Below are 72,089 nucleotides of genomic sequence, written 5' to 3'. Positions count from 1 at the left end.
AAAAAATGGTAGATAAGATTTAATGGGTATTAAAAAATGCAGATGACTGAAAAAATGATTGGTGAGTACATAACTAGAAAGAATAAAAACAATGGCAAAGAAAACCCAAAGGTTTTATGATCAAGGTCCACTGTAAGACAGCACAACTATAAACAAACAAACAAACAAACAGATGTTTACATGGAAATGTAAATATAAGCTACTGTGAAGATAAAAGTGCTGAAAGGCACTTATAGGCAAGACAAGTGTTGTGAGGTAACCTTGGTGAGCAGTCTGGCCCCACACAGCTGCTTGCTCCCTTCCTACCTGTGTGGTGAAGGAGAGAGTTCAAAGAGTAGAAGAAGGTAAAAGAAGGCAATCAAATCCATCCCAGCCTGATATAGAACAAGAGGAATGTTTAGCAAATTTAGTACAAAGGAGGACATTGGTTAAAATAAAGATTTTTGTTTCAGATGAGAAGCCTGAAGAGGTCTAGCTGAGAGCTATTTTCAGTAACAAAATCACTTGATCATTTTATGAAGACATGGAAGGAAAAAAATGTATTGGAAGAAATTTACCATCTTACTGACAATAGTAGAGATAAAATTAGATAATTGAAGATAAAATTAAACAACCTGACATATGATGCAGTTTTCTAAGAACAGATCATTTGAAAAATATGGAAAAATATCAAATGTAATAAAATGAACTGGCTCTAAATTCTTATGGAAGTTCTACAGTGCAAATCACATGTAGCTTGCATGGTATATGTGTAGTGGTTCTTTCTATTACGGGAATCTGAGATCTAGATAGTTTGCCAATATTGTTTGGCTTAATTCTTTTATACTAAGCAAGCTCTTAAATATACATTCTCCTAAATATGCTACTATCTATAGGTCTGAATTTGAGTAATGAAATAAGCTTTTGACCAGAAAATTTCACAGTTCAAGTTGTCTCGGGTTAAGAAAACAATCACCTTCTTTCTTTTGGGAAGGAAGGAGAGACAGGAGTGAGCCCCATGCTTTGAACCCTGCTGATTGTCCCACTCTGCTGACACAGATGGACTGTGTTCTGCTCTGCTCTTTACACTCTTTATTATACGTACCTGACTACGTTTAGTATACAAAGATGCAGTAAATTACTAGATTTGAGATATGGAAGAGAATTGTTTTATGCAGTCAGAATGATAAGATATGAAGGTTTTTTTGTATGTTCTCCAGCTACGGGAGAAACTAAAAAGTTACAAGTTTTTCCAGCTAGTTCCTTGATATATCACGAATTTTTAGCCAGAGGAACCCTAGAGAGGTCATGGAATCTCCCTTCTTGGAGATATTCAAAAGTCTTCTGGACATGATTCTGGCCAACTAGGTAGGTCTAGATGGCCCTGCTCAAGGAGGTAGTTGTTCGGCCCCATTAGACTCCATGAGTCCTTTCCACCTTCAACCACTGAAACATTCAGTGATTCTGTGAAGCATTTTTGGTTTCTGCTCTTCTTGATGCATAAATTTCTTGAGAGCTAAAAAGCTTTCATTTAAATTAGCACACTGAATTCATTTTGAAGAGTGCTAAGGGGATGTTTAATGTACACTGTTATGAAAATTGTCTTACTATATGAACTAATGATTATTAGCCTTAAACTTTATGAAAATACAACTCTCCTTTTCTCCATTCCCCCAACAGAAGTATTCAGCTTAACTTCATGATCACTTGCAAAGCATAATCCTCCTCCGGATTCATCTCCATAAGCAGAATAGTATATAAATAAGGACCTTTATTATCACTGAAAAAGTAAAAAAAAGCACAGTAGATTTTCAGATATGAAATTAGGCTGGCGTTACTAGAAATATTACACTATCATCCACTTGCAAAACTTGCGAACCTGGTGTGATCTGATCTGGATCTCAAGAGAGATAATAATCATGTGTTTCAATTTTTTACGAGATTGATTTTTTTAAGTATGTATGTTTAAATGAAGAATGAAACCTGTTGGATGGACACCTGATTGCTCAGAAGAGTGCTCCTTTTCATCCTCAGAAGGCTGCCAGTCTTGCAGGCAAAGCTCCTACTCTGAATTCCAGATGCCTCTGGAAGTATATATTAGGGAAAAGATGTAGATCTTGTTTCTTTATGTGTGAGAATACCACTCTAATTACAATTCTTGTGATTCTTGTGATATAGGCTATAGTAAAACTGAAAGTGGGTTATCTGACTTCAGTATTTCCAGTGTTACTTGTGGGCCCCAGGAACAGCTGATTTCATTTTAAGAAGCTAGAGCATCTGGTGAGTAACAGCTGTTTGTTCATCTTTAGGAATTAAAGCCAGAGTGAATGACAATCAAATGAATAAGTGTATTGTCATCAGTGGAGAATAATGAGTCATCATCACCTGATATTGTCAAATTTGTGGATAATTAGTGTGGGAAAATGTGCATTTCTTGATATGACATATAGCCAACTGGTATGCATGGACTGCTGTTCCTTTCTGTAAGACGAATAATGAAATATTGAGTAAAGCTTGACAGTAATTTAGTGGAGAAAATGTTCACATCTAAAGTTTGCCTTTCAAGAATTAGCCTAGTAGAATGATTGCTTGTACAGTAATTTGTTGACTTTAAGAGAAAAAAATGATAGAATCCTCCAAAGATGAAACTGTTAACCTTGATAGAGATTCAGCTGAGTTTCTTTTGTCACTTAACAGCAGTTATTGTTAGCATTAGCTATAGAAAAGTGAAAATATGAACTTACTTCTGACTAGACTAAGTGGCAATGGGGATTGCTTATCTTATTTATTAAAAAATAATTTTCCAGTACTTCAGTCTAGATTGTTTCATGCATTATTATTGTAGGAGTCTATGAGACATGATTGTCAGTCTCCGTTTTCTCTTGAATAGCAATTTCTTTCTTAATTTCTTAGGAAAGAATGTGCTAAATGTGAAAACTGACAGAGAAGGAATTATTTCAGAAGGTACCTAATTTCCTCTAATGGAAAACAATGAGAAAATATTGTGATTCCCATGAGAGTGGAAAACTTTGGCAGGGTTTACTGGGTCTCTGTGGGAAGGAAAAGGTTGCAGTGCTTGGTCCAGGCAGAAGAATATTTTTAATCTATTTGATAGATAATATTTGCTAGATAATATTTCAAATTATAAATTGCATTTCCACTGTCCCGATATACATTTGAATAATTAAATGTTTTACAGTTTTGTGGATGATATATTTTTTCATGTACAATTGACATTACTAGGATTTTTGTTTAACATTATGAGTGCTGGGGTTTTGACAGCAGTTAGTTACAGGTAAATAAGGACAGTGTGACTATACTCTGCTCATTAACCAAGGAGCATAATCATACATATAACCACAAATATTTATAACAAAATCAGGAGGAATCTCAGGTTTTATGTGCACTAGTAATATTTTTTTTTTTAACCTGACATAGCGTGGGATTGATACCTGTAACTTAATGTATTTATTTTAAGATTTAAAGTATTTCTAATATTCAACACCTCCTATGATGCTCCTTATTTGCTTAGAGAGATACGTTTTTACACCTTGTGTTGCTTGATAATATACCATGAGAATCTCCTTTTCAACCAGGACCTCAATTCCAATGTGTGTTAAAGAGAACAAAGGAAGTTTGGACTAATTTTCTAATTAACCTAAGAACTCCTTTTATTTTTGCAAGTAACTTAAGAATTATGCTATGCTACAATGACACAACAACCCTGTATGCTTTAAATTCTCAATTGCTTTCTTAACAGGTTTCATGCCTTTCCAGTACATTGCTTTTTCCCTATGTTAGGGGTAAATCTTGGCTTCTGACTCAGGATTGAAGAGTTTGGCTTTCAAAAAGTGTAAGTTACAGCTATCCTTTCAGAAAAGATCCTCTCAAACTTCTCTTCTACTGTTCATTGGGAAAGTTGTAACTTATTGGAAATGTTTGCTTGTGATATCACTTAGATAAATACATGAGTAATCACCCTTTGATAATAATTTAGTGGGGTCAGCAGTTTCTTTGACTTCTTTTGCTTTGCCTCTCCCCTTTGGGTACAGTCTCTGCTTTGCTATTACATATTTCCAGACATCTCTTCTAAAACAGCTCTGTTGACAGCTGCCTACTTGTTGCTCTAAGACTTGTATTATTCTGCTTCTTAAAGCTGTAGATCTGGTTGAGGTTTTTACTCTAGTTCCAGTCACAGTTCTTGGGTCTGCTATGTTCCATGTTTCCACAGTCCTTACCTTCTGGGGAAAGACAAGGGTTTGACATTTCATCTAGATCCATCTTTATTAAAGACTTATTAACTTCGTATTCTCAGTTCCACCAAGTCAGAGAGTCTTGTTATAAACTGATGTCTCAAACAGTATCAGAGATTAATTTTGCCCTAAACCACCAATGTATTTGGAATATTTATAGATTTGCTATTTTATAACATTACTATTTCTTTATTTTTTATTTTTTATTTTTTATTTTTTATTTTTTATTTTTTATTTTTTATTTTTTATTTTTTATTTTTTATTTTTTATTTTTTATTTTTTATTTTTTATTTTTTATTTTTTATTTTTTATTTTTTATTTTTTGACCAGTGCCCAGAGAAACCAACTCAAATAAATCTTGGGCAGCATAAACTATTTTAAATAGTAAGAGCTAGATAGAAGTGAAAATAATGCATGTAAATTTTCCAGTGATGAACAAAGTAAAGTAGAATGATACTGTACTAAACACAGTTGCCTGAAGAAAGGGATGCTACTGAAACATTTCCAACTAATTTAGTGCCCTTGAGACAGATTCAATTGCAGAAAGAAGATTGTCACAGAAACATATTATGTTACAACCATACCCCCTGAAAGCATGTTGTTTTGAGTCCCAGAGCTCTAGAAGCTCTTTGAAGTCACCAGCAAGAGAAGACAGGTGAAATACAGGCTCTTTCAATTGTGTGAAAGTTGTGGAATTCAAACTTCCTCTCGTTTTTCCTACCCAAGCACGTGGAAATCATTTACACAGGAACTGACACACAAACATGACAGCTTTAACCATTGGAATATATTGTGCTTCAGATTCATGAGACTGACTTACCAGAATGAAATTACACTAACAATATTTTGAAATTTTTTTCTGAACCATCAAATTATTATAGTCTGTTTTACAATGTCTTACATCCTTGAGGAGTGTGAGCTTCATTAAAACAAACCAAAGCCCCAAATTCTAATGGACTAATACGTATGCAAGTGTAGGGTTTTGCAAAAACAACAAAAACAAACAATAGAAAAAAACAAGCAAAGAAATAATAGAAAATTCTGGAATGTGTTTTGCTTGACATATAATGAACATGAAGATAACTATGACTTAGCTTACTTGAAAGCCCAACTATCAAAGATGTTAAAAGAGTAGGTTATTTATAAACATGTTGATCTACCATCTGTACCTGTAGATTTATTGAGTCTGTCTCAGACTTAAAGAAAAACATTATGGGTGGCTGCCAGTTTATCATCTTACTGATCTTATCATTTTTCATTGTACCGTTCACAGCCTTAATAGCAATAGAAGCAGGAAGAGGAGCCTTCCTGGCCTCAGTATTCCCTAATTCAAGTCTGGGCCATTCTTGCTGTAGGATTTGACTACAGTTTTTGTGTTACAAGTGCTAAACTTGCCAGCACACAGTCATCCTAGAATAACTATTATGGCCTCTTCCACCCTTCTTACCACTCCTATATCCCACTTGTACAATCTTCATTACATCCCCATTCCCTTTGTTTCCCATAATTCCCTCTTTCCATCTCTTAACTTATTTATATCAGAATTACACTGTATACATAGGTGTTTTTTTTTTTTCCCAAAAGAAGATAGATAATTTATGCTCCAGAAACTAAAATGACTGGTTGATCATATATTACCAAACATTCTCCTAATCCCATGTTTTTTATTTTCCATTACAACTTCTCTATATTTGGAGAATATTTATTGCTTCTTGCTCAGTTTTATCTCAGTTGTGATATGTTTGTAAGAAACCATGTGTACTTGTCAAAAGTAACCTCAGTTTCCTTGACAGACTCTAGTTGTTGTTTGTCTTTATGCCTATTTGTTACACAATGGTTTTTATCATATCTTGTTTGCTTTAGTATTATTCTTTGGTTTCCAACCTGAAATAAATGAGAGCATGCACTAATATGTATTAGTATTTCCACTAACTCAACTGATGTCTTTTCATACTAGAATTTTTTGAAGAAGTGGCAGAAAAATGAGTCATAAAGCCCCAAACCCTGCATTTCATATTGGATCTGTTTTATCCAGCAGGCACACCAAGCCATTAATCAGTGGGATTTATATGTGCTGCAAGATCAGGTCTTGGCAACCATGACCTTACTCCTGGACAGTGTTAAAGTGTGTGATTAAGTTCGAGCAGATGCTTAGTTCCTACTTTGACAGTGGAATGTAAGCAGATCTGCTTCCTAAGGAGTCCCTTTTCTGCACAAAGTAATGCAAAGTCTCCTTTGACACTAAAAGGGCCTGGATCAGGCTTCAGTTTCCCAAAGATATTACAGGATCCTGGGATGGTGAAAAAATGCTTTTAAAAATAATTTAATTAGGGTGAAAATAAGTGGTCTTTTCAAAACTGTTCCCTAATTATATACATCTACTATGACATTTTTGTCATAGTGCTTTAGCTTATACTTTGTTAAGTTCAACAACTACAGGGACATTTCACTGTCATTTAAGTAATCATTCATGGAAGCAGTTAAACTGATGCTTAGCTTCCTCTCAGTTCAAGTGCTTAATTTAAACACGATCAAGATATTTTTAGGGAATTTTCAATCAGTGCTCACATGTGCTGCCAGAAATGCTGTATACACATGTTCTCACACTGAGGAAATTTTTTAGACCTTCAGAGTGAAGCTCTGCTGAAGAAAATGCTTAATGCCTTCTTAGATGTATATTATATTTTTTTTTCCAATAAAATTTTTTTTAAAGCAGGGATCTAATAAGCCTTCATTTGTTGAAGAGAAAATGAAAATAATATTTTCAAAATATGATAAATTATATTAAATACTATTTAAAAAACAAGATTGGAACTAGCTATTTTTTTCCAAAGGGGAAATGTGTTTTAATGATTTCATTTCAAGAAATAAGTAACAGAATAAGGAATAGTGCATCAATTTTTGATCTTCTCAGTTCAGTAGAAAAGAAAAAGCCAATCCATTTTTAAATGACTTTTTTTTTTTTTTTTTTTTTTTTTTTTTTTTTTTTTTTTCCCATCAGCAGTTGCTATGGAACATAATCATATGTTCTTATCCTAAAGTTACTGTAAAGGTTTTACATACTTTATTACACATTCTATATACATAGGTGCATCAACTTATCAGTGATTATTTCTAGAGCATAGTATAATTCATGGGGTCTTCTAAGCATTTTGAATATGCTGATGTGAGTTTTGACCTTGTTCTCCCTATTCCAGGAGTTTAATATGGGGAAGCAATAGATATTTGTTTTGGTAAGATACCCTTGCTTTAAATATCATAAATATATGGGGTGTCCTTTTAAAATATTTCGTTTTTTATGACACTTAAAATATGACCTCCTTAAAATCTGTCAACCCTAAGAAATATCTATTGTTCTATAATATATGGAGAATTTTATTTGGAAGCATGTTCTAGTCTTCAATTACATGACATCCTTTAATATATTATGTGTTGGTTTAAGTCAGTTTCAGCACTGAAGGAGGTGTAACTCCCGCACCTGTTACTTCTGAAAGGCTTCCTCTGTAACCTTACCATGCACTACCTTTGGCCATCTTTTTTCTTCCCAAAATTATTTTAATATGATTTGATGCCTCCAAATATCTCTGTGTATGACAGTGAGCCTTTCTAGACTGCAGCATTTGAGCCATGCCATGTGTGAAGTAACCAGGACCACTAGAGAGAGCTCTCGTAACAAAACACTGTTCCCCCATGAAGATGACTGCAGTTAATCCAGCACTTCATTCATTTCCTGGGAAATCTTACCACTTACCTGCAGCCAGATCCCAAGTTATGTATAGTTTTATTCAAAGCTCGATCCTGCACTGGCGTAAGGCAGACAAGAAGATTACAGACCCATGACCTATTAGCAGTGTGGATTTATGAAGTGAAAACTGTACAGTACAAACATTGATTATTTTCTGTGGAACAGTTACAAAAGCAATTGAGAAAGGAAAGAGAATATCATCTGGGTTTTGGTATAGCAATGTCTGACGAAATCTTACTCTTCAAATGAGTTCAAATTGGCTTGGATCTGAGCTCCATCACATGGACTGAAAACTGGCAGATAGAATACAAATAAAAGATAATAATAAATACCAACATCTTGAGCTGTATGAGCTGATTAAAAGTGCACCAAAGGGCTTTGTTTAAGGTGTCTTCTTTAAAATCCTCATAAATTACCTGGAACTGAAACAAAAGCATGTTAATGAAATTCACAGATCATGGTAAGCTGCAGGTTGTGCCAACAGCAGTCAGGACAGGGAAATAATAGAGGGTCTTAGAAAAAATAGAAACATGGGCCGAGAATAACAAAATGAGAGTCAACTTGGAAAAGTGCAAATACATCTGGGGAAAATTAATACAAAACAGATATTGAACAAGAAAGCTAAATCTGGAAAGCAATTACACTGAAGTATTTTTACCTGAGGTGACAGAGGATGATGTGAGATAATGCACCAGCCTTCACTGTAACAGGAACAAGCCTGTGGGATTTGGAGCAGCCAATACAAAACGTCTTTTTCCACAAGGCTGAAGTAACAGTATCTGGAATATTCTGGCTAGTACTAGACATTTCATAATCACAAAATGAAAAATAGAATCTTGATTATAAAGGAGGATCTAGTGTTGGCAATCTAGCCCAGTCTACTAAAAACACCTATTTTAAATTTCTATTCCAGAGAGAGAACGAGGACGGAGGCCTATAGGACAGTTCATTCTACTTACCTTAAAAACCTATTTGCTCTGGGAGAAACATCAATTTTTCATAAATCCTTAAAAGAACTAAAACTCTGATAGGATAAGCTACCCAACTGTGGATAAGTATACTTACATTTTATTATTGTACAAACTCCAGCTACTTATTTCAGGACTGTACATGTTTTAACATTGCTAAATTTAAAGAAAAAATGTAACTCTGGTGGAAATATCTTTGCTTTAGAACACTCATATACCCCCTAAATGCAATAACTAGCACACAGCTCATCTCTCAGGTACCTCTTGCACTTTCAAGTGCCCAAAGTCTAGCTACACCATGAGGTTGCCATTATTCATTCCAACAAAATGGCTTTACAGATTCATAGCAATGGTATAGATAAGACCTTTAATTTTAATCCAACCAGGAAGATAAAACTGTAGAAACCAGATCTTCCTTTTCAGTGTATGTTCTGCAGCTAAATTTCTTGCTATCAGTTGTGATATTGAATATAAGATGTTGGCATTGTGGTACTGTCTTTGGACATAAGATATTCGCACAACATAGCTAATGAAATTACTATCCTTCACAGAAGCCTTGAGTAGAGTTTAAGAGTGCTTTCAGTTCACTTGACTTCAGCTATCTACCACAACATCAAAATGCGCACTTGGTGCCTTAATTTCCTTTGTAGCTGTAGCAAATCAGACAGTGAGGTCTAAAGAACAGCTTAACTGGAAACAAACATTCACTTTAGACTGACAAAACACTCTATACTATCCTCACAAGAGTCTCTACAATACAGTATACTGAGAAGTACTGATGCTGGTTAATGACTTAGAAGCCTAATGTATTTCCTGTTCAGATATAGACATACATAGATACCTTAACTTAGCTAAGTTCCACTTTCACAGTGTGTCTTTACACCAAATAAAATCATGGGTAACCTTGTCCCCTAACTCAGATAATTTCTGTGTGTGCCTTGAAACCTTGGTTGGCTCAGCACATGAGATTTAAGTGGGAGTTCATGTGAGATATATACACAGATTACTATTGTAGTATTCTGCCTGTAGCTTTCTGAATTTGACCAAAGTCTAAGATAATATTCTATATAAATATGGCATATGAGGTACCATGAATGTATTGGATCTGGATCCTCTACAACTGCTCCAGTGAATGATATTCTACCTCAGAACTGATTTGTGCTGTCAAGGAACAAATTGAACATTGGTTTATGAGAAGAAACACTTTAAGCTCAACATGCACAGTAGAAGGAAAGAAAACTGCATTAAGACTATTTTCTCTTGAAGTTTATGTGAACTATTAAACAAGAACAGAAGCAGAGTCCTCTAATTGTTTTCGGAAGCATCTCTGTTCTCTATTTCCATGGAGGAAAATAATAAGATATTATTCCTTTTGTTTTTCACACGGATGTGCTTTGGAAATGATACCTTCGATACTTTTCTTTTTTACTGATGTCTTTCCACTGGATCTCTAAATGTTTTGAAACTTTTATTTATTAAAATCTGCCTACAGACATATGGATCAATCCCTGGTTGCAAATAACTGATGATTTTGGTGGAAACTGCTTTCCTTTAAATTCTTTTCTTGAAAATATTTGATTTACTTGCTTTGAAATGACAGTAGTTAATAAAAAATTCTAGTATATTACAGCAATGAAATAGGTGCTCAGAGTGCAAAGTAGACTTGCAATCCTACCTGGACTTGGTTCTACTTAACTTAGTAAAAATTATGACACAATCAGCTCTTTTGGCACTAACGACCTGAAGTATGAAGTGGTTTAACTTCCATTATGTTTCTGGATTAATTAAAAAAAGTATCCTCACAGTTCCTGAACAGAAAACATTCAGGATAAGTCTTAAATCTAAAACGAATTAAAATTTTCAGTTTGGCAGTTTCTAGAAGTTTGTAGTTTAGAACCTTAAAGATGGACAGTGAACACAGTAGGTATGTGGTTTCAACAGGATGGAAAAACTATTTGTGAATTCTGCAAATTTATTTCTCTCTAACACTTCCATTCATGTACCTTTTCAAGTCTGACAGAGTGTAGCCAAACCAAAAGTTATTAGCAAGTTTTATTAGAAAGTGCTTTCTCTTTATGTGCCATTTAAAAACTCATAACGCATCAAGTATTCTTGAATAACATCTATTTTATTTTTAGAATGGGCACCTATTACTGATTCAGACTGCAACCACTCAGCACAAGAGTACAAAAGTGAATGAATAGCTTGTGCCTGATGTAGAATTCATTGCACTTAGAGATTGGAATAGAAGTCTTACTGGCTGCTTTTTTTTTTTTCATTATTATTATTTTATTTTTATTGTGCTGCTAAGTTTCTCATGGAACATTTGATAGGAGATCCAGTGTGAAACTTCCTTCCCTTTATAAAACACTGTGAAAATGTGTGCGTAAAAAGATTACTGATAGGAACATAATAATTTATGGGAGGAAAAAAAAAAACAACAACCCTCTGCTCTGTATTAATTTTATAAAGAAGTTATTTTCAATGATAAACTACAAACTGATAAATACAAACTGATAAATTTTGTGAATTTAATGCCAATCTAAGAACCCTTGGTTAATTAAGGACTGTAATCTGTTTCCATCAAAATCTTTCATTTGTTCTCTTGGCCTTTTTGATCTAGTGAATAGGAGACCATTTTAGTGCTGACATGTTGGCATCAAATGCCTTCCTTGAGGAACATTCACATTATAGGAGAATTGGAGAAATATTGATTGGACATGATCTAGTCAGACCCTGCTTGAAACAGGACTACTGCCAGCATCAAACACAGCTGCTGGGGTTAATATTTTTAGCAGTAAACATTAACATCATATTCCTATCCCACTTTCTCAAACAAGGTATCATATGAACATAACCTTGACTTATTTTTGTCAGGACTGGCTTTGCATTAAGGATCTGTTTAGTAAAAGTCCTGTGCTACGCTGATTTTGGTGAATGTTTTTACTTGATGTCTAATCTGAATGTCTCAAGGCAACTTTGAGGAATGTTTGGTTTATTCACCTCCCCAGTGCAAGTACTTGTGAGCTGCTAACAGATCACCCTGTAGCTTCCTATTCACCAGACCAAAAAGGCCCAGATCTTGTCCTTTCCTCAAAAGTTCTATAACGCCAGCTGTTGAAGAATATGCTGAATTATGTATATGAGACCTTAACAACCATTGTAATACTGTGCTTGTTGTTGGTCAGCTGGACTTTGAGCTACCCATCTAGTGAATATTCAGCCCATATAACACCATGCTCTTCCATGCCATACATCCTTAGCTTCTAGACGTAATTGAATTGAGAGATAATGTCACAAGCCTTACTAAACTCAATTTTTTTACATTCCCTTGATTCAGGATGATCAATAATCTACTTATTTCTCTACCAGGAGAAAAGTAAACCTCAATTGCACATTTTGCATGGAGGAGCCTAAGGAAATCATTATTTTGTATATTATGTGATGATGTCTTGAAAATGTTTATATTTAATTTTTGGGAAAAGTTATTAGCTTTCACTCCTGCGGCTCATTTCCTGGATTTTACATTGCCACTTACCTCAACTTTATTTTGTATTTGATAAAATAATCTGCCAATATCTGATATTTATTATGTAATAATGTTGTATTTTCAGTATTGAATAGAAGCATTCACATTCATTGAAGTTAAAGTGACAAACAATCAAGTAGCAACTTCCATACTGTGAAAATCGAAAAGTAACAAATGGCTCAGTTTTACATAGCACCACATTAGTAGATACTCCACTTATTTCCCAGAATTTTCTCAGCTGGAAAAAACACACAGACTATTAATGATTATCTGCTCTACTCCTCATTCATATGTAATAGCAGTCAACATATCTCAATTAAACACATTTGTCATTTTAATCACTAGTAGCACATCCCTTTAGATTCAGTAATTTACCTTGACTATTTTTACAACTTCCTTGTTACTTTCTACTTACTATAATCCCTGACCCTTCCACTTCTTTTCTAGTTTTGAAAAACAGAAGTTTTAATATAGCAGGCTGAAGAAGATAAAGTCCTGAATTCTGAGTTATCTCATGTAATTTTGTTTTGAGAACAATTTTTGTTATTCTGTAATCTTCTGGAGTTACTAAGAATTATACATATGGAAAAGCAGTGTTTTAGACTTTTAGAATTGAACATATGTCTCCCAAAGCAATTTTTAATGTATTGTGTACATTAGTGCAAGCAGCATTCCATAGGCTACACTACAGCAGGCAATGAAATGAGCTAAGGCCTAAAGCACAAGTGGCGTGGCTCACCTTCTGTCCATGTGACCAACCTTCTGCCCTCACAACAGGCTGGTCTGATCCACACCGCCTTTGGGCAAAAGTGGCAGATTTGTACTACTTCTAAATCATGTGCTTTGTCTGCAAAAGATCTAATTGAAATAAGCCAAACGAAGCTAAGGTCTTCTTCGATGCAGAATTAGATATAATCAGATCAAATATAAAGTTATCAGATTATTAATGATTATCACTAAGACGTATAGTTAGTGCAGTTATGGGCTTTTATTATTATTTTTTTTTCTTGTGTGTATGTGGGAAAAAGCCATGTTACTTAAATTACAAGCACAGAGTAGATTAAAGGCATTCCAGACTAAAACGTAAATTGTAGTCACACCTGGAAAGTTAAATTAGTCATAGATAAGGACTGATATGTAATGAAAATAAAGATGCTAGAGTTCAGAGCTTTTTATAGGGCTCAGTTCTACAAAATAAAAAAATAAAAACACTTTCTGGAAAGAACAAGCAACTCCATGATTTACCCATCCTTTTCCATGGGCTGTGGTTTTATGATTTTGACAAACTTAAAGTGATTAATGCATGACTGCAAACCAGAAGTGAAAGATACGCTGATTTCATTAGTACTTTTAATTTGTATAAGTCAACACGTTTCTCTATTTTTTATTTATTTGCTTTTCTGTGTGATTAATACCGTCCTTCAGCTGAAGCAATTCAGTGACATCTGCAGACATGGGAAAGCAGAAGTTCCCACTGGTTTAATCATATTTCTGCCCAGGTTTATCACTGTGAGACTTCAATCAGTAAAACACCACTTCTGAAAAGTATTCTCAAAAGAACTGACACTGTTCTTGTGGAATGTTGAATAAGAAAAAAAGAAATGCTGATTTGAAGAATGATTACTTGAAGCTGAACATCATGATATCTTATGATGCATTCTTCCAGTCAGTTCATTGAGACTTTTATCTACTTTAAATCAAGTGCTATGTAATTAACTATATCATATGTTTAAACATCAACAACAGCAAAACACAAACAATTAGCTTCCTGCTTCAAAATGTTGGAGGAGATATATTATTTTAGCTGGAATGTATTAAAGAAAGAGACCATATTGAAGCATTCTGCTGAGGTAGCTTACTATTTTTTTAAAACACTTGCCTGCTTGTAGCAGTGGATGACAGATCACTGAGAGTATTACACATTTTTAGACTGTTCGAGAAGCATTCCCTATAATGCTAAGTAAAATGAAAGACAGGATGGAATAACATTTAACCATAGCATGATGTGTGTAACTTTCTTGATTCAATGCACATCCAGCTTCTTTACATTATAGTCACTATGTCCAAGTAGTTCATACTACAGTTACATGTGGCTCCTCCTATACATTGCAAAACACAAAGTTATAGAATCATAGCATGGCCTGGGATGAAAGATCATCTTGTTTCAACCCCCCTGCCGTGGACAGGGTTGCCGGCCACTAGACCAGGCTGCCCAGACCCACTATAGCTTTCTCTCTCTCTCTCTCTCTCTTGTTCCCTATTGCTATCCTATGTTCTTTAAGAAACTTTAAGAAAGTGTTTTATAAAAACAGATCTTCTAAAATATTTGTTTTCTTCACTGTGACCACGTTTTTGTTTGTTTGTTTTGTTTGTTTTTAAAGAACTCATCTTGAAGTGAAAATCTCTTACAAAAAAAGTTCAAAATAAGTTATGCTAATACAGATGTCTTCTGAACTTGTAAGGTAAAATGTGACTAAAAACTACGCAACATTACAGTTGCTACAGATCTTTTTATTTTTTCCTACACTCCCAGTGTAGCAGGCATTTAAAAATATAAACAGAAAGATTTGTTCCATCTCTACTCTAGAAAAAAATCCAGCTCAAATTCCCTCTACTACGGCCTTGGGGTGAAAGTCCAAGTCATTTGTTATTTTGTCTGAGTATGACTGTCTGTCTCAAGTTTACTACAAAAGCTGCCAGCAAATGTTGAATAGGGTAGGAAGCAAGAAGGAAAAAGAACAAAACAAATCAAAATCTGTAAAACAAGGTTGGAAGTATCTAAGAAGAGTAAGTATCATATAAATGTAAGGTAGCTCCTAAGAAAACCAGCCAGAAAAGCTTTAATAGGAATCTTAACTTGAAGTCAGAGAGGCTGAGGAAAACAGAAACAGATGAAACTTAAATGAGTACCTTGGGCTGCATGCTGCTTGGTACTGCTATAATGGCAGGAGCACGCAGAGGGTAATAATGGAAACTCTAATGCTGCAACAGTAGGCAGCATTTTTAATTGTAAGTTACACAATTATTATGATTATGGCCACAAATAATTTGATTAGCACATTTACAATTAACATCTTTATAGTAATTATTGGCAAAATTCTTACAAAAATGGATTTATCATTCCTGTTAATAAAGTATTTAAACAGCGATGCTCCTTTGCAGGAATGGGAGCTTAAAGGAAATACAGATGAGGCTTCAGAGGGGTTATTTCCAGTAGAGTTACACCAAGTTTCTCTGCATTTAGTTCCACAACAATCTTAGATTCATTGGTTGTTAGCATAAGTTTCAGGCATGACATAAGAGAATTGTCATTTTGTACCACTGCATTTTTGCACAACTTCATATAAAATAGTCATTAAGAGTTGGCAGAATTTAGCTCCGAGTTTTCAAACATCACTTTAGCTTTAAGACTCACTCAAATACATGTTTACTGTTTGATTTTTGAGAGATAGCTAAACGTATTACAGGAATATTTAATTCTAGCCTGATGACGTTCCATACTTTGATACCTTCTCAAATGAGTAATTGCCAGAAAAATCAGCAAAAGTCTGCATAGTTTGTATTAGACAAGACACAACGAAGGGAGCAGCTATGGGAATTCTTGTCCTTTCTTCTTGTCCTTTCTCTATTATTTCTGGCTAATGATTGTATGGTTTGTGTACTTCTTGCTACTTGGAGAATAGGTTGTAGATATCTTTAACACTATGCTTATTTACAGGGACAATTAGTTCATTTTAACTTACCTTTAATCTCTTTAGATATGCATAGTAAGAATAACGAAGATGTAAGTCTAAATAAAATTATTGTTAGAGGTCTTCAGAAAAGCTACAAAGTCTACTGAAAATATCTTCTCTACTCTCTTTATTTGGCTAGAAAGGGACACATGCATTAAGTTTAGTCTAAGTCATTTTCACTCAACAGTTCAACACCCTGAGGTCAGAAATTGTAGATTTCTGTGACCTGAAAACAGTTTTCCATAGCCAACTATGTAATTTATTTTTTAAAATAAGTAAACTCAGTGCCATTTTGGATCCAGTAAATTGTATTAACAAATGGTTAATCCAGTAGTTTCTGTAAGTAAAGGGGGAAAATCACATGGTGGATGGATCTAGTGGTGATTCTAAGAGTAATTATAAATTATGTTACACTAAACTTGAAACAGATTGGTTAATTCATTGGTTAAGGAAAATTGTTATGAAATTAATAAATTTTCTTCATAACTATCTCTCTTATTTTGTTTAAATATCTCTTAAAAAACATAGCTTCCTAAGTGGACAAAAAAATATTGCCTCTGTGACATGCTTTCCAGTTAGTCCTTATTAGTCATATCTGGTTTTGGAAAGAGTCCATCATCTCTCCACTGTATTTCCATTGCTACTGAATACACAACTATGTTCAAAGTTTGATGCGGAAACTTGATAGCAAAAACACATCGATGATGCAAGGATTTCCACATCTGCCTAAGATTTTGGCTTTCTTTGACAACAGCCATCCTCAAGACTAGGAGTGAACTGTCAACAATAAAAGTGAAATTACACATTACAATAGCAATGATTGGATTTCCAGAAGCATCTTTATAATTTGAGAGCCAAGTGTGATCTTTCAAAGTTACTGGCTCATTATAAAACCCTATTCCAAACCAAAAAGGGATTGTATTTAAGAAGAAACATTTATCCAATGTGTTCAAATGTGAGAGTGCCATTATTATTCAGTAATTTTATTTATGCTCTTTATTTCCTATAGGACATTATTGGACATATATATATGGACATATATATAGGACATATATTCATGTAGGACATGGGCTTCAGGCAAGCATGATTGGAGCTGTCATGTTTGTTTCACTAAAAATACTGTTTACATCAGCAAAGATAGCAAAATGCTTTATCAGAGCATAATTATCATGAGATCAATTTAAATTTTACACTTCAGTGCATTAGTTTACTTTCTTTTTGCTTTCCTCTAAATGAATTGTTTAATTCCTTAGAAAAAAAACAAGATCTGACTTATCTGTATTAGCCCGAATAACTTCCTTTTTTCCTATCTTTCATACAGGTGAAACATTTTGTATTTGTTTCTATTTTATGCTTTCTTACTCTCAGTCTCTTGAAGTTCTTAGTCTAATTATCTCAAAATTTTGGAAGGAGTGATTGTTCAGTTACATGATCTTGATTGCAATGGAATGTTTAAGTTCTAAGTCAAGTTCCATTCTGGCAACTTTTTGCATCTTGACTTCTTTTATACACTTCAACTTTCTCATTCAATATTGAAATTATTATTCTTGATGAAAGCTTAGCGTTTATTGTGGGAGCCATACCTGGATTACCTTTAATTGCAACCTTGGTACTTCTTTTTTTTATTTATTTTAATTTTTTTTTAATTTTTATTTTCTTTAAATTCTGTTTTTCTTTGCACTTCCAAAGTGTCTTTCTTTCCTATGTATTTTAATACCCTTTAAAAGTCTAGCTCAACTTGAACAGCCAAAGGCTATTCTTGTTTTACCCCTAGACTTCTTGATCTCAAAGGGATGGTTTCTTGTCTGATCAGTCCTTTTTTTCATTCCTCTCTTACTCCTCATATCATATCTGTTTGATTAATTCAGCTAGATCTAAAGTTCTTCTTTGTACTTTTCTACTTTATTTTTTTTCCAAATAGAAACATATATTTCAAGAAAAGATATTTTATGAACAGTTGGTTAAAGCTTTCCTCTATACACAAGTCTCAAGTTCAATTCAGAATACAAAGAGAGAATCTTAGGGATTTTTTTTTATTTATTGCTTCGTCTATTTCAGTATGAAACAGTTAATGAACACTTTTCACTGCATTATTCTACAGTGTTTTCAAGCTAGATTTGTAACATGCTTTATAGTATAGTTACAGTTTCAGTAGTTTTAAAGACTGGTAACAGCATTTGTTTTTGAGGCTGTATCTGGGAAACTGAAGTCTCCCACATTGCTACTGCTCATTTCTCTGTAATGATATATTATAAATTCCTGTCTACATACATTCAGTGTTGGTTTGCAAATTTTCATCAACTTGTGATCATGAGATCAGGAAAATTAATTTCTGGTTTTTTTTTTTTTTTTTTTGTTTGTTTGTTTGTTTTTTAAATCCCATTCATGTTTCATCCTTTTCCCCCTTGCTCTTATTCTTATCTGTTCTGGATAATTTAGCTATTTTCTATGTATGACTGCTCTATTGCTGTTATTCTCATAATATCTACTTTACTTTTCCATCCTTAATTTCATTTCTCAAGTTATTGAATGTTTATGTAAAATATTTCATTCTTTTTCTTCATACTACTAATGAGTCTAGTTTCCTACACTCAGTAATTCCATTATAAGTTAGATAATTTCAACTACTGCTAGTATTGCTATTTTCTTTCTTCAGACTGCCTATCCTAGAAAGAGTGAAATTAATTTTACCTTTCCTATATACTATTATATTTATTTTATTCTGTCCCTTTAATAAAACTTAGTATATATTTCATAAATCCCTTCACATGTCTCTCTCATTGTAAAGAGTTTTTAGTTGCCACAACTTCCACTCAGAAAAAGCTCCATCCACATACCCTAAGAAATTTCCTTTTCCTTCCTCCAGCTTTTTTTTCTTTCATTCTTTCCCTTCAACTAAGCACCTTTCCTGTCTCCTGTATCTGTACATACTGATTTTTCTGACACGTATTTCTTGCCCTGAAGTCCATTTCTACAAATCCCTCACTCCCTTTCTCAAACATATGGAAATGATTATGTTTGTTACAGACCTGTTCCAAGTTCACCCACCTAAAGCTCCTGAATTTTCCTTACTGTCTTTTTGAATATTCAAACTCTGGTTCTTTGGCCTAAATATGGAAGTTTATGTCATTTTGGCAGTTCTTCTGGATATTCTCATGCCTATGTCCTTGTAACTCCTGGCATTAGAATCACTGGACTTAGAAGTTCCTCCAGAATGTCAGAGCAGGCAGATGTAATATAAAGCCTATAGGACAAATATAACCAATGCAGCTACTCATTTGGCTTTCCAGGACTAAAAGACAGGATGACCAGCTTTTTCCTAGCGAATTTGTCTTTCAAAGAAAATGACTGAATAGTCGAAACATTCAATTTTCTTAAGTAATCATGATCCACTAGAAGACACTGATCAACTGGAAAGTACATGGTCCCCATGCTATCATACTGGAGTTTTTCACACATGTACACACACACACAAAAGGAAAAATAATGATGTAATCAGAGTATCTATATAAGGATATGTAGCACTATTTTAGAGAAACTGTCATACCTAAATTAATCAAGAGTTTACTTAAACCTGCAGCATCCAGTGGCCCCACCAGCATTCTGTGCAGTACCAGTAAAAACACTGCAGACATGATTTGTACTGAATTTGCAGGTGTCTTCCAAAAGAATCCATGTGGCTCTCCATCCCAAACACTATTGCATGAAGTGTGGACCAGAAACTCAGAAACTGTCTCAAACAATACTTGTTTGTTTAGGGAGGATTCCTCCTTGAAAAATATTTTTTTCCACGAAGGAGGATGATGTGCATTTTTATAAATTACCAAAAGATGAATTCTGAAACTACATTTTCAATAAAAATATTTTAATTTGGACTGATCTGGCATTCATGTTTTTTAGATTATTAACAAAGTTATCTAGTATTTCTGAGTCCACGCACATCCACTTAGTATTTTTTTTCAATGTGGAAAACATAGTAAAAGACCTTAAATAAGACATCTAAATGACCTGAATGTGAGAAAAATTCAGTGCCATGCCCTTGTGCCCACTCACAACTCCTGTTTCTTTCTCCTCTTTGGTACAAACCCCTGAATCAATGTACAGAGTCACCAGAATATACACCAGCATATAAGCAGCTTAGCACATCTGAGACCTGCTGTTGCTGCAGCATACACTGGAGGCTTTGAAGTAGTTTATATTTCCTTTGTGGTAAGTATATCCTATAGCTTGAAATCCGGTGATGTGAAAGCATAGCTATGTAATCTGCCTTGGATATGGTATTACCAGCTACACTTTGAAGAAATAAGAATGTGAGTGAAAGAGATGATGAACATATACAGAAGACAAGGAGACTGGGGCACAACTCCAGAGCCACGCTCTGTTCAGTGGTGCTTAGTGACAGCACAAGAGGTAATGGACACAATCTGAAACACAGAAGGTTTTGTCTAAACATGAGGAGGCACTTTAGCATTGTGTGGGCAACTGAACACAAACATAGGTTGTTCAGAGAGGATGTGGGGGTCTCTCTCCCTGGAGATCTTCAAGAATGTCTGAACATGGTCCAGATCTGAACTGGCACCTTGTTCTGGGTGTTCCTGCTTGAGCAGGGGTTGGACCTCACTACAAGAAAGACACTGAGGCCCTGGAATGTGTCCAGAGAAGGGCAACGAAACTGGTGAGGGGTCTGGAGCACAAGTCTTATGAGGAGCGGCTGAGGGAGCTGGGATTGTTCAGTCTGCAGAAGAGGAGGCTCAGGGGAGACCTCATTGCACTCTACAACTTCCTGAAGGGAGGTTGTGGTGCAAAAGGGTCTGGCCTCTTCTCCCAGGCAAATAGTAGGACCCGAGGAAACGGCCAGAAGTTATACCAGAGGAGGTTTAGGTTGGATATTAGGAGAAACTTTTTCTCTCAAAGGGTGGTCAGGCACTGGAATGGCTGCCCAGGGAGGTGGTGGAGTCGCCATCCCTGGCAGTGTTCAAGAGGCTCCTGGATGAGGAGCTACGAGAGATGGTTTAGTAGCTTCTGGTACTAATAGGAATGGGAGGGCGGTTGGACTAGATGATCTTGCAGGTTGTTTCCAACCTTGTGATTCTGTGACAAGATGGCCTTCAGAGGTCCTTTCCAAACTCAACCACTCTATTATCCTGTGATTCCATGATGCTTGTTCTTATATTGCAAGGGAAATTATTTTCTTCCAAAGCATTTCCTAAAAAGAAAATTAAGCTCTGTCAGAACAAGCATATTTCTGTAATCTATTTTTATCATTGTAGACACAGGAAAAACACCAAAACTGTCTAACATTGCCTGCTGTATTGACTCAGCCTGAGCCTTTTGGAAACACTTTACAGACCCATGCAATGGGTGATACTTGATTTGATGCAATGTTTATTTTGACCAAGAAATCAAGGATCTAAAGTCTGGCCACAGAAAACAACACAATCTGTTATTTTGTAGATCTCAGATATTGAGCAACAAGAAATGCATGTTGCTTTCTGTGTAACTCAGAGCAGCCTCACGTGTGAAGGGCACTACATCTGGTATATCGGTATTAATGATCTATAGTTTAGCTCTTCTAGCAAGTTGAAAAGAGATTTACCTAGTTAACGACTAGGTAGTGTATCACTTATTGAATAAAACATTTTGAAATTGTCACATAAGAAGATTCATGCACATTTATAATATTTTATATAGGGTGGCAATAATTGATTACAAGTGGAATCTGTCACATTTCAGATCTGACTTCTCACACAATTTATCAGTTCATGCATTGTGAATATATCAGCAATAAGTAGAACATGGAACTCAATGTTTTTTACTTGTATCCTGAATCACATTTTATTATCTTTTATTTAGCCACTCAAATAAAATATGCCACTACTTAAAAATATCAACAAGAAAAGGTCCTTCCCCTAAAAACACATGCATAAAAACACATAAACACACCAAAACTAACAAAGAAATAAAACCTACATTATTTTTTATACAAAAATAATTGTGAAATATAAAAGTATTGATGGAGTGTTTACTTAGCATCCTACTGTTCCTGGGCCTGGTAATGCTGAGAAATAGCCTAGGATTCTCATTCCTTTGCTTAGCTTCGAAACAAGACTTGAACAAAATGGCAGTATGAGCTGATTGTGTAGGCTTTGTTTCATTAACATAAGAAGTCATATATGTGAATTCAAAGAAATTGAATTCACTCTCCCTTTCCCAGTGTTGTGTGCTTTCATAAGCACAACTTTGTGAGATGTAATACAGTAAACAGATTGTTTTTAAACAGATATTCTTGTGCTGGTCTGCATGGGAACAGCTGATATATGAGGGAATAGTCTAAGAGAGTGTACAAAAATAATATTTAAATTGGAACAAGTACTTTTGTGATTTACACCTAACATTGCTCTCACTTTGACAGACAGCCAAATGTTACAGAGAAAATATCCAATATGTGTTCCCATTTTGAAGCAGCATGGAAAATTTGTAGAGAGAAAAGCATGATGAGCGAAAGACACCTTACAAAGTCAGCTTTGTGATGTACTTCAATGAGTTGTACTGGGTTTGTTTACTACAGTCTGTACAAATAGATAATTACTGTCTTTAAAAAAAAAACATCTATTTTTAGCAATTTGCCTGTCTTTAAAAGGTGTTAGGGAGTTTAAAAGGTGTCTAAAAGAGCTAAATATTAATTTTCTTCTTATTTCGACTCCTGCACTGCCATTCAAAGAACATGATCCAATGGGGTCTCTGGAAGCTAAAAGCACACAGCACTTCTGGGTCAGATTTTATATCAGCTTCTAATCTCTCCCACATTGTTCTCACAGATAAGGCTGCACTTCAAAGACAGGCCTTCTTTTTTGCTAAAAGCTGTCTTTGTGTGTTCAAATTGAAGAATGAGAATGTACAAGATGGAAGATCAGCACAGACATCCTTTGCAGTGCTGAATTAGAGGTGGGTGATGTACCTGAGAAAAGTTTCTCTCACAGAGGACAGAAGTGTTGGTAAATGTAGGATGTGTCTGAGATTTTAAAGGGGAGATAGACTATCTGTTGCTGTGTGTAAAACTGGAGGTAGAAAATATGTCCCAGCTCAGACTATGCTCAATAAAGGGAGAGACCAGTTCATAGTTCCCAACTGGGTCCAGCCTTACCATTGTGGGACTGCAAACAACCATGCAGAAATACAAGTCTGGAAACACGATACTCAGACTTGGGATAGCCTCTGAATTAGATGTAATATGTGATTTGGCAGAATTATTTAGGCTGACACCCAATGCAGGATATTAGAGAGCAGTTAAATCCTCTCAAAAAGAGAGCCTCAGTAAAAGGCAACTCTATAAAACCAAATTTTAGATTTGGTCATCATTAGTGTGCTGGAAAATAAACGAAGGTATAACCCTGCTCTGCAAATTTTATTTCATTTAGGAAGACTATGCCCCATGGCATACATGCTCTGTCTGTGCTGTTAAGTACATGATGTGAGAAATGGTGGCATGAAGACTTAGAATGGAAGAAGAAAGACATAGTCCACATTGAAGCAAAGCAGAAAATATTTCAGCTTTGTTTTACAAATTCATACACTTCTTAGAAGTCTCCATGGAGCTTTCGTAGAGGTTGAGCTAGAGATCAGGCCTGATGGCAAGTCCCAGGTTAATTCTGAGCAGCTGCCAAATCCCTCAGTAAGGCACACTGTAAAACAATGGCTACTCTAGACTCTAAAGAAGTATTTTAATAATGTTTCTGGAGTGGTTAGTGTAGTGTATAATGAAAGCGCCTGTGCCCCTGTCAGTATGGAATCAAATGAAACTTACATAAGCCTGGGTTACTCTAGAACTGATCTTATTGCCAAACTTCCAAATAAAATGCAAAATATTACAAATTCCTCTTTCATTACTTTTTAAAAAGTAGAAGAGAGAGGGGAAAATTATAAGTGAAGAGAAAATGTTGCATGATCCCTTAGCTAGACGTCTGGAAACCAGTCAGCCCTTAAGACAATCTTGGAATAGATATGTGATTCCTTTATCTTCTTTATCCACAAGTCTAGTTCATGTAAATAGAGATGAAAACACAAACTCTGTCTTCGAAGACCCAGAAATATATCCAAACATTTTCAGTTGTCTTTCTTGTTTGGCAACAGATGAGAACCTTGCATAAAATAGTCTTTCCAACCTGTGCTATTTGCAGTGGAACCAATTTTTTTTTTCCTTTTATTTCTAAGCAGGAATTTTTGAGGGACATTGGTGATTTGGATGGTAAAATGTTTGGACCCTTTTTGTTTCCTATTTTTCACTCCATAGTCTATAATTCCATAGAATTGCCACCAAATGACCTAAACATCCAAGTAGTCTGTGGATACAACTCTCCAAAGTGCTCAAGATTGAAAGAAAAGGAAGAATTTTCCATTTCAGCTTCATATCATAGGTTTTATCATAACTTAGGTTGTAGTACAGTAGGCTTTTCATACTTCTAAAGCTCAGGGTTTAACTAATGAGCCTGTCTATGCACAGCGAGGGTAAAAATTTTATTAAAAAACAGTATGCCTTTCATATCAAAATAATCTTTCTACAACATGACTCAGAGAACAAAAATAAAATGCTACCAAATTCTTTTACTTATTCACACTTCTTTCCCAAGCTTGATACCCCACGTGTTGTATGTCATTGCAGATCAATAACTCTGAGTTATTTAACATTAGGAGTCAAAGACATATTAAATAATGGCAATATTTAATGTGTAATGTGAGATACCAAAGCACTTATGGCTGAGTTTTTGTATGAAGAAATTGCAAGGTCCTTTTGGTGCACTGGCTAAAATAAGCTCCCAAATACGACTTCATTAAGAACTGTTTTTGAACAAATTTGCCAATGCAGGATTCAACTCTATTCCTAATCCCAGATTACCTTCATTCAGCACTGTGACAAGAAGGAGTGAGAGTATATGCCACAGATCACACCAGGTCCTAGCTCTTGACTTTACCACACTGGGACTTGCACACAGTGTGCTGCAAATCGCTTCCACTTCACTCAGGTTGTTGTGGAAAGAGACACAAAAGCAAGGGAGACTACCAAGTCTCACTGCTACCTACAATCAGGAGAAGGAGAGAATATGACTACGTTTGAAAAATCTATCTTTTTTATTGAATGCACTGGGAGACTAAAGAGACTGGGTAAATGGGTGAATTTTATAAAAGTTCCCTTCAAAATCAGTGGTGATGTACTCTACTCTTATGAAACACTGTTTTTACTCCACTGATTAGCAAGGGAAGCCAGATTAAGGCATATCACCAGATGATTCTACATTATGCGAATCCTTTAATAAGCTCATAGTACAGATATATAAAGTAAACATTAAAATAACGTCATACTACTACCCCATGTTGACATGTTCTGTGATATTCTTTCTCATCCTTCCCCTCCTTATGGGAAAACAACATTTAGAGCACTGTTTTCAAGGTCAAATAAACGTGTCAAGTTGTCCTGACAGAATTTACTGTGGTTTTTAAAAAACAGTGATGATAATGTTAGTCTCAAGGGGTATTTTTCTTCGTATTTTTGGACCAGTCCCCAGGAAAACATTGCATCTAGTGCAGATGACAAATAGCAAAAAAGTAATGGAGTTTCAATTGAAATACTGGCTTTCTTTGAGTTTAAAAATGGCGCCTTAATCACAGGTCTGGTTCCCATGTTTGCATTTTGAATCATTTCTACTTGGTTTACTGACAAAAATAATATTTTGCTACATTTTATTTTCTCCAAAATTGGAAAAATATGAAAGATAGAGTTGTACGTAAATTCTAACTTTTTCTTCTCAAATTTGAGATCTCATGAATTCTATTTTGTGTCATTATAACAAACAATAGCTGTGGCATTTTTTAAAGAAAATATAATATTTATTTCTTCTTTTTCTACAACAAAACTGCTGTGTCTCTGATCACGTAATTTTCCATAACAAGTCTCATTACCAGTGATGATACTGTAAAAAAACCTACAGTATTAACTGGAGAATCCAAGCTGGGAATCTAGAATACCATTTAAAAAGAATATTTCTTGCTTTAAAAAGTGGTATGTTTACTTCAGAAGTCTTATTTAATAAACACAGGATCTATACTGTCTTTTATAGTAAAGCAATACTTTAAAAATTGTGAATGTTATTGTTTTTACCATAATATCATCTACGATTCTATAAAAGGTCAACATTTTTGCTACGTCATACACATGTAATTTATTACAAATATGACTGATTTTCAATATTCCTATAGGTTTTTTCTTTTTTCTTTTTTTTCTTTTTTTTTTTTTCTTTTCCTTAATTATAATAGACTTAAATCTTTAGGTCTCAAGAATCCGGATTTTTTCTGAAAAGAAATATTAAGAAAAGAATGTTAGCAACATAAGTCCTAGGGATCTGTGAACCTTGTCTTAGGTGTTATTCAAAAGATCTCAGAAAGTCCACATTTTCCTCACAGAATTGATAATGTTAGATCGTCTTCACTGAAAATCAGCATAAAAGGAAAATTTCTTTGGAAACCCTATTTGAAAACAGAACTACAGAAAAATTGCTTTGAAACAAGACATAAGATCACTCAAAATGTTTGCGAACTATTTCATAAATAAAATTTTAGTTTAAGGATATATTTCAGGGTAGTGACTGTGAAATGGTGCTAGTTCACAGCTCCAATTTTTATTGCCTGCCTCATGTACAACTGAGTAGCAGAACAGTGACAAAATTCACTTGAGATGCAAGCTTTGAGTGGCAGTAGCATCCAATAGTTTTCTTTCCACAAAACTGACATTACTTCATTGGGATGTTGCAATTTCTTAAACAGTTTGCTATACTAAATAAACAAATGAAAAAAGACACATCAGTGAAACATGCAAAGACGTTGATAGGAAATGGTGTTCCATAATAATGGCCTATTTTTCAGAAGATCATTTAAAATAAAAAAATTTAGAAGTACATGATAAAAGTAAATGTCTTTTATATCTCAGTAATACTGAACTTTGGAAATCTTCTATACACTTAACATTAGCCACTCAGTTTCTCTTTGTGCACTGAGTCTAAACATAGGTACTAAATCTCCTTCCAGCTGTTCCTTCATGACGATAATGCATACAATTTTTTAAAATTCTACTTATGCTACTGTAATGTTCATCTTAATATGGACCTGAGTGCTGGTATTTGTATGCGACAATTGTTTTTTTTCAGATCACAGTAAATGCATGTGTTAAGCTCATTACAGAGCGCATTTGAACTATCTTCTAAAGTATTTTTTAGCTCTTGAAGTAGCAGAGTTTCAGTTAAGTGTCAAAACAACAGCAGAAGTATGTACTTCTTAGAGATGTTAATCTAGGTGTGTGTGTGTGATGGCCCTGAACTCTAATAAGGTAAACCTTCATTAAGGGCTCAAATTTCATCCACTTCAAAGAGAGATGAAAACATGATAGAACAGAAGAAAGAATTTTGAGAGGAAAATTTGCTGTGCAATAAAGGATATTTATCACTTTCTCAGCTTGTTAATGCATTTTTATTTTTAAAAATTACTTATTTAAAAACATTTTAGGATGAAATGACAAGTGATATTTCCAGTTAAAAGGTTGGTGCTTCTCCTTAAGCCATTTCATGCGTCATCCTGCTTTCATTTGTCCAGCCGCTAATATAAATGATGATCTGCTGAAGTGCATCTCTCTTGGCAATATCTAAAGCTGGCAAGGATTTCTGGACAGTTGCGTACATTTACTTTATGAACAAGTACACCATCCTGTGCACCAGCACTTACTGCATCGCATTAAGCAGTACTGCAAATATAGAGCGACTTTCAGAAGGATTTAAGTAACAAATCTTTTGTTTCAGGAATCTAAGATTTGCAGTGACTGTTGCTTTTGTTTCATCAGGCCTGATAAGGTTCTTTAAAAGGTTTGAGAGAAATTGAACTAATTGGAGAATGAGCAAGGCAATGAACAGTCTTCTGTCTTCTTCGCCTTGTATCATATCCAGGTTTACTAAAAATATCTGGAATTAAACTATGGTCTCACTTAACAACAGAAATCCTTTGTCTTCAGTGTATCCAAGACTACATCACCAACACAAAGACTTCTCTGTTTTTGGAGCAAAATTCCGCTACTACCAATGGCACCGAAATAGTAACCAATTTCAGAATAACATCTTGTAAGTATGGAAGAGGTACAATAGCAGTATTTTATCTGGGAATTCTTTTAGAGTGGCAAATTTACTCATGAGCAGCTCTACTGTGGAAGCAGATGGCATGATCAGATCCTGACTGGATTAAAACCTATACCAGGAAGATACTATCAGTATGTTGATTGGAAAACCGTTTCCACTCTTTTCTTAATATTTATGTTGGTTAAGGACAGTTCTGTGAAAATTGGACCTTTATCATGTCTTGAAGGCTAGGTCACACCTCGAGTATTGTGTTCAGTTTTGGGCCCCTCACTACAATAAAAACATTGAGGCCCTGGAACATGTCCAGAGAAGGGCAATGAAACTGGTGAGGGTCTGGAGCACAAATCTTATGAGGAGCGACTGAGGAAGCTGGGATTGTTCAGTCTGAGAAGAGGAGGCTCAGGGGAGACCTTGTTGCACTCTACAATTTCCTGAAGGGGGTTATGATGAGAAGGGGGTCGGCCTTTTCTCCCAGGCAACAAACAGGACCCGGAGAAATGGCCACAAGGTGCGCTGGGGAGATTTAAATTAGACACAGGGAAAAATTTCTTCTCTCAGAGAGTGGTCAGGCACTGAAATGGCCTTCCTAGGGAGGTGGTGGAGTAGCAATCCCCGGCAGTGTTCAAGAGAGGATGAGGAGCTATGAGATATGGTTTAGTAGCTTAGAGGGTAGTAATGGTTATAGGAGGACAGTTAGACTAGACGAACTTGTAGGTCCTTTCCAACTTTGTGATTCTATGACTCTATGATTCTATGTTACAGCATATGCTGGAGCAGTTTGTGTTTGCACATAATTTTTATAATGGAGACCACTAAAAATACAAAGAAATGTAATGCAAAATCTTGTTTTGCTTTCTTTTTACAGGTTTCAGTAGCTGCAAGTCCATCCTGTTCTGGTCTTATATGGCCACATACTTATCTCTATAATCTTGCAAAATTCTGCTGAAAATTTGGAAATTTCTTTTTAAAATATCAACATTGTTTAAAGTACTGTTTTGGAATGGTCGAGACTGCAAGAAAGATGCTCGTAAAGTCTCATTTTCTATGTCACTATTCTTCCAACACCGCAATTCTCTTATGGCACAGTACAGTGATTATAAACACTGGAGCCAGGGCTTAATCATTCCCATCAACAGTGATTTTACCCATCTTCAGACTTCCTTAAATGTACCATCTTTGAGCTGACACAGTGCAACCGAACAGTGTTGTTAGTATTTTTTGTGAGATAAGAGACTTTGACTCTAAAACAGGTTGATCAACAACTTGTGGCTTAGAATTTTACTATAGGAACCTGCATGGTCACTTTACAACATCTGGCATAACGATTTTTCACTGCTGGAGACAGTGAACAGGCATTAAAATAACAGTTCAGAGTAGATTAAGTAGTACATGAATTGGCAATTTAGCTAGCTGTATTTATTCACATAAGCCCACAATGAATTTCTGACCTAGCATCATTTTCTTACGGATGGTTTTCTTATAGAAGTTGAAACTGAGTACAGTTATTAAAGATCATGCTGAGCTCTGCAGAAGACTAGGGGTATTTTCCTGAATATTTTGGCTATATTGTAACTTGGATGCTGCTATTCTGCCTTCTTATATTTCTGCCACTGATTGATAGGAAATGTTCTAGTTTTTAATCTTTTTTTTTTTTCCTTTTATTCTTTTCTTTCTATTGTGTTCTGCTGAAAGTATTTTATATTGGCATGGACACAGCTGGCTTTGGCACAAAAAGCTGAAAACCAGTTCACAATAACAGCAGTGGATTGTCAGGTTTTGTGTTTAAGGCAAGCGGTCTAAGGAAAATAAAGTGCTCATCTTCCTATTTATATCTGGAGTTTGGACCTTGAAATAACTACTGACTAGTATCTGGCTTTCTGACAGATCCTGCTGCTATGATTTATATGAGAATTGCTCCAAAAGTAATGCCTCCTATTTTTTTGGCCCATGGTGTCAAAGGCAGATGTTGGTGACAGGGCAGTCAAGGTTGAAGCTTCCCACCAATATTCTGTTACACTTTGTTGCTGTGCGACAGATGGCAGCAGAGGGGCAGTCAGACAGAATGTCTTCTGACATGAAGTGTGTATAAAGCAGATGCATGTCACTGAATTCCCTCATGCAGAAAAAAATTGCACCCACTGACATTCATCACTGCTTGGTGAATGTTTATGGAGATCAAATAGCGGATGTGAGCACAGTGAGGTGGTGGCTGGTGTGTTTCAACAGTAGCGATAGAGATGTAAAAAGCAAACCATGTTCTGGATGGCCATGCAGATATTTCTGAGTGTGGTATGCAAGTTGTCCATTGCTGGCAAAAATGCATAGCTAATGATGAATCTGTGAAAAAGTAGTGTTTTGTACCTGAGAATTTGCTCTAACAAACAATATTATTGTGCACATTGTATCGGTTGTATTTTCCAGGGAAATAAATAGGAGATCTTACATTCAGAAGGACCTGCATAATAGTATCTTAGAACATAGCAGATTTAATCTCATTGATTTTCATTGTGAAATAATTGATTTAGATAATGTTTATTGTCAGTTAGTTGAAATTGCAAACAAATTTGCAAAAAAAACAACAAAAAAATCTGAAGGGTTAAAATATTTGGAACACAGATATTGAGATGGCTCTTTTAAGACTGAAAAAGATATATTATCCCTTTTCCTCTGGAAACTTTCCACCACTCCAGTTGCCCAGAACTGTTTTGCACTTTTATGGTAAGGCATCACAATTCTGTTAGAAATATCTGCTTTATTACTGAAAGTTCCTCTCAGTTGACGTATAGTATGAACATTGCTTGAATAAAGTTTCTGTCTTAAGAGCTAGTATACTGATGCAGACTGTGATCCATCATTTTTGCACGTTGAAGAACTGGTAAAGATGTTGTTCCAAGATGTAAAACATTTTTAAGGTCAGATTTTCTGATCTGAAGTTCTCTTTCCTGAAGACATCTGTTGAAATAGATTGTAGTTCTTTACAATCTGAGATAAATCATATCAATCTAATTTCTGTACTTCCTAGTCTTCCTAGTCTTAAGCATCTCCTGAAGTATAAGCACGAGAGTACTTCTACATTTGCCAATGACATATGTTTTATAATGGCACAAAATGAGTTAAAATACAATCTACCTGTGTGCTAGATAGAACTGTGTTACAACATTTGGGAAACATGAATGGCTTTATCTTTTTTCACAAGAACAAGATGAGCAAATAGTATCTCTCAGCAGGTTCACAGCATCACTGATATTTTAAATTCTGCATTAGCAATTTTTTTTTTCCTAAATCTACAATCTTCTGGATCTAGAAATACTCTATTTTTTCTCAGAACAGAAAAGACATAAGAAATGTATAGGAGTAGTTTTGACTGATGTAATCAAGGAAATTAAAACATAGCACCATGTACAAATTAAATCCATTGCCATGTGTGGATTAAACTACTTTGGTTACTTAGAATGCCAATATATGTCTACACTTTCAGACTTAGGATCCCAGGTATTGTTTTGGTTTAACCCAAGCAGGTAGCTCACACTTCACAGCACTCACTCTCCAGGTGGAATGACTGAGAGAATTGGAAAGGTAAAAGCTAGAGAACTTACAGATTGAGATACAGACGGTTTACCAAGTAAAGCAAAAGCCACACAAGCAAGCAAAGCAAAACAAGATGTTCATTCACTACTTTCCATTGGCTAGCAGATGTTCAGCTAGCTACAGGAAAACAGGACTCATTGCAGCTGTTTTGTGAGAAGACAAATATCGTCACCGCAAATGTCTCTTCGTTCTTTACCCCAGCTTTTATTGCTGAGCATCATGCCACATGTTGTTTGGTCAGGCTGGCTCAGTTGTCCTGGCTGTGGCCCCTCCCAATTATTTGTGCAGCCCATGTTCCTCACTGGCCAGGCAGTGTCAGAAGCTGAAAAGTCCTTGACTCCTAAGCACTGCTCAGCAACAACTAAAACATCACAGCGCTTATCAGTACTATTTTCATCAAAAATTCAAAACGTGGCATTCTACGCACATCTGTAAAGAAAATTAACTCTAGTGCAGCCAAAACCCTAATTGATGTGCCCTTCCATGTTCCTTTACATTGCTGTTTTCTTTAAAACATGCTGTTTTAGCTATTGGATGCCTAGGGTTTCACAGCCTGATTTCAGGGGACAAAAATCCCAACAGGAGATGAAATAAAGCTAGGAGGTTTTCAGTGCTGAAAGAAGCTATTCTCCACATAGTTTAATAATCATCCCAGATTAGGGTGATTAAGCAGTATAAAACAGGTATTAGAAAATTAATTAAAAGAACACATACAGTAGCCATGCAAACACAGATGCCAAATGAAACCCTGTTGTAATCAGTAGAACTTAACTGATTTCATATGAGTTGTGCCTTACCTTTAGTGCAGTTGAACTTATCCATTTAAGTGAGGGCTTAGAGTAATTTTGTGAAACCATTCTCATTAACACAATCTCAAATTTTGATAAAACAATGGCTTTATTTTTACTAAATTAAATAAATTCAACATCTGAATTGGTTGTATTTTATGAACTTTACCTTTGATCAAGAAAGGAATGTCATTTTCCTACCAAAAGATCAGCACTGCTGTATGCACAACATGAAAAAATCATTCAGTAGGGCATCAAAGAATAATATTGTGCTCTGTCTCTTGTTAATACAGAATGTGGAATTCCAATTTGCATTTGCATCACTTGGCAAACCCACTGTAAAAACAAACTCAACACCACCATTCCCCTATTTTAAAATATTTTGTCTAGTTGTCTTACCAGAGATCTTTGTTAGAGATCTTAGCTTGAGGTCAAAGAGGCCATTGTATTGCCTGTATTCATAAGAGTGTAAATAATCTAACGGGACATAGAAGATTGACATGAGTTGAAGATATCTCCTTTAGTCTCTGCCAGTTTTTTTCTAAATTGAATGCAGATGTGTTTAGAGGAATACTACTGATGACAGGGAGATCTAAAAATAAAGCTTTAAGAATTACCTTTCCAGTAACTATTTTTAATGCAAACAGTGAGACAAATAATTGAAATGCATATCTCTTCAAACCTTTTGGTCTCTAGGAACAAATCCTACAAAATAAGTCATAACAAATGAATAATAGAAAGTACACCTTTGTCCAATTCCAAATCAGCCTTAAAAAAGCCATTGCCGCCATTTCTGTTCAGCAATAAGATCTGCCTTTTTCCCATCATGTCTGCATCATATTGTATGGTTTCCCCAGAGCCTTTCTAGCCAGTGATTTAATGATTTCTCAGAATTACCATTTTCCTTCTGTCCTAATGAATGTTCACATCAAGATGTTGTAAACTTTCTAAAAGCTAGTGAGTCTCACACACCTTGTGTAAAGTAGAAGTAGGTCATTCCACTTTTCCAAGGTGATCCAAGCTGAGCCTGAGTCTCATTTCTTCTATCAGATGTAAAAGATCTTTAATATGAAAGAGCTCTTAGTTTGAAAGCAGTATTACATGTTGCTTGCTTTCCATATGGTACTTTCCACATTTCTGTTGAAAGTAAGGACTTTTCTCTATTGTTTTAGAAAACACTTTGTGAACCACATTTGGTCCATTGGCTGCATGTGTCACCCTATATAGAAAATATGAAACAAATGAAAACTGTTGATTTAACCAGGATCCAAAGCAATTGGGGTTTCTGCAACAAAAATATCAATACTTAAGAATGAATTCCTGTGAGGCACAAATATTCCAGATGTAACCAATATCTAAAGTAGGTGTGATGCTAATGGCCTTCTCCTTCTTTTCATGCCACTAGGTTTCGACTTGCTTAAACAGCATTTCTTAACAGCAGACAAGATATAACCATACAGAAAAGAATATGGGACTTTTCATTTCTTCTGATGTAAAACATTTGCCTTAATGAATTATATATATATATATATATTTAACTTCAGAATGACTTGAACTGTAGGGAACCAAGTGAAAGGAAATTGGAAAAGTACACAGAGCACAAACTGTAGATGACTGCCCTTCAAACATCCACCTAGGGGGATTTTTCTTCTGAAAGACCTGTAATTTCTTATTTTATCCTTATGTAAGAATGAATAGAACAGAGACTGTATCTCCTTATAAATGGACAAAAAATTAAAACATTTTATTACCAGTCCTTTCTTGGAAATGAATCAGATTCACTTTCAGAGCAAAGGAAAAACACTCAACTTACTTGACTCTGTTCTTTACAACTGTATCAATAAAGTATTCTGTGAAATGTTAAGTGTTCACATTTTTAATCATCTTTGTTGCGTGCACACCAGGCTAAATTATAGTCACTGGAATCAGATGAAACCTGCAGAGTTGCTTTTTCTTCACTACAGTGAAAGCCTTTATATGGCAAACTCATAGCTCATAATTGTGGCTGGCTATTTTCTCATTGCAACTAGCAAATGCTACTGGTGTTTTAAATTTAGAATGATTCAAATAAATGACTTTTAACGTCATTTGACTACTTACAAAACAAACTGTACCACAATATGAAGAAATGATTTTCATCAGTCTCTAGTATAACACTTGAAACACTTCTGGGAACCTTCGAAAGTCCAAATTTTCTGGGAGCCAAAACAAGAAATCATGTTAGACATCAGAGTAGATTCAAACAAGTACAAGGAGAGTTAACAAGTTTTTCCTGAAATGGGAAGAAGCATTCTATAGATAGATAAATCTTTTCCCCTGAGTTCTAGTGTTGTATATCATAGGGTTGAGATGAAGTTCAAAGTCAGACAAAGTCAATGTCTCTGACCTTCTCTTATCAAAACAAACGCTAATGGTGAGTGTCATTAACAACTCAATAACAATGAATGTTTTTCTTAGAGAAAAGCAGTTTGGGACCCTGCTCTCCCTTCTGAGAGAGAGCTTGTTTCATTGCTGGAAGAATACACTTAAAAGCAGCTCAGAAACTCAAAGATGCTATTATGTTAGGGTGGTGATAGCAGCTCTATGGAAATGGAAGATGAAGAAAAAAGGATCTGACCTCATCAGTCTTGAAGTTACTGAACCCAAAAATCAAGTTCTTGACTTGTGCTTCTACATCACGATGAACTTCTAAGAAGCTATCATTTGAGAGTGATTCCCCAATCTATACTTTCTTTACCATGTGCTAAAAGATATAATTATTTGTTGTGATTTTTTTTTCCCAAGCCTGTGTAAAATTTTTAAGGAAGAATTTCAGAGTTCATCTAGTCCAACCTTATGCTGAAAGCAGGGTAAGCTCTAAGTTCAGACCAGGTCGCTCAGAGTATTGCCTAGCTGGATTTTAAAAGTTTCTAAGGACAAAGATTACTTAAACACCCATGCCAATCTGTCCTGTTGTTGAAATGTCCACCTGGAGGAAATGCTTTTTCATATACACAGACTGTGCCTCACAATGCCAATCTGCTGTGTTGGTCATGGATGTTCACATCTTATCTCTAATGCTCTTGCCTGGGTAAAGACCTCTGCTGTGCCAGAGGTAACTGGCCTAAATGGTGCTGGGGACTACGCCCCGTGGTTCTTAACAGTGCCACACAGTTTTCAGTATGCAACCTCCTTCTGCTCAGCTGTCTGCAGAAACCACTGTTATAAGAGATGCACTGGAGGACCTGACAGCATCAATCATCACTAGCTGAATGGCTGCTTGATGCTGTTGAAGCAGTTGAAGATAAAAGATGCAAACAACATTTTGACCAGATATAGCTGAGAGATATTTAGAAACTGCTAGAGTTAACAGAAGAAAATCTGGAGTAGCTACCCTTTCCCAGCAACATGAGTCACTCCAATGTTCCCAGGAAACTTCACAGAAGTCCCTAAAAATCTTAGAAAATTTCCAGATCTAAAGAAAGAGCATAGAAACTACCTTGCAAACCATCATGTCTGTTAGCTTGTTTGGTATCATTTAGTTGCTTTCTTTTATGTTAAAGTCACATTCTCCTAGTAATGTTGTTCTCCATTTTGGGCCTCTGATCTTTATTACAATTCAGTCGTGAATTAGGGATTCTATAAAACCTCAAAATTACATGTTCAACATAATTCTCTCAAATCTGTTGTAAATATTTCAAGTCTCATCCTGTCTTTTATTGTCTTATAAGTACTTCTCATATCTGTGGTTCAAACCTATCAAAATACAAAAAGCAAAACTAAAGAAATAAAGCAACAACACCAAAACACAACAAAAGCAAACACAAAATCAACCTATCACAAAATACAAAAAAAAAAAAACAAAACCCTTCTTTCTGATTACTTTTTTTTAATATATATTTTTTTTAAATTAATTTACTCATCCAATACAAAGAGATGAAATTCATGCTCAAATTTTCTGCTGTTTTCTGGGGAACTTTTACTGCACTTCTGGGGAATTTATACCACATTGAAATACTTGAAATTAGCTATTAGCCATTTAATAACTCATCGCTTCATCCCATTTTTTGAGAAACTGTTCCTTCCTTCATTTCTTTAGATAGTAGTCTGTGGAAAGCTCATGTTAGAATGTTTTCCCTGTAATACTGAACAAGTTAGCAACATAGAAAAGTTGTGTAGGTGAGAAATATACTGATCTAAGCAGATTTCTGTCAAAACAATCAGTTAAAAATCTCAATATTCACAAAATGCAACATTACTAAATTAAAACGTTTTCTGTTTAGTAAAAATAAATGAGATAGAAAAAAAGAAGGGCATTCAGAGTAACAGATTTAGACTCCTGCTTGAAGCTACAAGAAGTAAATTACATTGCCAGGAGTCACAAAGAAGGTCAGTAACTGATCCAGAAATTGATGTTATATTTTCTTCTTCCAGTACAGTGACCTGGTCATTAGACCATATTGCCTTCAAAGTAAATATTTAGAAACTCTTTCAGGTTTAAATTTAATTTCCTTAAGCAAAGTTCATTTGGGGGTATTCAGGTCAAACATCACTTAGAAGGTTCTTTTACTCACAGAAATCTCATATGGAGAGAGATGAATGCTTGAAATGTCAGAAAAAAAATACTGCAGAATGTACACAGCTGTAATGCAAAACTGTGCCAAGTTACTATACATCTTTTTATTTAAAAAGGAAATATGAATAGTTGATAATTACACAGTTCTACAGTTAGAACTTGGTTTGCAAATGACAGATGTTGAACACCTATCCAAAATTTTATTTTTTTTGCTTCTCTGTTCCTCAGAGTTCTAAAAAGGATGCTTGACTCCAGAAGCAGAACATGAGCCTCTGCATTTGGTATGTGAAATTTTTCCTTTTTTAGTACTGGTATACACTGGAATTTTCAACTGCATTTTCAATTATAAAAATGCTTAACTGACCATATAAAGGACTATATTATCAATGAGATGTGAGAGCACACACAAAAAAAGCTTTTGTCTAATCACAATGAGTCCACAAGGCAAGCATTGCAATTACTGCACTGATGGCTTGAGAGGTTTTGTTGTATAATTTATCTACCGAAATAACTTAAGCACTGATGCATTCATTTGTTTTCATTATGCTGGCCATGATAAGACTTCTAGAACACCATAGCAATGCCCAGAGTAGTGAAATGTGACACAATAACCAGAAGAATTTCTGGAAAATGTACGCCTAGAATGACAAGTACACATAGCCTAGCAAATTATTAACCCCTTTGCTTCTTGTCTCTGTAGCCAATGGTTTCTGCTGATGTGCTAGTGAGAATACTGATTTTATCAGTGCATCATTGTGCTAACTACCTCATTTCCAAGAAATGCGATATTATGCCTGGCACAGCAAGCACTTCACCATCCATTCTACTCAGCAATAATTTCTTGTCAAAGCAAAGTTTTTGTTACATGTAATTAACATTTCCTCCAATTATATGCAATTGTTCCTCATTTTCTACTAATTATTTCCTAGACTGTTGGTGTATTTCCCTGAGTAACAGACAAAGCTGAGCTGCGTAAATTGTTTCATGATCCTTCCAGGTACCATTTTTTTTCACTCTTTTGTGCCATAGAATCACAGAATCATAGAATGACCAGGGTTAGAAGGGACCTCAAGGATCATGAATCTCCAACTCCCCTGCAAGCCTGCATAGGCTCACAATATATTAATACTTGACAGAAGATATATTTTAAACTTGTTTGGGAATTCAGGAAAAATGTTTAATACAGTTGTCCATACTGCTGTTTTTCTATATTCTTCCTCTAAAGCCTCTTTTTCTAGACAGAATTTGGACCTAATAAATGTTGATATGCTGGATGGCATTCAGTTCAAGATGAAAGCATTTTAGTGCTTATAGATTATCTGAGTGTTTAAGTTTACAGTGATTTTTGGTTATCAATATTCCACATTATAACATCATGTAGTACACTGGGAGTTAAAGTGTAAATTAAACCTGCCAGGGTAAATGTCTGGTACAATATGAATGTCTTCATCTGTATTTCAGGAAGGCACAGCTAACCAGGAAGTCTGTGTTTGGGCAACAGAAAATCAGCCTTTGTGAGCCAAATAAGTTTCCAGGCTTCACAGACCCTTGGCTATCATTTAGGAGCTCAGGTAGTTCTCTGGATGCATATATTTAGTTGTTATAATCTTAAACTGAAAACTACTATATGCCCAATTGTCTTCTGATATCAGAAGACAATTGGTTTCTCTGCTATAATTCTTTTTTTTCCTTTTTATTTATTTATTTATTTAATTTGAGAAACAGTATGAAACTTACCTTCTTTCCCAGGATGATTCAGAGGTCAGATCAAGGTAAAACTGCACAAGAGCCATCATTTGGGAGTCATTATTATGTTGAGGAATGAAGATAAAGATGGTGTGTTTCATAAACTTCAATTCTATTCCCTTTGACTCATGCTTCTATACAGCCTATATCCCGGGTGAAATCCAGATCTTATGCTAATATTTTGTATCGTATATTTCTTTTAATACATATGGACAAGAAAAAAAAGTAGATCTTTCCTAGTCAGCAGTTAAAATCTAATCCATTTCCTAGAACAGAAAAAAAAATTTAGAAGAAAAATCGACTTTGTTTTTTTCACTTTCTTCTAAATTCTTTCTCATTCTCTATGTAACTTTCCTCATTAAATACAAAAAAATTTCCTTATCTGTTATTCAGACTGCTCAATAACTCTGATGTGGCTGCTTCTGTTGGCACATTTTGTTCTTAATTAGGTTGAAAGATATTTTGACATGTTTCATGGTCTCAGTAATTGTGTCTGGACTACAATAATCTTGTATCACTTGTTCGATTGTTCTCTCCAGTTTTTCTGAGGACTTAAGAGTCTCAAAATTGATCTTTTTATGTATGTTGCAGATGGTTCTATGCTCATTTCATTTTTCTTCTTACAAGCTTGCAGACAGCTTAAATCCCTCTTCTTCCTTACTTTATCCATTCCTCTCCTTGGTGTGGACCTTCTTGAAGGCTTGACTTTGTAAGGCTTCATTGATTTATGCTGATTTTTTCTGCATGACAATTCATTGATTCATTTCCTTCACAGGAAACCTAAATGCACACACATGTGGTTGTCTTAGTTATCATGTGGAGAGTCACCATTACTCTTGCTCCATTTGTCGCTATTTTGTTATTTGAGATCTTGTTACTATGGCAAGCTTGGGTTAATGCATTCTCACGTCCTAAGGCCTTTTATATTTGCAACACGTTTTTTGCTACTGTGCTTGTTAGTATTGCTCGTAACACTTATTTCTACATTTTGATAAGTAGTAGTACTGATGATCTGTTAGACATGGAAACAAATAATTAGGCAATAACCACAAGCAATGGAAATAAAAGAAATCTCATAAGTTGGCCTGCTTTTAGGGAAGTACAGCTCAGTTTTACAGCTGTGAATGTTAGGGCTGTTTTACAACATTTGCTGGCACATCCTAATTGTTCTGTGGCTAACACTGTACAGCCTTGTGTCATAAGAACCTTTAAATTCTGCCACGGGGTGAGTATGAGGAAATAATGATAGCAATCAAAAATGGGACTAATTAGTAAAATTTACCCTCTGAGCTTTCTGAGGCGCTAACTTGGAGTCTTCCCTTTGATAATTGCAGCTCGTTGAAATCAAAGGACCTGTGGCAATTCAAAGGAGACGAGAATTGTTCCCATTGTTCTCAAACAATGGGATGAGAGTTCTTGACACTAGCATAAGCAAATATGCACTTCATTTCAGAAGAAAGAAAATTGCATGAAATTAGTTGTCCAACATCTACTCTTGCAAAGACAGACGATGTGTTAAAACTTCTTGTACAATCATGTAAATCATACTTGCAGAGCTACAGACTAAGCAGCAGTTTTAGACAGCCTAAGTATAGATATAGTAACATAACTAATGATGATACTTTATACTGATTTAACACCTTTCATCACAAAGTACATTACCAAACACTAGTTATTTGAGGCTTACAACATGTCTGTAAAAGGCTGTTATACCATTGTACAGATTGCACACAGAGATTAAATGGCTTGGGTTAGGCCACACAGCGAGCGAGCAGCAGAGCCAAAAGGAGAGCGTGAGTGTTGGCTTCCAGCCCTATGCTCCAACTACTGGACTCCACTTCCTTCATACGGAATTCCCATATTGCTTCTCTGAGAGAGCTACTGAAATTTTTGGGCACATGATAATTTTTGTGTAATGCCGAACCAGTTTTCTTTTTCCCTCCTAGCTCCTGCATGACACTGCTTTAACAGTATGATTATATTTTTACCTGTGTTGTTTTAGAAGTTGCCTGGGTCTCCTGGCTCTGCTGGCCGGTCTGGTGACATCATGGTGCTTCCATTCCCTGTCTCTAGAAAAAAAAAATCACTGCTTTATTCTGCTAGCTTCCATTGTGGCCTCAGCATTACACCCTGAGTTCTGCTGTGTGAGTGACTGTACCATTCTGTGCTTAAATAATTCCAGCTATATGCTAGATAATGTGAAACACATGTCTCCCAGGCAATGTAGGAAGCTCTCAGTCCTGCTGCTTCTGCTGTAGTTTCCCACAAGCAGACAGTCAGGTAACAAGGCATAATCTCCCGAGTGCTTTGTACTGCCACGACTGCATGTGCGTGCTCAGCAATGGAGGGACAGGGCAGGACAGGCATTGGTGTGGCACTAGTTCCCTTCCCTGGGAGTGGGACAACAGCGCACCCTGCGCTGCAGGCTGCGCTACATGTGCTCACAGAGCAGCAGAAAACAGCATCGGACAAGCCAGAATGATGTTCATAAAATGAGGAAAAACCGAGAGGAGCAAATTATTATTTTTTAAAACGGTAGGAAGTACCGGAAGAAAAAGGAGTCTTGCAAGTTGCCTCTTTGTGCTATAGAAACGGGGGTGTGACTGGATATCCAAACCACCTACACTAGGGAGATGCCACCCAATCGCTGTGTGCATGCTCCGGAGAACTCCTCCCCTCTGCCTCTGGCTCAGTGCAGACCTTCAGAGGAGCTGCCTGTTGTGGAGCATGCACTGTAACATATAAAAGCTGTTAGCAGTTCCTGTGGCCAGAAAGCTTCACAACCAGCAGAGTTTTGTTCTTTGGGAGTTTGTAATAAGAGGCACTCCTTCACAAAGGTCCATATCATCACATAGGAGAGTGTTATACATACTGGGAGAACAATAGAGTGTATTCATTGTGGTATAATCCAGAGGTAAGCTATTCAACTCAATAAGCTTGCTTTGCATGCAGTTTTATTAATGCTCACTACACTTTGCTGTAGTTAAGATGTAAATGCTGTTTCTGTGCTTTTTGTGTGTTCTTTTGCCTCTTAGTTTGTCTGTATGACACTGTCAGAGCAATCCATGCATACAGTACAGGCACAACCTGGGATGGATGTTTTATTTTCAGTGCATAACATTTGTTAAGCTTTCTTGAAGTCTCCCCATTAAGAATTTATAGTGTGGTTTATGGACTGTCACGATTTCAGGAATATGACTAGCTCTGATCATGTTATTCAGAGTCCAATGATGTTTAATTTGCTGTTTGGAGTAAAAGGGCATTATCATTTAATGATAATATGTTACTGAAAGTTGCTCAGCAGCCCATATTCTGACTGGATTGTTTTTATAGCTGAACTGACAGACAGAATCGTTCTGACCACAGCCTGCCAATTCGCTTTGTCCCACTGTCCAGATGTACAGAATCACATCTTTGACATCTTCTCTTCTACAGATCTGTTTTCTACTGCCCTGACTTAAAGCAGAGAACCTCTGTGGCCTATCTTTCTGCTTTGGCCCCAAGATGACAGTAATAGCTGCAATCAGTTGTGCTTTCTTATTTTCCATTCTGTGCGAAACAAGTGCATTAGTGTTACCCAACTCCACTGACCTACTCCTGTCAAACAATAATTTCACTGACATTGAGACGGCTTTGGCAGCTCATCTGGACTCAGCAAAAATTCCCAAAGCCAGGCGGAAGCGCTACATTTCACAGAATGACATGATTGCCATTCTTGATTATCATAATCAAGTAAGAGGCAAAGTATTCCCACCTGCTTCCAACATGGAATACATGGTAAGTGAACTTTGTTTACTTCAGAATAAAACAAACTCTAAGGCACTGATTTCATTTTATTAAGTGAGTTACGGAGATTTAATTAGGCAGACTAACAATTTTGAACTCTTACTGCTTACTAAATTTTTCTTTCCTTGCATCTTTTGAAGTTGAACTAACTTTAGAATTTAGCAAAAGCTAATACTGAACTGTGAACCTCTTCCTAGCCCTGTTGAATTTTCATTTCCATAAGTAGTTCTCATGAAGCTTCTGAGACCTCAAGTAATGAAGTTGTGAATTAACTGCTTGTTGGCATCAAGAGTGGTACATGATCATAACATATACGTGGTCCAACATTATCGTGACGTGACATCACATGTGTTATAAGTAGTAACCGCTAGCTCTCCCACTGCTTTGGTGGAGCACACTGGAATTCATTGCCTTGGTGTATGCAAAAAGGTAGCCAATGAGCACTTCCAGTTTCTATCACAAACAGTACTTTCAGACACAATATGGTGAAGCTACTCTTGCAAAGCAATTCATCTAATGCACTATGTTCATCATGCTCATGTATTTTACCTACTGCATGTTATTTGCATAAGCCTAATATTAATATTTTTCCATTAGGTATAATGCTTATTTTAGATGTGTTTCTAACATGTAGAATTTAATACGTTTGAAATGTTATGTTTGTGACAGGCACCTTTTCTCTTTATGGGCGAATAATACATTGTATGAATTATCTGTTCCTTCAGATATGCTCTAAGTTACTCATCCACTGTGATTTCATACATGGCAGTAATAACTGAAGCAACATGTTTGCCATTTCATGTTCCAGCATTCAGTGTGCATACTCTAGAGTTCTGAAGTTAAACATAGGTTTGCCAAGCAAAAAGTATTTTGCCTTCTCAGGTCTTCACACTGTCTTGAAAGCACAGACAAGTTGTGTCAGCACCATATCTGCCTAAAGCCATAGAGCACCTCAGATGACAACAGATGGTTAACAGGTTTGAGAAGATATAACGCTATCAGCATGACATAATGACAGAATAGTAATAATAGCAACTTCTTTTTATCAACTAATGACTAACAGTTTGAACATGTGTCTATCACAGATGTTACCTACATTTGAATTTGTTCATATAATCTGTTCATATAATTCAAACGGCACCTTAAAATGCTGATTGCACTCAAAACACTGCAGGATGTAGTTCTGTAACCATATCATAGTCTGAGTTTGAAGTTTGTTAAGTAGAAGGGTTAGAGACAGAAAAAATAGAGAGGTCAGAAGTCAAGCTCAGTCATCATTTTTATTGCTGAGCCCTCCGTTGACATTTCCTTTGATTCTGCATAAATAAACTTTGTTGTAATGTCTGAGGGAATGTCAGCCTACCATGCCCTTCCTTGGCTTGTGTCTTTCAGAAATGTGCTCCTACAGTTTGCTTAAGTGAAGACAGCACCTTGTTACACTCCCAAGAGTTTTAGAAGTGCAGTGTTCTTAGCCTGCACAGTAAAAAAGAAATTTAAACAGAAAGAAAGCTTCCTTGATTAAATCTATAGTTAATGCACACAAATGTAGAAAATTGCCAAGGTTTCACCTATTTTGCTTGGGTATTCTGTTGCAGCTTTGCTCTGCCACGGTACTGTGCAAAGTTAGATACAGAATCAAGGCTAAGGTCATGCTCCTAACCACTTAGGTGTTATTCTTTTCCTTGTCCTTACTATTGCTTTTGCAAGTACCAACCATCTATGGGATGTTCTTGTGTTCCTGGCACCATCAGCCCCATTGATGGTCACAAAGGAAAATTCTAAGGCTTTGTTTCACCTTTGGTTTCACAATAGTATGTTACTTCATGCAGCATCCTTCAGAGTACACCACAATTTACTTAGGTAATGATCTAGAATGCAATTCCAGTGTGGATCTCCAGATGGCAGCTAACCTTGGCTAGATTCGCTTTTATAATTTAATCAATATTTGTCTGCATCTTGTAACTTTACAGATTGAAAAACCCGGTGGGCAATATCACACATAGGTGTCTCTGCCATCTGGTTTGTAATGACAGCTGCTTCTATTTAACTTGTTGGCTTTTGTGGCTGCAAAAAAATTTTGGTGGTTAGGTCTTGGAGATGGCATGGCATTATAAGACTACCAAGCCTGGGGAGCCATCTCAGTAAAGAGACTATTATTAGACTATTAGAACGTGCTCAGTTCATTCTTTAGTCTCCAATTTCAGTGTATGGCACAGTTTCTGTTTTGTCTTATGAGAGCATAAGGTTAGTGGTATTTAATATAAAAGAGGCTGTGCCACTCAGTACTAATTTCTATAAATAACAACCATATTTTCATTACCCAGACAACACATGCTGTGCTGAAAATTGTCACAGTGTGTGTTCCTGTCCTGAACACTACAGAAGAGTGAAGTGACAGTGATGAAAGTGGCCTCTCCCATTCAACTAACAGTGATGAAAAATGATGTCATGTTTTAGAGGGCTGGAAGTACCTGTAAAATGCAGTAGACTCTGGAAAATTCTTTTAAGTATACTGAAGTTGAGGTGGACTCTGCAGTTCAGAAACACATACAGAAATGTTTTCTATACTTTTCTTTGATCAAAGTCATAGCATATTTTGGTTTCTTCAGTTTTCTTAATTGTTAGGAACTCTTTTTCTCTGATGAATGATTTCATTCTCACTTTTATATATATCAGTTTTCTTGTTTTCTTCATCCATAAGAGCATAAGATTTAGCAGCATAGTTATGGATAGTTTGAAGTCCTTGGGCATTATTCTGTCTGCCCATATTGTCTTGAATATTGTGTGCTACAGGACAATTGATGGGATGCCATAAAAAATGGCTTTAAGCACACCCATTAGGCAAGACAAATTTGGACAAACATAGAAGTAAGAGAAGAGAGGGAGCATTTCACTTCTGTGTGGGAGAGGTGGATGTGAATGCTGCTCCAGCATGCTCCTGTATGCAGTTACTGATGAAAGTAGCCAACTGGAGAGTCAAAAGTAATTATGAGAGGCATTCTTCAATTGCTGGTCCCTAGTGAAAGAAACAGGCATGTTTTAAGGCTGGATATTCAGGACTAGATGTGGCTCTGGGCATCCTGATCAAGTGGTTGGTGGCTCTGCTCACAGCGGGTGAGTTGAAACTAGATGATCTTTGAGGTCCTTTTCAACCCAAACCATTTTATGATTCTATGGTTTTAGGCACTATGGGTCAATAAGACTTTGGGTAACATTTCTCTTGGGATGTTACCACTCACTGAGTCACATTTTTAAGTAAGTCCTTTTATTTCTGATGCTGGTAGTACTGTGTCTTCAGTTTGCAGTTTTTCAGCAAGTACCAGTCTAGACTAAGTGAGTGGGGAAAAGAAAGAAAACAAAAAAGGAAATGTGAACTTCCAAATTTATGATGTTAAAGTAATCACCTCTGATTTTTAGTATTGGTCTTTTCTATATTCTTCATTTCTCCTTATCCTAAGAATGTCATTCTGCAGTCTTTTCTTGTGCTCTTAAGGCTAATGCAGAAAGAAGTCCAACACAAGCCTTTAGATCTGGCATATGTCAGAGGACAGTCATCCACTCAGTTTTACATAGTTTTTCTGGAGGAAGAAGAAACATTCCATAAAACTCATGGTTCAGGAAAGCAAGGAATTGTCTTCAGTTCTTTTGTGTGAATGGTATGTCAATCTGCAAATCCAGGGGAAGTCTGTGGACAAGCTATCACTTTCTCTGAATGCTAACTCTGTGGTATAGAGACCTGTGTTGCCTTCCTGGAACATTTCTGGTGCTTAGTAGGCCAGTGAAGGTTTACAGTATGTTGTTAGATGAAATTTGAGTTTTATAAAACATATCATTCAATATACATTGCTACTATCTGTGGACTCTCAGTACATGCAGTAAATAAATATTTGTGCTCATTTCCACTTGAGGCTAGTTTTTTTAAAAGGCAGTGTGCTCTTTTGATGTAATCCAAGTTCCTGTATGCATGCAAAACCTGCTGTGAACAGATGCTTGTGTATGTGCATGCTTCTTACATTTTCACATGCACCATGCAGAAACAGTGAATCTGATAAAACTCCCCTTAAGATGGGAAAATCTAGTCTAGGTAAGAGTAATTTAAATTGAGCTGAAAGCCTTACTGAAAGACAAGCTGTGAGTAGTTCACTGCTGACTTAAAAAGCCTTTCATTTGAAATTCTGCAAGGATGAGTCCCAAGCCCAGTACTGATCAACACAGTCATTAATACACCAGCAGCAGTATGCCAGAACTACAATAGATGGGGCCAAATTATACACTCAAAACATGAAGATAGTTTGTGGAATGCTGTCTGAAGAATTTTAAGGAGTAGAGAAATATTCTAGGTAAACTTGAGCCTGCTTCTGTCTGGAAGATGGTCTGATAGGGTTTCAGATCCTTTTTGTTCAGTGATTGCATACGTACTTCTTTATATTTGGGAAAAACATGCCCCTTAGTGAATGTGTCATTTTGTAGAACTTAAAGTAGTAACAGATTCCCAGACTGGCCAGAAACAAATCGGTTGTTTCATGGCAACCATAAGACAGTTTCTCATGAACTGGTGGCAGAGGAGTTGGAAGGGAATGGAGAATGAGGGAATGAGTTCATTCATCTTCTAGTAAATCTCATATGAAATAATGTGATAAAATGGACAAAGGTAATGAGAAGTTTTTTCTAAACTAAAAGTAATTTGGCAACTGCCCACAGCAGGAGGATTGTATCTAGATGATCATTAAGGTCCCTTCCAACCTAGGACAGTTGTGTTCCAAAAGAAATTCCTACAGTCCTGTGCTCTAAGACAAAGTCACAGGGGAAGTCTGATTATTCATTAATGCCCAGGAGTGATTCTCTTTGTTGAATGATGAATTTGGAGACATTGTTTCCTGTCACAAAGATTTGCAGGCAATAATCAGAAGTCAGTTCTGAGAAGCAAGAAAATAGTCCACTTAATGGTCATTGACAGAAATAGCTTCATAACTATTTCACTCCTAAATGTGAAAGTTTTCACAATATTTTCTTGCTGTCAAAGTGATCTTAAAAAATGTTCCATCGATTTGCTTTAGATAACAGGTAAGACGAACAGAAGAAGTGTTTTCTAACTACTTCACATTTTCCAAAGTTTTATTTAATATCTGAACACCTTTCACATGGACATGGAAAAAGTGAGTTAATTTGTTTTCATCTTAAATTCAAATACATTTCTGATGAATGAACTTCTCAACTTGTTTGCTTGTTTTTTCTATTGTCAATTCTTACAAACCATTCTAAATCTTGAAGGACATTTTGTTCTTGAGTTGTTTGCCCTGGCTCATCTACATTGTCCCACTGAAACCATTCATGTTTATGAGGACTGCAGGACTAGTTCCTTCAAGATTTATGTCTGTTGAGTTGGATAGAATCTCTTAATTCATATAGTTTATCCCCACCCCTTTGCAGGGCTTCCTTCTGCATTAAATACATATGGTTTTCATCTTGTCTACTCCTGAACACATATAGTGACGCTGTCTCAGTCACATCTCTTGGCAACTATTTTACCTTAGGAATAGAAATGATTTCCAAATGTCGAACCTAAGTACTTCCCTCCAAAATTCAGATAATTAATCTTTTACATGTCCAGTATAATTTCCTTCCTTGCTTAATTTCAAATATTATTCTTCATATATTTACTGCCAGTTTTCTTGGCATTACTTAAATTGTATGTATATTCCATGCTCATGTCTTCTGCATATTGGCACAAATTAGTGTTGCACTCCAATTGCAGCTCTCGTATTATATCAGTGTCAAAGCAGGTTAGACATGTATTTAAGTATGCATGTTTAAAGATATAAATGACATAATGCAATGAAGAATTAACCCTTCAAGTAACTGTTCCCTTAGTCCTATGTATGCAGTGAAGGTTGAAACAATGAGTCAAGGTACAAAGATCTTAACTTGCCATCATCATGCACAAAGTAAATCTAAGTACAGTTTACTTCAATTCTCTGGGAAGAGAAGCACATAGGAGCTTGGAGCTTCCCTGGTGTTATTCACCTATCCCAGTTTTCCATAGCTTTTAGTTTGCTCTATGCTGGAGATTCACATATGAGATTAATATGATTGGGGTACAATAGGAAAATATACTCATTGGCTCCAGTTTTTCCCTCCTACCCCTTGTGCTTATGTTTAAACAGCTGAGTATGTTCCTTCTGTTTGGAAACAACGAACAGGAGCGTCTGAAGATCATGAGTGCTATGAATATGATCCTTTCCAAAAAATTAAAAGAAAGCAAAAAGTGTTGAGGTGATCCTCATGATTACAGTAAGGAGTTTCTGTCTGACAACTTTGAAAGGACACAATCATTTTACACCATTCCTTGATTTTTCTCACAGCAGTTAAGCATGGTAACTGAAAATGAGTTGAAAGAATGCAAGAGTAGCTGAACTTGGATTTCTACTAATTTCGGTAAAATAGAGTTACCAAGCTTGTTTCTGTCTGTCAGGTGAGTTTCTCCACTTACCTGTTTCTTACAGCACTGCTGTCAACAATGCAACACTGCTCTACTCAGTGCTTATCAGTGAGGCACAGGATGCTGCTGATTTTTCTAGCAGACTTCCAACAACAGGAGTCTAGGAGCCAAAGTTTAGTCTCAGTAACTAAACTAGGGTTCCTCTATGGTAAGTAAAACCAAGACTGATGCTAGCTGCATGACTTACAAAAACCACAAGTTGTATTCAGTGTGAATGAACAGATGACCTGCTTTAAGAGATGAACAGAATGGATTTTTCCTGGAAAGCAATTCTTGAAATATCTGAAGAACTTTCCCAAAAATGATACTGTCATTGCAATAAATATCGCAATAAGAAATGGCTGTGTTAAATTTGTTTTGCTATGAGATCTCCTTTCCAAAATTTTATGTGTATTTTAAAACACAGATCTCCTGATGGTGCCTTAAAACAGAATATTTACATTATTTAAATTTAGTATTAGCAGAAAGCCTTCTAGGAGTTTAAGCAAACAAAAAACAACCTAGTAATGACAGAAAAGCAGTCTGCCCAGTGCCCTCAGAATTAGACATTCCTTTATTATTAAATGTAGCACCTCTTGAACTTTTTGGCTAAAAAGAGAGACAGGGCATTTTTCATGAAAATCTTGATCCAAAATACACAGTGCTTTGTTTCGCACATGAATGGATAAGATAGTAGCCTTAAACCTCTCAACATTTTAATCCTCCTTCTGTATCTGAAAAGATCTGAGGAAGAGCCTATGCTATCCAGGCCTATGGAAATGTGTATCATAAAGTCAGCAAAAGATGGAAACTCTGGGATAACCACTTGCTTTTGGGCAGAGAGAATGATCTTCACCAAAGGTATCTGCATCTGCAAATGAATTTACAGGTGCCCTGAGGTCTGTTTTAACTCAAGTAAGACAGGACTGCTCTTCCATTTCTGTCTGTACGACATTATCTATTAGTCTGTTTAAATAAAGATTTTTAAATTGAACATTCTTATTAGAATAAAGAACTATTGTTCTTTTTCTTTATCCTGCAGAAAGAAGAAGCTATTTGTTTTCCTCTGTGTCACACTGCCATATCTTTCAGTTACAACTACTTAGGAAATAAGTATTAACTTTGAAAATTTCTAAAGGAATTAAGGAACATTTTTGTTTAATGAAAACATCCATTACTTACTAATACTTTTGTAACAAAAAGTAGAAAATGTAGATATGTTTCATAGAGAAAAGAAAAAACGCACTATATAACACATTTTGTATTTACATTTTCTGGTTTTGAAAGAAGGCGATCTATACTGATCATAAAAGTCAGACACCTTCCTCTTCAGACTTATGAAAAATTGTCAGGGTGACATGGAACTGGACAGTTTGGCCCTTTTTGTTACCAATTCTGAGATAAGCTCTTGCCAACTAAAATGTGCCTTGCAGTAGGTTAGGAAAGCACTAAATATTTTAAGATATGTAGTTATGATATTTAACTTTTCCAAAAGCTAAACAAATAATAGCATATCAAGGAAGCTTAATGTTATTAAATTTGACAGCCTACCAATTTTCTTTGTTTCTTATTGTTTAAAGGCCTTGTGCCAAACATGAAAAGAAATGTGGGCAACATTTAGGAGAAACAAATTGGCTATTAGAATGGTTGAGCCTCAAATAATAGGAGTTTGAATTTAGACCAAATAGACACCCAGAAATACAAACTTCTATGTAAAATACAGACTTGGATTTTCATATGAAAAGAATTTCTGGCAGCGAGTTTTCTTGGACTTCTGTCTAGTGATGCCCTCAGCACTGTAAGTCAGACTTTCTAATACTGAGCCCTTCAGAAGTGTGAATCAGATGTTTGGAGGTTTGTTTATATGAGAGCAAATTGACTGTGAAACATTGCATAATTTTACTTTGAGATGCAGTGGAGTATTGGACAAGCAGCTTAATGTATTAACCCTGCATGTATTTGCAAAAGAAGTACAGATCTGCAGTTTTTATTGAGACTTCTTTCCTCTAGAGGATAGACTTTGGGATTTTTCTGTGTAAACTTTCTAATTAGTATCTAATCTGTTTGGGAACATGAAGATTTGCACATGAAGTAGGCACCAATTACAGCATGCACAGTAAAATACCTAACAGGTGGCAGCTGACAGCAAAAAGTATTCGTATTCTTAGAGAGAGTGCCTAGAGTCCAAATGATCTCAGAGCCCAAATAAATACATAAAGTTTGCCAAATCTGTCTATAAATTCCAGTGACCTCATTTTTTCATCACACAGTATGTATTGAAAAAAGCAAGGGCAAAAAGACAAGTCTCTTTCAGCCACTTTGCTGAAAACGCAAGCAGGCAGAGGGACTGGTGGTTTTCTTATTAAGCTTTATGCCAGATTAAGGGTACTGAATGTGGTAAGAGGTCCTACATAAAGCCTCTGGACCTTAAAAAGCAGAGATAGGAAGAAGCTGTGCTAGGGAATTCTGCATGCTATGTACGCTGTTCTGGGATTTCTGAGAAATGGGTACTGCATGTGTGAGCAGTACAGTCAGTGTAAGGCTGCATGGCTGAATGACCCATAAGGACAAGGTCTGTGTATCTGGAGGGGTAGCAGCCTACATCTGCTAATCCTCTCTGGGATTTGAACCAGCAGCTGTGAAGTGCAGCTGCACAGATGGACTGGTTATGTCAGATTTCATCCTTCAGTTTCCCAACATTTTTGTTTTGTTTTGTTTTCATAGGAAGAAATCATTTTAATTGAGGTTTTCTTCTTTTCTACTTTTTCCCATTCTGGAAGTAAGTGCTGCTGATCTTCAGCTGGAAAAAAAACAACAACAACAACAACAACAAAAGGCATAGGGATAATGAAGAATAAAATCAGAACTCTGATCTAGAAAGGTTATTTTTTTGACTGATTGCTTCTAGAAGAAGGTCCTACTGGCCACCTTTTTGAGGTGCGTAGGAACTGGTATGGATTTGTTTCTGCTATTGGTACCAAATACCAATCTGAAGAACTAATACGAGTCCACAGTAAGCACATAATAGTGACAAATAAGATGACAAAACTGACCAAAAAGATCATACTTTCTATTACTATTACTACTAAATATAAACTACTGTTGCCATACAGCTGTATTGAGATTGCATATCACAACTTTTCGTCTGCATTTTTATCATGCAATTGCTGTCAACAAATTGCTGTACAAAAACTTTTAAATAGAAGAGTGTGTAAAAAATTGACCTATTCAGTCCGGATTTGCACTACGTCTTGAATCTGGAAGTTGTCACTCTAACTGGGCAACTGGTGGCTGCAGGCTTGACACATCACAGTTGACTTGGCAGTAGGACTAGCTGTCCTTGCCTGATGGGTGCTCTGGAGGATTCTTAGGACTGTGAGTTACTGGGGTATGTATGCTTTGCATAAAGAACTTTCTTTGCCACTGAGAAATATGCAGACTGTTGTACTAGTTGATATGTTACATGAAAAAAGCCAACACAAAATACCAACACAACAAAATCCACAGTTAAGTACTGAGGGTTGCTGCTGGTATTCAACATTTAGAACAAGTGAGAGGAGCTTCTTTACTACCAGCAATAAATCTGAGTTGGGGTATTTTAAGGATTATGATGACAGCAAAGGAATGGAAACAGTTCTGTTCTGCTTGAATGTGTTAAAATGATCATGAACAGAACCCCAGCTTAAAAACTTATCTTTATGAATTCCCCAGCTAACTCATCTCTACCAGCTATGCAGTATCTCTGCTGGCAAACCATAATGTTCCTACTTCTCTTTTTTTTTCCCCCTGTTTTATTTGTGACAATGAAAGCTGCAAAGAGTTCTTCAAAAATAAAATAATAAATACAGTTTATTCACAGATAAAGAAATGAGAAAAATAGTACAGTGTATCAGTAAAAATATTCTTCTCAATTTCTTTCTAGATCACAAATTCTTGTGACACATTGCCAAAAGTAACAATTTTAAAATATTCACACAGAAGAAGAGATCTTATTAACATTTATTTTGGTAATGATGTCTTACATACAACAAGACATGTAAAAGTATAACCATAGTAAGATATTTCTCCTGATGTCAGTGGGAATTTGCACTGTAAAGTACAGTATCCTATTGCCTTGGGAAGAAAACAAGAATGCTTAGCTCTGGAATTTAAGATATCAGCAAAAGTTAAATTGAAACTATTTCAGCTTTCTCATGTAAGTCATCTTTTGCTAACTGGTCATCCCCGTCCCAATAACATTTGCATAATGAATAAATTGACTACCAAAGGATAGGTTGATTTTTTTATCACTGTCTGTATTCACTAAGAATAATGAATTTTAAATCTCTCTTCTTTCTAATTTTTAACTTCAAGAACTTACAAATGGGTATGATATGACTGTATCAGTCATATTTTCTCAGGTGTGGCATCTCCACCTTTACAGGTGGAGATTTACCTTTACAGCTCTAAAGGTATTATTAGTGTAATTACCTGTTTTACTTGGGATCTCAAGTACTTACTCAGATCTTTTTTTGTCTACCTGTAAGAACACTGAAATAAACATTTTATCTGCATGTACTGTATTTTTATTTTTGAAGTAATGAGTTATTACGGAATGTAACATCATTCTGAGGGCAAGTATCTGAAGTAAAGGGCTGACAGATCTTGGTTAGTGGCTTGGAAGAAGCCACTAACTGCTTTCTGAGAAAAAAGAAAATCAAAGCATGTTTTGCTCTGATAGGTACATGGAAACTGAAAAACATGATTCTTCCTTTTTATTCTTGACAATGTTGAAGAGTTACAATAGAAACAGGTACATATTTTGATATTTATAGAGTAGCAATCTTTTGCTTTCTTTTTCTATTGCAAAGCTATGAAATGCTTGTGTTTGAACCATTATACTAAGGTTGCTTAAAGAAAGTATGCGACCCAGTCATGAGCTCTACAGATATCTAGAGGTCCTGAATCAGACCTTATACAAGATAAAGTTTTAATTTGCTAACCTGCATAGAATTGCACAATACAAATATGTGAAGCCACACTACAAGGACTCGAACCTTCCGTACAGCAGAACCAAGTGGTGCTCCAGGAAAAAAATAAAGTCCTTAGTATGGTCTGGCATGAATCATTTTGCCCATAGGTAGTCATATCTACAGTGGAGGTAACACCACCATCCCCCCTTCCCTCATTTAAATAAACATACAGATCCAAAATTCCACACTCCCTTAATACCGTAAAAATGTTGAGACTTCTTTTTGCTGTCACTGAGAGGAAGCTTCAGACAATGATAATGCTGCTTTGGGTCCCTACTCTCTTTAAGTTAGTATAATTTAACCATGAATTCATATATTCATCCTTCACAAATATTCTCATGTTTGCTAATAAATTTGCTCTACTGTACTTACAACTATGAATCTTGTTACTTTTCAAGTAAAACTGTATTAATCAATCAAGAAGATTGATGTTTATTCTTGAAAAATGACCACAGAATGAAAGTTTCCAGTGCAACAGTATATTTACAGTAATTCAACAGTCTGTTAGAAAATTTGCAATATGAATAAATGATACTCATTAACAGAACTCCGTTTAACCTGTTTCACACATACATAGTCATTGTGTTCTGTTCACAAATAACAGAGTGAAGTTGCTGCCTGAACTACGTGTTGCTTTCCATTTTAGTTCCCATTCTGCTGCAAAAATTGTCCCCCTAACATGTGTCAAACAGGGTCAAAAGACAAAGCTTCTTCATTCAAACTGTAGACATTGTTTTCAAGTTCAGTTCAGTTATGTAATGGTAATGCACAACATTCCTCAAATAAAAGCATAGCCAGGTACTCTTCTATAAATGTTGTGGAAAGATCTTTGTAATACTGTAGTTTTTTTTTTCTTTTTTCTTCAACATAATGTTTCTTCATCATAATTTTATTACCTAAGAGGACAATGGTGATTGGAACCTTATGGTATTAAAAAATATTCCAACAAAGAACAAAAGAGCATCTCTATCCCCTGTATGTATGTAGTATGCAAGAATGACAAAAACAGCAAACAGCTACAGAAAGGCAGGTAGGTATGACCATGACATTACAAGGTTTCCTCTAAGGAAAGAAGCTCCCTCTGTGGGCTTACAAGAAATTCTACAATAATTTATTTTACTGTTTTATAGAGTGAGCAGAAATCAACAATCTCAGATGAAATTCTGGCCTTGCTGACAAAATTCCCACTGTTAAAACTTAGATTTTATTCCTGATGCTCAACAAGCATGTGCTGTTCGAGTGCACAGAAACACCACAACAACTTCACAGAGTCTTGAAAAGTGTTCTCGGGTATTGAAATGTCCCATATCCTAGCATTGGCCTCTCACCTATATTCAATCTGCTTGAAAAATTTCAAGTGAAGTGTAATTTTTAAGAGTTGTTTAGCAGGGAGTTGTGTAAAGAGCACAGTCGGACAGCTTTCTAGGAAAATAATCTTTGGCTGAGGAAAGAAAAATAGTTTGGTCAAAGGATGTTGACTTCAAGTTGCCAGTGGAAGTGTGGTAAGATGCTTTTAATCCTCACAGCTCAGTTAAACCCAGTTGAAGGTGGAGAGGATTTTCATGATGAACAAGATTAGTGGTCTGGATAGTTTGGAGGGGATCTATATGTTGGATCACAGGAAGATAACTGCTCCCCCAAGCACTAAGGACCTAGCATACAAAAGTTTGCTATCCCCAGGGGAGCAAATGAGCAAAGTCTGATCCTGTGTATTTGCATGATTAGTTTATGAGGATGAGTCACCTCCTCAGATCTCGACTCACTGTGTATGCAAATCTTTCTTTCTTTTGCAGTTTTCCTTTCATGTTAGGCACGTTTCTCTGCTGTGTTTAATAAAATGATTATAAATAGATTGACCATCATTACAGAGTTGACAGTTTTGTTTATCACAATTTTAAACTTCTTTGTTAATTTCTTTGAACTTTTCAGTTTCTCTCCATAAAGAAACTACCCCTCATGTTACTTCATTTTCTACTTTCATGATACTTTTCTAGTTCTGTTATCTTTTTTTTTCTCTTTGTTTGTGTGTACAGCACTGAAGCCTCATGGGTTCGTAAAGCCTTAAATCAGTTTGCCATGGTCTCCTACACAGCCAAAACAGGGAACTGATCTGAGATAAAAATTAAAACAAGTTTTGACTCAGAATCAAACTTATTTGGAAAGACTGCAGTGACAGTACAGTGTCTTGCAGTTTAGAACATTTAAGGTCATTCTGAGATGATAATTTTTTCTGCTTCAGCCTAAAATTAATTATTTTTCTTTTCTTGTGAAGAGGAACAAGAACTAATCCTAGATGGACTGATACAATCACTTTACTTCTAGAAAAAAAAAAAGATCATGGTGAAGTGCACTTCCCTCTCTCATGAAATACAAATGATTACCCGGCAGGAGAGGACTCTGTACAGAGGTATTTCATCAACCTGTTAATTAAGTAGTGGAAGGAATTAAAAGATACTGCAGATGCTTGCTCTCCCTCTCATTCAGAGGTTATGTACACTTTCTTGTTCTCTCTATCTCCCTTCTTTGCCAAAAATTTTGTATGTCCAGAGAGTGGTCAAGAGTGAGTCAAGATAATGGCAAGCAGAGTGAACTATATACCCAGTAATGTTTACCTGCCAACCTGACACTTTTAACTGAGTTTGAAGCAATCCCCTACAACTTTCCCAATCTGATGTTGCTAATGATTCCTGAGAAACAGAAAATGAAGCTAAAGAAAGTAGACTACCAATGTTCTCACTGTCCAAGAGGGAAACATGCCCAGTTTAGAAAGGGCATTAATGGTGAAAACTCAATCCAGTCTCAGCAGTTCTTTGTAACAAGTAACACACTACTTTGCAAGGCAATTTAGTATGCAAAAATATGCTGAGTGAAAATCAGGAGCTTGATGCTATTTGTGCAAATACAGTACACATTTGAATTATTGTGGGACTGCAGCCAGGTCACTTGGGAGCAAGTACGCAAACCTCATGTTCAGCCTCCTGGCAGAGAGCACTCATGCCAGAAGCATGATTAATCCCAGTAAAGGAGGGTGTTTATGGGGTGTCACAATACTGGCTGAGCTGCCCCTTATGGATGCACACCAGGCAGCTGTGTTTGGACCCACACACTGGGTTCATGTGCTTCTCCATTCCCCCAGGCCTGGCAGGCTCCAAGCACTGTCTGTTGCCCTGGCCTGTCAGGCGTGCTTCCCACACACAGTTTTATGATGGTGCCTGCTGTTGCCTCCTCTTTCAGCCCTCTTTTTGATACCACTGATAAACTGCAGAGATTATAAAGGGTTATTTGTGTACTGCTTGCATGCAGATAATTGGCTTAATAACAGGAATAGAAATCAGAACAAGTATCTGCATACAGTTTTCTTCGTCTTGGACCCTGGAGCATTTTTTAGGTTTTTGACAGTGCCAAAGCAACTCCAGGTCCCTCCTTATGTATGCTAGCGCTCCAGCTTAGCTTTCTTTTCTTGAGTTATAGGCTTATCTCTAACTCCTCCAAGAAACTCCCTTCATTTTTCAGAGATGAAGTCAAAGGACTGTCTGGCTTAAGACTGTTCCTTTTTAGTATGTTTCTTCCTGATTCTGTTCTATTTTGTCTATTTTTTTGCTTTGACTTCATTCTGGCACCTTTGACGAACAGGTGTATAGTTAACCTTCTCTGCTTTAAGCTCCATCCATCTTACTTTCACTAAAATGATTCAACTTGAATGGAAGATCATTTCCATTAAAGATTTATATTTATACCTGTTGTGCTTCTTCAGTTTTAATTCAGGAAATACCTCAACTGCTCTATGTTAGGAAAGGTTTATTACTGTTTGCTTAGAGAAATTTCACAAATTACAAGCAGTCAGGGGCATGAATTTCTGTCCTAGTCCATGTCCTAGTCTGTGATCAGTCCTTTCATTCTGGAGTCTTGGGAGCTTAAAACTATGAGTTCATTGTTTTGGAAATCTGTATTAGTTCATAGTACAGAAAATATTTGTATTGTGGGACACCTGATCCTTTGATAAGTTTATTGCTGACTTTTCTTCTTATTTCATACCTTACAGAGCATAGTCTTTATTTTGTAGCTGCTTAAGATTTACAAGTTTAGCTTTGTATTTAAAAAGATGCAATGGGTTAAGAAATTTGACTACATTTTGGTCTTTCTTTCTATATGCAATTCACTAAAACTCAATTCACACACCAAAACAGTTCATATGCGGTTTTCAAAATTCATATCTAATTTTAGGATCTAAGGCCTACTTGGATATCACTTAAACACTCAGAGCCTAGGATTTGTGTAACTTTGTTTAACTGTGTAACTATTCTCTTCATCTGTAGCTCCAGCAGTGCATCAAGTTATAACTAAGCACCTGAGTGAGCAAGCATCAGTGCATAAAAGAGTGTTAAAGTTCACTCATCGTGTTCTTATCTTTGGAGTAGAACTTGAGAAAGTGAATCAGCTTTTACAAACCTCTGATCTTTGTAACCCAGTTAAATAGCAATGTCAGCTCCTATGTAGAAGATGGTGATGAAACTGATTCTACACCTGGAAACTATTCATTTCTTTGTTTTTGTGGAAACCCTTTTCTCGACTTTCTGACCTCAGATAGGAAAACCTGCCACACATACTCTCTCTGGCTACTCCTGAAATCTTATTTCAAAAATATCGGGGTTTTGCGAGGTATGTAATACCTGTGGTGAACTTTATTCCTTTGCTTTAGCCTTCCATTTGGGCCCCATCCAGTGTTTCATTCCTCTCCACACATGGATCTCATTAACATAGAAGGGAAAATGGTAGGAGAATGCCTTTTCAAGGGTTTTTCCTGATACAAAGAAGGGACATGAATATAGGCCTTCCTTTGATGATGTGGGCAAGGATTCTCCCCAAATTTGGGGCAGATGTTGCCTGTATGTGCTGATTGCTGATCCATGATTGTCTGTATTTGAGAGGTCTTTGCCTTGGTAAAAAATCTTAAATCTTTTATGTGTATTTGTGACTTAAGATATTCTCACATTCTTGTAATTATTGCTTTTTTTTTTTCTTTCTTTTTGTTCTCCCCCCCCCATGCTAATGGTGCTTTATTTTGTCAGGTTTGGGATGAAACTCTAGCCAAATCTGCAGAGGCTTGGGCTGCTACGTGCATTTGGGACCATGGACCTTCCTACTTACTGAGATTCTTGGGCCAGAACCTGTCTGTAAGAACTGGAAGGTAGGCGGATATCCTCCAGAAGAATTATTTTGTCAGTCTTTGTACAGCCTTTGAGATTCAAATCTTAGGTTGATGCAAGAAACATTTAGTGTTCTAGCAATAACTGATATCCATCTATTGTTTACAAAGATTTTTGTTTGACCTGAGTAGTTTCTTATAATAGAATGATAAAATCATAGAATCATTAAGGTCGGAAAAGAGCTCTAAGACCATCTAGTCCAACCATCCACCTACCACCAATCTTGCCTACTAAGCCACGTCACTTAGTTTCCCATCTACATGTTTCTTAAACACCTCCAGGGTTGGTGACTCAGCCTATCCCATTCCAGTGCCTTACCACTCTTTTGGAGAAGTTTTTTCCAATATCCAACCTTAATGCTATGCCCATAGTGATGTACTGAGAAATGTGTTTTTAGGCGTCTTGAATCACAGCAATGATAAGCAGAAAATTCCAAAATATCTGAAGTGATATATTCCCTTCTGTCTTTAAAAAAACGTAGGTATCGATCTATTCTCCAGTTGGTAAAGCCGTGGTACGATGAAGTGAAGGATTATGCTTTTCCTTATCCTCAGGACTGCAACCCCAGGTGCCCCATGCGATGCTATGGACCCATGTGCACCCATTACACACAGGTTATATACATTGCATTCTTCTATTCAAAATCTACTGTCCAAAGCTTGGCTTTTCTGTGATTTATTTATAGCTATTTTTCATATAAATGTGTATATATAAATATATTTCTTTTTAATTTGGACTTCACCAATAATGAATATTTATTCAGATGGTTTGGGCCACTTCCAATCGTATAGGCTGCGCAATCCACACATGCCACAATATGAACGTCTGGGGATCTGTTTGGCGACGAGCTGTTTACTTGGTATGCAACTATGCCCCAAAGTGAGTTACTTTCTTTTCATATTGTTTATTTTTATACTGCTTGCATGTTTGGATCCTCTCTTATGCTTACACCCTTTTCTGCATCTTGACCTTTATTTGTGCTTTTTCTGCATGCTGCTCATTCATGCTGACATCATATCTGAATATATTGCACATGCTTGACTTTAGTATACAGAAGAAAAAAGAAATCCCTTGATGTGTTTGGAATGAAACGAAAAAGATATTTTCTATTGTTATTTCTTTGTCCTCCTCCTATGTGTTGGATCTGCTTTAGTTTTAGCTCCTTATTACTTCAATCTGTTATGTATACTCATGGTGAACTAGACTTCCTCAGATAAGCTACTACACTGTAGGTAAGACTGAACAAAGTCTTACTTTGCCAAAACTGTTGCCCACAATTACCTTTTCTTATCACCATGCTGCTTAAGGGCAGCCCAAGCATAGATTTCTTATAAAATCCTTTTACCTAAGCCCAGTGTAGTCCCTTTACCAAAGTTTAGTGTCTGCAAATATCATCTTGCCTTCCAAATTTGAGTCCATTAGAGTATGCATCACACACAACTATGGATAGCCTTTATATCAGACACCTGTGTAGTGACCTATGTAAAACTGAAATATAGAAATGATTTTTCACTCGATGTTCCCCTAGGAAACAACTTAAACTCATGTCTAAGTGCAAAATGAACCAATAAATTGTGAATCTGGGAGAGCTTTGACTTGAGCTCTGGTTTGGACCAGTTCTTCAAAAGCATTATGGACAGTGTAAATGGCTGATTTCTCTGACTGTGTAGCATTAGGTAGAGCCATAGTTCCATATAGAAAGCCAAGTGTAATTAATTGAGCACATCATCTACAAAATTTTGGTTCAGACTCAGGTCCATATGTGGTAAAGTTTATGCATAAGTATGTTGCCATTGTAGCTGTTACATGTGTAAAATATTTCTTTCAAGATTTTAAAGATTTCTCAACATGAAAGAAGCTAAGATTTAGTAAAAAAATGACAAAAAAAACCCAGCACCCTTTTATTTTGGAAATTAAGATGTCTTCATACATTTATCTTTAATAGGAAAGACTGGTAAGAACTGAATGTGAGGGGTATCAGGCAGAAAAAAAACTGAACCTGATGTTTAGCTCCATAACCTGGAAAAAATGAAATCAGATTTTATAAAAGAAAGCTAACTACTATTTCTATCTTCTCAGCCTAAAAATCCCAGTGTATTTCTCAAAAGGCAAAGAAAAGCGTGGAGTTACAAGCTTTTTCTCTGGAGGAGATTTTTAGCAGATCTTTGTTTCTTAGGTAGTAGGATCAGGATTTTCATACCTACTTTATGCACAGTCGAAAACAAAGGATACTGAAAAGGATACTGAATAAATTTGTCTAATTTAAGGTTATATTCTTAATTCTTAAGAATTAATAAATATTAGTTTAAGGACAGTGGACTTAATGTCCTCGGGAAGACATGCAGAAGTCTCTGTTAATCAGTAAAGGCTCTGTCCCTCTGAATACGTCAGAAGCTTTTCTAAAGCAGAAGAGGCTGAATATTACAGCCTTCTAAGTTACTAGAATTGGAATCTGGAAAAGATTTGGGATTTAGAATTCCAATAATTTTCTCTAATACTAAGTCATAATGCTGAAAAATATATGTGTTTCTGAAATTAGAAGAAAAAAGGTTTACGAGGATAATTACACGGTTTACAAAGGTCCTGCACCTAGTTAACTAATATGAACTCATAAAAATCAGTTGTGCATTGTACAGAAAATGAAATAGAAATCATTTTTCAGAAAACCTCTTCCTGGATTTCCATATCTGTTATCAAACTAAATGTATTTCCTGAGCACTCAGTCTGCTGTACCCATTTGGAACAGAAGTAGGAATGAGCAAATTATTTGAGAGATTCCTGCTTTCTTCCAAGGTACAAACCAGACCAGGGCTTTTGATCCAGTGTTATTGGCTGGAAGGTGGAGAATGAGAAAATGTTTTATAAATAATTTCATTACTCAGTGCTATAACACATCACATGCAAACTAGGAAAGATCTCTGTTGAGTGAAGTGTAACAGTTAAACGGAAACCTAATTTTAACTTTCTGCTGACATCACAATCATTGCACATATCTCTATAAGTCTGGAGATTTATATAAGCACCTAAAAGTCTGGGTAGGTTTTTCAGACATACCTAGATTTTTCAGTTACCATTTTTACCCTTTCTTCCTTATGGCTCTCTCACAAACAGTACATCTCTATTCACCAAATGGGAGTCCTTAACTTCCCATTAATACTTGAAATCACTAAAAATGCCGACATAAAGTTATTTCTATTACACTGCAGTAATTAATACTTTTCATCTTCTCTTTGCCTCCAACTGTGAATTCAACCTCAGATCAATGCGGATCCAGGGCAGTGAAACCTGATACTGATTCACTCAGTTCATCTTTCCACCTGTGAACAATAAGCTTTTAGATAACTGCCAGACAAAATATTCTCAAGGAAAATGTTGCCATCTGTACTTGTGTTGTTTATTTCCCTCAAAGTCTTCTGGTTGAATAGCTGGAATATCCCAGTCCTGGAGATTCACAAGTCACTTGTTCGTCGTGTATTCACTGCAGACATATAAAGGATATGGGACAGACCACTGGTCTGGGACAATATGGTCATCCTGCTTGTCTTTTTTAAATCAGTAGATTGATGTTTGCCAGTAACCTCCAGAAATATATTAATGCATGTTTTCAGTAATGGTAAATTTATGAGATATCACTAAAAACATTCACTTAATCACCCAGAAGATACCATTAATGAATATTTTTTCCTCCATTCTCAAAATGCTAAGTATTCTGTTTTCTTTTTCTAATTTTATTTTTCAGGGGAAACTGGATTGGAGAGGCACCATATAAAGTAGGAGTCCCATGTTCTGCTTGCCCTCCAAGCTATGGAGGTTCTTGTACCGACAATCTTTGTTTCCCAGGAGTAACATCAAACTACTTATATTGGTTTAAATAAGTTAGTGTTTACATTATTTTTAAAAAACTTGGATGAGTAACAAGAAGCTTGTATATTGAATTTTGCACATATTTTATATAGAGAGATATTGTAATAATACTCCAATGTTTTCTTTTTGTATGCTTTTGTATAATTAGCTTCCAAAGTATAGTGTAATTAGTTGTTAACTCTTCGGGATTTATGACTCACATTAGCCCTTTTAGATTAATATTCTGTAAAGAGGAGCAAACTCATTTTCACTTTAGCAAGTGTAGCTTCCTGAAAATAAGGTTTATTAAAAGCACATGAAAAGGTACTGTCAATTTATACCTAAAATATGCTGTCCTTTAAAAAATTATATATTTTGAAAGAGAAGGATCATTGTTTAATACTGTGCTTTAAAAACGGAGACATGTAAAGCAATAATTCTTTGTCACACTGCTAGTGGTTCCCCCCATTTATACCTGTGCTTTCATCTGCAGCGTCAGTGGGACTGTGCAGAGGAAAACATATCTGCAAGAGAAACTGCAGGATATTACCTACCTCATGCACAACATTAATTCATTTATGGTGTTTCAAGAATTCAGCACACGGCTGCTGCTATCATCAATGATGCCTGTGTGCAGACAAAAAATTTAGAATAAGAAACCATGTGGGCCAAGATGCAGTGGCTGTCAATCATGTGCCTAAAACCTGATGTAGATAGAAAGCTACATCATTTTGTATATACTGATGTAATCAACACAGCCAAACTTTGTATTGCTGTGTTTCTGAGCACAGTCATGGAGGTATAAATGTGCTTTGTCACAATATATTTTTTCCTGTTCTGGAAGTAAAGAAATTAATTGATACAAAGCAATGCATATCAGTAAATGACATACATACGACGTCTTTCAAACTACTATCTTACCAGTATATCTGCTGTTCCCCTGACTGAATCTCATCCACTTGAAATTTTCAAGAATTCGGGCCTAAACTAGGTAAGAGGATTTCCAAGTAAAATATTAAAAATTCATCAGGCAACTTTAACACCTTATTTCTTCATACAGATTAGCAGTGAAGATTCCAAATTTCTAAAGCAATGAACAATGTCCTTTAAAATATATTTCACTATTTCCCGAAAGTATCTGTATGAGATATTAAAAGACAAATTATTCATATCTTTCCTATCAAAATCTGAACTGAATGCATAGTGTATACTCTGAGAGTACATTTCAAGCTAGGATATTGCACAATTATTTTTCTTCAAAACCAGATTGTAGAAAGAAAGAAATCCAGTATCTATCACAACTATTACATTATTGAAATAGCCTAGAGTTTTGTCGTTATATTACAATCCTTTTGAGGGTGTTTGTCTGAGACAGTCTGTCATCCAGTGAAGTACCATGGTGGTGCTATATAAAAAAGTTGGAATTGTTCACATTAGCTATTCTTTTTATGCATCAGGACACATGTGGAGGGACTGAACTGTACAGCTTGCTAAATATAACAGCCCCTCTTCATTTGTCCTCAGAGAATATCAGCAACTGATCTGTGACTGTTCAGATATTTCTGGTTAATGACGTTCCTCCATGTGACTGGAAAATAGCTAGATAAGTACATTGTCTTAAATGCTGTCCGTGTTTTGAAGGAACAAAATTTGTAATATTCTACCTTTATCCACACAATTACAATGTATATGGTTTTCCTTCTGGTTTCAAGGGATTCTGGGTTCAGAAGTGCGAGATCAGTCAAATACTTTGACTAAAATTCTGTTTTGGAAGTGAAATATAACCATGTACACATGTACTTATGTATACTTACTTATGTACATACAGAAGGAACTTTATGAGACAAAACTACCAGGTGGGTCACCAGCCCTCAGCTAGCACAGTACTTGACAAAGATGCATGAGACAGATACATTTTTGGTTCAAATTAGAATTCTTCTCAAGAAGTAAAGACAGCACAACTAAAACAGTGCACTTGGACATTTTCATGTAAAAAATACAAGACAGGAAGCAGAGCATAAGCAAAAGTTCAGGTTACACCATGGAACCTATAGCAGAAGGTGTATTGACAAATGACTATGCACTTTGGAACTTGCAACTTGTATGTTATATGGTACACTTTCCAAACAGGACTAGGCATTGTAAATTAATTTATAATTCTGTAATTCAGCTGAAATTATTATAACGGGTATATATGTTATTGTATCTGTTACTTTTTAAGTTGCTACAAATACCTTAATTTTGTGAAATATCTTGTTTTTTGTGGATATAGAAAACTTTGCTTTTAACAAACAGGTATGCAGGTGTTCCACAACATCCCATAATGGTGCTAGGAATTAACTACTCACACTGCAATTGTTAACAGCAAAAAATGACCTGGGAATAAGCTATTTCATACGAGCAGCTCCTGATAAAACCAGCCACTAGCACTCAAGTATTAGCTGAATATTTTGAATGGAGATGACTGCAGTGAATCAGGTGTTTGATTATGATGCAAAATTTGTCCTTCCACTTTATTTTATAAGTAGTTTACAGAAAGCCTTTCTGTATTCCTAGCTGAATCTCCCCATTTTCTATCGTATCTTTGTCTTGGGTTGGATAATGACAATGTCAGGAAAGATCTACTTTGATTGCCAGCATCACAGTTGCCTGACTGATTACCTGGCACAAAGTGGAGCTGGAAAAAAAAAGTACTGAAATGTGCTAAGACTTCAGATGTCTTTAGCAGTGTGTCTGCTATGATATGAATTGAGGAAAGCTCTAGATGAGTTCAAGGTTACACTGAGACAAACTAACCCCATTTGCTATTCTCACAGCATATTTGCACTTCTTCCAAGCAGAGTAGTGTGCCTTTAAAAACAGTCTGGCTGTTGGAGAAATTAGCTCAGACTTTTGTTCTGTTCTAAATACAAAATTATGAAAGTATACACAAACTAGAATAAGGTTAAAATATTTATTCTCAAAATACTGTGAGAGGTAGAAGAGTAAAAATGGGGTAGTGGATATCATGAACTACTGAGTGCAGCTTTTTATATGATTATATTCCTTGTGATATTTTTTGCCTCATTTAAACATCTGAGATGATGGGTAGCAATTGATACCTTCTGGTGCTAACCTATATATTCTGGTGCTGAAGTAATACATTATTTTTGTGGAAAAGTAGATTTACTTCTAATATTACCATATACACTCCAGTGTTTCTGAGATCTTTTCCCACTAAGCACATAATTAACCAGTGGGATGGATTTGCTTTCAAAGTTCCTTTCTATGGTTGTTTCAGGTTCTAATGAGAATTTTATAAGCATCAGAGAGGGAAATGTATTCCCGTTCAAAACCAAAACAAACAGCATTCTCTTCTCATCACAATGAGGTGCCTGAGGGAAAAAATATGGAGAGAGTAAGACCTCTGACAGCTATGATTTCAGAATGATGCTGAGCAGATTTGAGTGACTTGAGATTTGAGGAGACCCAACTCCTCTCTCTGGGGTAATTAATGACTTCAGAAAATTCAAGCTTGACCTTGCACACTTAGCCTTGAGAAACTGTGTGTTCCTCTTCTCTGAGATCAGTTTGTTCCCCTCTGAATTTGAGATGAGCTGGATCAGGTCTCAGTGAAGACTGTGGGAGGCTTTTGCAAGAGTGAGAAAATCTGGTTCCATCTGCAAATATCAAAATGAGACTGTAAGAGCTACCCCTTATAAACACTGGGATAAACCACAGCAATCTGAAGGAGGAAATTTCCCCACAGAAAAAGTGCTCTATACCACAATTAGGATCTAACAGAAATCATACCAAATGTGTACATAGGGGGATAGATAGGTAAATGAATGTATTTATATATTACCTTCAGGGATCCAGTTACAAGCATGAATGCCCTCTTGTGGTTTAGAATGCTAATATATATTTGTTTGATTTTGTCTTACTCCAAAAAGGGTTAGGGTTTAAAAAAAAAAACACAATAATATATATTTTGTTTGATTGTTGCTTTCCTTTTTAAGTTTATGGCCTTGATTTTAAAGATGTGTGACTTTGTCCATTTGCTTTGAAAAAAGAGGTCTATCATATAAATTCTCCAGTTCTCATCTTTATGTCATTTGTAAATACAGTAGTGAATCAAAATTGCACTGGCTTTTGCTTGCCTACCATACAATGTTCTAAGAGTATAAGGTAAGATAGAGCTATTCAGATGTCTGACAAATTTTTAGCTGCACTACTTCAAACACAGTTCAGAAAATGTAGAGGGTGGGCAGCAGCCTTAATCAGATTCTAAATTCTAGTGATCCTTAACAAAAGTTCCAAATTACAGTGACATTTTTCCCTAGTTGTTAAATTTTCAAGAAAAAAAAAGCAACATGATTTTTTCTTCAAGAATGAAATAATCTCATAGAATTTGAGCACACAGTATTCTGATGTGCTTTTTAGAATGATGCAAAATAGAGAATTCTTGTGCTCTTTCCACTCAAACTCAACCACAGTTGGTTTGACGGTCACAAAGAACACAAACTTTCTCATTTGGATTAATAAGGAGAACATTAAATCTCTAACAGTAATGATCTGAAATAACCACAGACTTCTCAGACTGCTTTGTTTCACTGGAAAATAAAGCAAAAAGCAAGAAAACATAAGAACAGCCCACCTACTTAATTCAAGACAGAAGAAAAGAATCATTACTAATGGTAATTTCAAGATTTTCTTGCTTTGTGACATTCAGTTACTGAGTTTCTCTAAGATATACTTGTTTTCTGTTAGAGGAGGAGCTTTTGTTCATGTTACAAGGGAATGCAGTTTAAAATTAGGCATAAGGTGTAATAGTTACCCCATTCTGCTGCGCTCACCTGATTGCGAAGTGTGAGAATACCAGACTGAGATTTTTGTGGTGGTTCACTATTATCTTCTGCTGCCAAGATTGAAAATTCAGAGTGAAAGAGATTTTACTATACTTTAATCATTTGCAGTCTTATCATTTGACCATCAGTCAGAAAATTCTTTTAAAATCCCTTGTACTGACAATCCCTATAAATTATTCTTGGGATATTTTGGCCAGCAGGAGAAGAGAGGGAACGTCTCTTATTATGGTTATATGTTTAGCACACAGACCATCCTTCGAAGGACTCAGCTGTTTATCATGCTGCAAACTCATCATAGCTTCAGTCATCATGTAAGTAAGGAATCATCTTAGATGATAGTAAAAAAACCTGTTCCTTAAGAGTGAATGGTAATATTGGAATCTAATAACTCTGAGGAGTTAAACATCTTGTTTCACATAGGGTGCTCTTAAGAAATCAAAATGGTGCTTAAAGGCAGGGTTCATTTAACAAACAAACCATTTACAGTTGCTTTTCTACTTCTATCTGCACGGAGGACGGAAGATTTTTCTGAGGACTGGAAATGCTGAGGATTTGAAAATGATGACATTTCTATGCTCTCTATGTGAACCCAAGCCAAAAACATGTTAAGTATTTATACAGTAAAATATCCTTTTCTCCCTCTAGTTATATATTGTCATCATTTCTAGTTTAGATTTTTTTATTTTTATTACTGAGTGGGTGGGATTGCATCTGTTTTTTCAGAGAAGAAAGCTTGTTTTGTTACACATCTTACAGTGAATGTATCAGTATAATATTTTTTTCATACTGTCATAAGATGCTATATACATGTTATATCTGAGATATAAATTTGTATCCCTGTTTCAATTTTTGATGCTATGAATCTAGCATCAAAATGATGCTATGAAACTAAAGAAATGTACATCATTTTGTTCGATTTTGTAACATCTATTCATTTAAATAAATAAGTAAAATGATTAGTATTTACACTTAATGTTCTTTGGAGGCATTGTTTGTTGTTTCTTTTGTTGATTTCCTTCCTGGAGAAGATAAGTTTTCGGGGAGCTGGTAAAAGATGCATCTGAACTGTGTTTAAATTCAGTTTGAGTACATCTGTATCTGTGTATGCATACATGCACTTGAGCTCTGACACTTACTTTAAATCTGTCTTTTAGTCTCCAAAATGTTGACATTTAACAGGCAGCATTGAACGTCTGAACTACCCACTAGAGTTTGTGGTCAGGGGATGATTTCTTACGTGCTTCTAGCTAAGGTGACCCAAATCAGAACCCAGTTCAAAGGCAGTGTCCACGTTTTGTTTTTGATACAGTTAATTTTCTTCATAATATATGGCATGGCAAAGTATTTTGGATTTATGACGAGGATAGCCATGATAGCACACTGATAATTTAGTTGTTGCAGAACGGTGCTTGCACAGACTCAAGGACTTTTCTATTTCTGGTAATTGCCCTGCCAGCAGAGCTGGGTGTGCACGAGTTGCTGAGAGGGGATAGAACCAGAGCAGTTGGCCCAAAGTGGTGAAAGGGATATTCTATACTGTATGGTATCATGCTCAGCAATAAAAGCTGGAGTAAAGAGGGAGAAGGGAGAGGATGTTCAGAGTGATGACATTTCTCTTCCCAAGAAACTACTAGGTGTGATGAGCCCTGATTACCTGGGAGTGGCTGAACATCTGCCTGCCCATGGGATATAATAAATGAAATCCTGATTTTGCTTTACTAGTACACACAGCTTTTGCTGTAACTCTCTAATCAATTGTAACGGGATTATGTCAAATGTAAGTAGATCACCAACAACATTCACTGTTGTTGATCATCTCTTCCTCATCTGACCCCAGTACTATTTGAACTACAAAAAAAAAAAAAAAAAAAAAGAAAAAGGTGCTTCTGCAGAGCTGCTTACTTTTGGATAGAATTGATTTGATTTCTTGTCCTCTCCTCCTATCTTGCTTCTCTTTCATCTTAGAATCATAGAATCATAAAATCATAGAATCACTCAGGTTGGAAAATACCTTAAAGACCATCGAGTCTGACCATGACCTAACCATACTATCCTAACAACCCTCCACTAAATCATGTCTCTGTGCACCACATACAAACAGTTTTTAAACACATCCAGGGATGGTTACTCAACCACCTCCCTGGGGAACCTATTCCAGTGCTTAACAACCCTTTCTGTAAAGAAGTTTTTCCTAATATCCAACCTAAACTTACCCTGGTGCAACTTGAGGCCATTTCCCCTCGCCCTGTCACCAGTGAGAAGAGACCAACCCCACTCTCAATGTAAGCATCTTTCAGATATTGCAAGAGAGCAGTAAAGTCTCCCCTCAGCCTCCTTTTCCCCAGACTAAACAGCCCCAGTTCCCTCAGTCTCTCCTTATAGGCCATATTCTCCAAGCCCTTCACAAGCCTTGTTGCTCTTCTTTGGACCTGCTCCAGCACCTCAATGCCCTTTCGGTACTGAGGTGCCCTAAACTGAACACAGTACTCGAGGGGAGGACTCACCAGTACCGAGTACAGGGCAGGATGAGTCCTAGTCCTAGTCCTGCTCACCACACCATTCCTCATACAAGCCAGGATGCAGTTGGTCTTCTTGGCCACCTGGGCACACTGCTGGCTCATATTCAGCTGACTGTCCATCAGTACACCATGGTCCCTTTCCATCAGGAAAGGCAGCTTTCCAGCCACTCCTCCCCAAACCTGTAGGGTTGCCGGGGGTTGTTTTGACCAAAATGCAGGACCCAACATTTGGCCCTACTGAAACTCATACAGTAAACCTTGACCCATCAATCCAGTCTATACAGATCCCTCTGTAGTGCTTTTCTCCCCTCTTGCAGATCAACACTCCCTCCCAATTTGGTGTCGTCTGCATACTAACTGAGGGTGCACTCAATCCCCTCATCAAGATCATTAATAAAGATATTAAATAGAAGCAGTCCCAGTACCAAGCCCTGAGGGACACCTCTCCTGACCAGCTGCCAGCTGGATTTAACTGCACTGACCACAATTCTTTGGGCCCGGCCATCCAGCCAGTGTTTCACCCAGAGGAGTGTAAGCCCATCCAAACCGTGGGCAGCCAGCTTCTCCACAGCAGTGTTTTGGGGGGGGGGGGGGGACAGTGTCAAGGGCCTTTCTGAAGCCAAGGTAGACCACATCGACAGCCTTACCTTCATCCACTGAGTGGGTTACTTTGTCATAGAATGAAATCAGGTTTGTCAGACAGGATCTACCATTCATAAACCCACCTTAGTGGGCCTGATCCCCTGGTTGACCTTTAATTGGTCCATGGTGGCAACTGAGATTATCCATTCCATAACCTTCCCCAGCACTGAGGTGAGACTGATAGATCTGTATCTTTCTCTTGAACTATGAATTGTTCTGCAGTTTTTGGAAAGATAATAATAAGGTAAATCAATCCATTTCATTCTTTTCATTTTTTCTAGTTGTCCATTTGTCTGTGTCTGAGACTGAAACAGAATTACCCACTGAGAATCCTACAGGCCTCAAGTCTGGGACTCCTAGTTTTCTACTCATGGTTTCCATCAATTTCACACCTTCATTTTCCACCTACAGGAACCACGGTGTGGAGGAGCAGATGTGTATTCGATATATTCCATGTTATAGAAGCTGATTGTAGCTGGGATGTGCAATCTCAGATGTGGGAATTTAAAATCAGTTGCAGAGTCCACAGTTCATATACAAGACCAGGTGCTCTAAACTTTTACTTTAACGGGAGGAATAGGCATCACTTTAGTCAGAAGGTAGCAGTCCCACATGTTGTAATTGCCCTGAGCTTGGCTTGCTTTTATGTCATTCACTGTGCAGCGGTTATTGTCAGTCTAAGACCTACTCGTGTAAATTA

The 72,089-nt window shown here is 36.2% G+C and overlaps 1 protein-coding gene and 1 long non-coding RNA gene across 2 annotated transcripts; one reads left to right on the top strand and one right to left on the bottom strand.

The window, feature by feature from the left end:
- Positions 1-39,729: 39,729 nt before the first annotated feature.
- Positions 39,730-41,125, bottom strand: LOC125690391 (uncharacterized). The gene is made up of 3 exons (XR_007375659.1): positions 41,044-41,125; positions 40,338-40,408; positions 39,730-39,835 (listed from the first exon to the last, which is right to left on the bottom strand). It is a non-coding gene; the product is annotated as an uncharacterized LOC125690391 (long non-coding RNA).
- A 637-nt stretch (positions 41,126-41,762) lies between these two features.
- On the top strand, positions 41,763-69,116 carry PI15 (peptidase inhibitor 15). Its single transcript, XM_048938655.1, has 6 exons — positions 41,763-41,969; positions 42,491-42,832; positions 59,401-59,519; positions 60,020-60,152; positions 60,302-60,417; positions 63,278-69,116. The coding sequence occupies exons 2-6, from the start codon at positions 42,560-42,562 to the stop codon at positions 63,411-63,413; spliced, it is 777 nt and encodes a 258-aa protein (XP_048794612.1). The 5' UTR covers positions 41,763-41,969; positions 42,491-42,559; the 3' UTR covers positions 63,414-69,116.
- Positions 69,117-72,089: the final 2,973 nt, after the last annotated feature.

The sequence above is a fragment of the Lagopus muta genome, chromosome 3, assembly GCF_023343835.1.
Source record: "Lagopus muta isolate bLagMut1 chromosome 3, bLagMut1 primary, whole genome shotgun sequence".
Taxonomy (NCBI): Eukaryota; Metazoa; Chordata; class Aves; order Galliformes; family Phasianidae; genus Lagopus; species Lagopus muta.
Note: the sequence above shows the minus strand (reverse complement) of the source record. Positions and strands in the feature narration are given on the sequence as shown.

Bases quoted from the DNA above. Each gene is read 5' to 3' on its own strand.
- PI15 (XM_048938655.1), top strand. From the start codon at position 42,560: ATGACAGTAATAGCTGCAATCAGTTGTGCTTTCTTATTTTCCATTCTG. The intron at 59,520-60,019 runs GTAGGCGGATAT...AAAAAAACGTAG, and splicing joins CTGTCTGTAAGAACTGGAAG to GTATCGATCTATTCTCCAGT. The intron at 60,153-60,301 runs GTTATATACATT...ATATTTATTCAG, and splicing joins TGTGCACCCATTACACACAG to ATGGTTTGGGCCACTTCCAA.